Here is a 60,948-nt window from a genome sequence, read left to right as displayed (position 1 = left end):
CCTGCTCTCTGCTCTTCCTGAGCCTCAAAGACATGCCTGGTCCACAACCCTATGGACACCTGTCACAGAAATGTACCTTCATCCTCCTCTCACTGTCCCCACCTCTCCCAGCTTATCCAGTCTGAAGATGCTTCATTGAAATGATAATAGATGAGAAATGGGAAAAAATAAACCATTTTCTCATATGGAAGTATTACAAGTTTTGGAAATGGACACGTTTCTACCATCCCTTCTAGAAACATTTCCCTGTGGGGTGTGGTTCTGAGAGAGGAGACTGAGAACATGGGAGGTGTAGCGTGTAGCCCCAGTAACCTGGCCCAGGCAAACACACCTGGGGATTCCATGCGCACAATAAAGCGAATCGCTAAAATGTCAGAAAGTCCCCTCTCTCCCTCTGTTTTCTTCTCTCTTCCTTTCTTATCCCTCCCTCCCGTCCTCCCTTGCTGCCTCCTTTCGTCCCCCCCCCCCCCGCTTCCTTTCTTCTCTCTCCCTGTTGGTGTCCCCCTCACTGCACCCGGTTTTCCACGCGTTTGAATCTCCCGTGCTGCCTAATTGCCTGCATGGCCTGTCTCCATTCCCTTCAGGAGTTCCATGGGAGATTGGAAGATAACATAATCAGAATGAAACTGGCAGTCAGTCAGCCTTTTAACAGGTACCAGTGGCCTCCCATAGCCCAGATTAATTTTGAGCCTTGCCTAAACTCCACCTCCAGGAATTGCTATAAATAACAATGAAAGCACTGACAACAGCAGGCGTGTGACCTTTGAATGCTTTCTCCATCAGCTGGCATGGATTGTGGTAACTCACCCTCACTTTCCAGGCTGGGCATTCTTGCTGATGAGAGCATGGTGCTCTAAGAGAGGGCCCTGGTAGAGGGAGGATTTTGAATATGAAACATTTTTTTGGTGCAGTCCCCTCCTGTCCTGAGTAGCAATTATTATATTATTACATGATTGCCAACAATGATTACATATATAATCGTGTACAGATATGTAATTATATAGATAATTGGTGTAGCATTTTACAGTTTTTTCAAAGCAATGCCGCATGTATCATATCATTTGCTTTCCACAATAGCCCTGTGATGTCGGGTAGGGGCTTGGGGGAGGGGGCTGGGATATCTTTAAATATCCAGGTGAGGAAATGAAGGTCCACAGAAAAAGTAATGAGCAGAAGCCAGGGCAGGAACCCAGTGGCTTGTCTTCTGGCCTTGGGCTGGCTCTACAGTTCTCTTTTGCCTTCCAAAGCTCCAGTCTCGCCGAAACTATGTACTCAGCAAGAGGCTATTACTTGTTGACTCATTCATGCATTCTTTTCATGAATATTTTTGAGCTCCGGGCGTTATTCTTCCTCTTGGAGATGTAATAGTAAAAATAAAAAACAAAGCCAGGTCTTTCTGCCAGCAGGGCCAGGCCCTTGTTAAGGGCAGGGCAGTGGTGAATCGCACAGGTGCCGGGGCCAGTCTGCTTGGGTTAAGTCCCAGCTCACCTGTCTACCAGAGGCATGACCTTTGGGGAGTTTTTCAAACCTCTGTGTCTCCGTTTCCCCATCAGTAGGACGGGGATAATAATAGCTCCCACTGAGGGGCCTTTTGTGAGGATTAAAGGAGTCGATACTCATAGGTACCTGAATAGTGTCTGGCACACAGTAAGCCTTGCACAAGTGTTAGTCATAGGGTAACCTACCTTGTAGGAGAACCACAAGTGTGTGTTATTATAAAACGATTAAGGATGCTTTGCAGAAAATTTGGAGTGATGACTCTGTGCTCATTTCTTTCTGGCCTCTTCTACTAGCAGTAACTACTTGCCTTCTCTCACTGGTATCCTACATCCAACCTGCTCCCACCAAGAAGAAATGAATAAAAATCTCATGGCCAATTTGAAAAATATTCATTTAATGTTCCAGAGCTTTCTGAAGAACTGCTCAGATCTCACTGTGTCCCTAATGTAATATTTAAAGTGTGTATCTGTCAAAGTAAGGTAAAATGTAAGTCTTTGTTTATAGATTTGTGTATTGGAGACTTTCAAGATGTCAGTGACATAGCCTATGCCTCTGTTTTGACAAAAGGCATTTGGAACATTCAAGGCCGAAACTCTAGTAAAGAGCTTGACTCCCCTGCTCTCTCCACCCCATGCTTATACTTTGCTTTGTCTTTCAGCACCCCCTTCCCGCACGACTCCCCACTCATACAGAGCCCTGGATACACTTTGTACTCATCCCAATAGATCTCCCAGCTCTGCCAAGGCGGGACAATGACCTGTATCACTATTATTATTTAAATTCTAAATTTCTTCTTAGAGTCTGCTTTCTGCCTTGATCAAGGAACAAGGAGTTTGCGGAAGTGGAAACCTTTCCAACTTAGTCCAGAGTTTCTTGAGATGAGGGCCTGTGCACAGACCCATGACTAGGTTGCCGTATGTCCGGATTTCCCCAGGACAGTCACAGCTTATGTTTGGTGCCCTGGTATAATTATCAATAGTACCTACTTTCATATTTATGAGTATCCCGGCTTGCATGATAAATCACATGGGCGCCTAGCATGGCCCACAGCAAACGGTCTCTGAGACACCACTGTGAGCTGCTCACGGGCGGGCTCTAAAGGCCTGAGGGGCGCAATGAGATTAAAACCCTAAGAAAAGGTGACAGTTAGAAAGCTGACCACAGCTAAACACTGAATGTTGCAATCACACAACATGCTAAAAACACAGGTAGAAATGTGGAAGAAACAGAGCTCACCAAATACCCAGGTGTACCCTGACATTTCCCATTTCACTGGCAGATAAATGGGGCCATGCAACTAGATTTGGCCAATACAGTGGTGAGTGGAAGTGAAGTGTCACTTCTGGGCCAAGGCAGTGAAGGGCTGCTGTCCCTCCTGCACCTCTCTCTCTCTCTCTCTCTCTCTCTCTCTCTCTCTCTCTCTCTACTCTGGGGTGACCTTGTGCTGTGATGGCAGCGTAACCTACATACTGAGACACCCCGGAGGGAAGCCCTCGCCAACCTGCCTCCGACTTGTGTGAGAAGTAGAGTGCATTGTGCTAAGTGCTGAGCCTTCGGCTGCTGCTCAGCACAGCAGCATCCCGATCCCTGCAGTGAGGACGCTAAGGCCCCTCTGTGAGGAGCAGTATATAAAACGACCTGCATGTTCTCTCTGAAGTCACACGGATATGGGGGTCTTTCTTGGCTTTGCTCTAATCATGCTGCTTAAAGTCCCATCTACGCTCCCAGTTACCATCACGTTATCTTGCTTCCTTTTTCTTCATAGTACTTATTGACATATTTATGTGTTATTATGTATCCCCCACTAGACTGTAAGTCCCATGAAGGCAGGGACTTGTGCCTTAAAATAGTGCCTGGCACATAGTAGGCACTTAATGTATAATTTTAAAAAATGAATTGTGGGCTAAGAATTCTGTATGTAATGATCTTCTCTGAGATGCAAGAAGGAAATAAAGGAATTAAATACTTAAAATGAAGCAATGAAGGAGTGGAGACAAATCAAAGACATAAACGCTCTTCAAGAGGTTTTCAACCTGTTTGTGAGACAAAAATAGAGGCATGAAACAAACAGGGAGCAAAACTCTAGCTACAAAACAGTTAATTAAGCACTAAGTGTACCTAAAGGTGTGAGGGATGAAGGGGAAGAGGCCCGTACAGGCAGCTAACCAGGGACAACAGTGGTTCTCAAACTTGTGTTTGCACGGGAATCACCTGGCGAGCTTTTAAAACCCAGGCTCCTGGGCCCCAACCCCAGAGTGTTTGGGTGAAGGACTGAGGACTTACAGTTCTAACAAGTTCTCAGGTGATGCTGAGGAGGCTGGAAGAAAGGGGAGCCACAATGTGAGAACTGCTGCTCCAGAGCAGGGGTTGGCAAACCATGGTTCTGCAAACCCATTGTTTTAAAAAATAAAAGTTTTACAGCCTAAGTGCCCATCAGCAGATGAGTGGATTAAAAAACTGTGGTACGTCTACACAATGGATACTATGCTGTGGTAAAAAAGAAGGAATTCCTACCATTTGCAACAGCATAGATGGAACTGGAAAGCATTATGCTAAGTGAAGTAAGTCAGTCAGAGAAAGATAAATATCACATGATCTCACTCATCTATGGGAAATAATGAACAACATAAACTGATGAACAAAAACAGATCTAGAGACAGAGAAGCATCGATCAGACCATCAAACCTCAGAGGGAAGGTAGGGGAGGGTGGGGGTAAGGGGAAGAGATCAACCAAAGGACTTGTATGCATGCATATAAGCCTAACCAATGGACACAAACAACAGGGGGGTGAGGGCACGAGTGGGGGGGGGGAGTTTGGGAAGGTAATGGGGGGATGAGGACACATATGTAATACCTTAATCAATAAAGAAATTAAAATGCAAAAAAAAGCTGAAAAAAAATAAAGTTTTATTGGAACATAGCATGTCCATTCCTTTATGCACTATCTATGTCTGCTTTCAAGCTAGTAACAGTGTCGTTAAGTAGTCTCGAGACCATCTGGCCCACAAAGCCTAAAATATTTCCTATCTGGTTCTCTACGGAAAAAGTTTGCTAACTCCTGGGAGAAAGTCAGACCCAGGGCTGGCAGAGAAAGCCGCAGCACTTGAATCTTTTCAAAGAGGGTCCCCAAAGAAGTGGCTTGTGTGCCACTGGGGTACTGAGATGTGGTGTCAGGCTCTCATCAGGATTCAAACCTTCTGATCTTATGAGCCCTGTTTCTCTGTCTCTCACTAAAAGGGCAGTATTTTTCAAACTATGGGTTAGAACCTATTCATGGGTTATTAAAGGAGGAGGGTACAACCAGCATTAAAGAAAATAGACTAGGAAAAAAAATCAAAGTGCATGACATGTGTTAAGGGTAAGCATTATCAGTGAAACTTGTTTTTGTGAGTGGGTTGTGCACGGGTTGCTGTGTATTCCTTACTATGTGCCATGCCAAAAGATGTTTGTAAGTCTCTGCTGCACATCATCAAGCAACTGTGACCTTAATTTACTCAGGGCAGGTCCTGTCTCTTCTCGCGGAAGACTGATAGAGGAAGTCACCAGGGAGGGCAGACTGTCATACACCAGTATTTCAGGGAGGCCACCTGGAAACTAATAGAAAACCATTTTGTGGATGATCACGTAGCCTGGGGAGACAAGTCAATCACAGGAGTTTTAGGAATGGCAGCTGACTCAGCCCAGTACACCTGTCATGTGGGGAGGGCAGAAGTTATCTGGAGCCCAACCTGATCAAATTTCAGTTTCCCTTTCCCTGAAATGGGGATAATCTCCCTACTATTACTACTTGGAAAGACCAAATTAGGGAGAGGGGAAAGACCCTATTTAATAAGGATGAACCACAAAGCTCAGGCTCAACCGTGGCCGTTCCTGGGGTGTGGTAGGTGTCTTTATATTGGCATTGGGGGAAGGCCCATGCTCAGAGTCAGAGAGGTCATATGTGGGAGCACAGACCCGGTAAACCCATGTCAAGGGGCCTCTCTTCTTCTGGCCCCTTGGCAGGCAGCGGTGGGGTCTGATTATTCACAGTACACTGGTCTCACTCAGTGACCTAGAACAGCACAGCCAGACAGAGCCAACATGAAGAGGAGACCAGCTCCAAGAGCATGTATTGTGTGCAGCTTCAAGTGGTGGGAAATCATTTTGTCACCTTGGGAGGGGCTCAGGGGGTGGGAGCAGTGGGGGTGGGGGGGTGGGCACAGAGGTGGTGGTAGTGCCCCGGGGCTGGTCATTTTGGACCAGCCCTGCTACCCTCTCTTCTCAGTGAGAAAGAAAAAGGCAGGAGGATGGGAGAAAAGAAAGCCTCAAAGAGTATCACTAAAGGGTCTGTGGTGAAAGGCTCCAGAAGACAAAAAAGCCTTACCCTCTATTTTGCAGTGTGCTTCTTACAACAAAGCCTCTTAAATTGTTGAGAGAGGTCCTGACCACTTCTACCACTTCCATTTTTAAAGTTCTCACAGTATTATAGGATAAAAAATTGCCAAGAATGCAAGGATGGAATTAAAAAAACCAACTAAGGCCTGTTTAAATTTGCATGGTGACCATCTTTAATCTGTCAGAGATCTCTGCAGCTGTCCCTGACTTCCTTAGGTGACATGGGAAGTCTCATTGAAAAGGCAGGCCAAATCCTGCACCCGTCTCCAGGACAGACTTTGCTAAGAGCAAGCTTTGGCTGCCTTCACTGCCTGGGGATGGGACAAGACTCCTTCCATCTTTCTCTGTGCTTTCTCAAGATGGTGGTCCTCAAGGTTAGAGCGCAGAAGCCTCACCCAGGCTTGTACCAAGTGTTTATTCTTAGCCCCACCTGCCGCAGTTTGGATTTAGCTGGCTTGAGGTGGAACCCAAGAACTTGCAGTTTGTGATGCGTCTCCCCACTCCCTATATGCTGAGATGCCCACGCAGGAGGACCACCCATGGAGATGCAGTGGGAAGACTGGCCAGGGAGAGGTGGTCTCCCCCACAAGCCCTGGGCCCCACCTACCCGTCCTCCCAGCTGACCACCCAGAGTGCAGCACACTCCTGCCTGCCCCGTGCCCTGGCCTGAGGTTAGACCTTTTTCACAAAGAGGCCTCAGACATCTGCTTCTCGCCAAACTCTGAGGCAGACCACAGGGATAGCGGCTAATGAGGACCTTAACACATATTGTAGGTGCCTTTTCTAGAGTGAAAAAAAGAACAACAAAAATCCAAACAACAGAGATAGGGGAGAGAACTGTTAAATGTGTGGAAAACCCAAGGTCATTAGAGCCAAGGAGGGCTTCCTTTCAGGCACAGACTTTGAGGTTCTCCCAGCATCCTGCTGGGTAAATCTAGCTCTGGTTCTGGGTCACAAATTCCCTGACACTTTCCCAATTGCATAATCATGTTCCCCACCTCTTGCCCCTAACCCTCGTGGAGCTATTCTGACATCATCTTTACTTCTTTTCTCATGGTAACCAACACATGACATAAGGTTGAACAAAGACATTTATTTATAAAACCAGTTCCCAGTGGAGGAGAGATTGTATCCGTAGAACGTAAGCCAGCGATCATTCAGAGTGCCACATGCAAGCATTCCTGAACCAAAGAGAGCAGTGCGGCAGGCACCCGGGAGCTGCCCATCCTGCCGACAGAAAAGCAAGTGTCTTTTCCGCTCCAGAGCACGGATGTACCAAGATGTCCTGTAAGAAGGCAATTTGGTCTGACATCCACGATGAAGTCATCAGGGAATAACTGCAGATCCTTTTTTTTTTTTTTTTTTTTCTATTCTGTGTGGCCTGCTCACTTCCCAGATACCCGGCTAAGAGCTTAAGAGGTCCTCCACCCTCCAGCGGAAGGGGCAGTGCCATATCCTGGGCCTCCTCACATGCCCATCCTTATGCTCTGAATGATCTGAAAGATAGCTGAAAGAGGAAAACAAAACAGCTCAGACACCAGGCAACACACAGCTGGAAACCCAACCCACAGAGCCTGCCTCTGTGACCCTGGGCCCTTGACACGTTAGCACACAGCTGATTAGATATTTCCTCACAAGGAGTTAAGTTAACAAAAGGTCAGTGAACTTCTCTAAAAAAAAGCCTTGTTGCGTCTGCTGATGGATGCCTTGGGATTTATAGATAACGCCTGCTAATGCCTTCACCAGGAGTGAAGGGCAGAAGTCCCTCAGGGGCTGAGAGATCTGGTCCCTTTCCTTAGAACATCTGCTTCTGCTGGGGCGGGGGGCGGGGAAGGGGGGCTGCCTTTCCTGCAGGCGCTGTACTCATTTAACAGGCCCCTGAGGCTGCCTTTTCCAAATGGCAGTGACCTGGAAAGCAAGCAGCCCTGAGCTGGGCAGAAAGGCCGGTGCTTAGAGCAGAGGCAGGAAGCCGAGCCTCTGGCTGCCACAGCCCTTGATTCAAGCAAATCTTCTGGCTGTCTGGAACTTTCTGAACTGTGGCTCTCTCATTGGGAGCACCACTGACCTTCTCAGGGCTCAGTCTTCACTACATGGGCCTCCTCAAGAGACACCGAGGGGGTGCGGAGCCTGTAAACCCCACAGAGCGTTCCAGGGACCTGCACTTACTTTGGTCAGAGCTGGTTACATAGCTGGTTACAGCTATTGGGTTTAAATGTGTCCCAGGAAGAGAAGGCCCAGCTGCTTTGTTAAACCCCGCTCAGCGGGCAACATTGGTTAAGCCGATGAAGGCAGTGATAGCAGTGTCACCTCACAGTGATGGTTATTTTTGAGGGGACGCGAATATCATCTCATTTCATGTGTAAAAACAGTGAACACTGAGCTCTCCGGGGTCTTGCCCCTTCTCTCCTTCATAGTCATCCTGGAACACAGCCAGGAATGCAGCTTCCTAAGTGACAATAGTGACGCAGGTCATCCGAACCCTCTGGAAAAAGGCACTTGGCATTTCATCATCCAACGTTAGTGAGCACACGCCATCTGCCAGGCACTGTGCTTCGGGGCCCACAGGTGAACAACGCAGAGGGCCACATATAAACGTATTAGAGCACTAATACGTTTTTTTCTAAAAGAAAAAAAAAAAGAACTCTGCACACATCATCACTACTTTCCTAAATTGGATATGTGCCATAAACCAAACATGATTTAATGTTAACTTTTCATTCATGCTCAGCGTGGCCACAATGTGAAACGGCAATCACGCAGACGGCTGTAATCCTGTCATGGAGAGTGCACTAAAGAGCTCTGGACGGCTGTATTCTGGGTTCTCATTTCTGCTTCTTAATGTTTTTTTTTGGTCTCAGTTATTACTATCTGTGGAGTTACTACACTAATCCACAGTGGGCTTTCTTCTGGTGTGTTGCTGTGGACTAAGCTGAAAACAAAGACTGTTAGACTTATGTGTAAAATTAGAGTAAACCCGTCTGTGTGACCATGGCAGGGGCTCTTCTCTAGATACAGTAAGTGAGCTCATTCACAACTTGTGATTTAATTCTGGTTGCACAAGCGGTGTTCTTGGCCTCGTCTGTTTTTTTTTTTTTTTTTGGGGGGGGGGGGGCGGGGGGGCTTGACAGAAGTTGCTAGATGCACAAGAAAGGACCTTACCAAAATATATAAGCTCGCAGAAATAGTTGATGTATTTGTCCTTTCCTCTCAAGGCTGACGAAGAATAAAAATTAAATAAGCATTTGGTATTTCAGCTCAAGAGGAGTGCTAGGAGGCCGTTGTATAGTCAACACTGGGGAAAAAATATTTACATCTACCATGCCTCAGGCTTGATAATGAGGATTGGGGAAACATCCCTAACCTTGACAACGGTACTGTAGAGGGAAATGTCAGGGCCAGGTGGAACTGGGTGTGAATTCCAGGTCTTCACTGAATATCTGAGTGACAGACAGATCATTTAACCTCTTCAAGCCCATTTCCTCTTCTATAAAATGAGGACCATGGTACTTGCAGGATTGTTACAGAATTAAACAATTTAACATACACGGAGGCTCCTCATACATCCAGGATTTGATGTGTGGGAGGCATTGCTATTATAACCACTATTACTATTATTACAAAAATGACGCTGCTTCTCCAGGTATGAGCATGAAGACCAGAGCTGCAGAACTACCTGCCACTCTCCAGAGGTGTGAACTTTGGGAAATTGCTAAACAGTTCTGAACCCTGATTTCTGTATTTGTAAAACAATAGATAGTATGTGCCTCACAGGATTGCAAGGAATCTATAGAATGACATAAGTAAAAGATCTGTTCATAATAGGTGTTCAAAAATGTTCTTTCTCCCTTAATTTTATCTTTAGACAAGAAATCATTTCAGCAGGACTTAGATAAACAAATAGGAGGCAGTCTGTGCCTTTAGTCCATCAGACCCCATTAGGTTAATTCATGACTTCAGAAGTGCTAGGTAGTGATAAAACCACTCAATTCTTTTTAAGAAACTGCTGCAAATTTCTCTAAAGAATCAAGAAAAATTTGCTTGCCCTAGAGTAGTTGCAACACATATTTTAAAAATCTACCTATTTCTGAGTCTGTTTTAAAAACTAAAGATTATTCCTAATCCTAATTGAGCCCATGTAAAAACTGATGGTTCTTAACATGTTTATATATGACCCTTTAAAATTGAACCCTCTTGGGGAAACTACTTTGAAGAGTCTATTTTAAGTTCATCATTTGCTTCCACATCTAAGGTAATGAAGAGATGGTTGTGTTCATTATTCCTTTTTCAGCTGTATCAATGTGTTTAAGAAGCCTTCAACATCCTACACTAATTACATTAATTGTAATTCTGTGTGCCTGCCAATAATGACCCGCCGAGTAACCCCAGCCTTCCAAATGCTGACTTTCCGGGCGGTGAACAGGAAGGGAGCCAACAGTGCTTTCAAAGTGGGAAAGGAAGTGGGGAGTCTAGACCCTGACAAGTTAATAACTTAACAGTGGGTGAACAAAGCTGAGAAAACAGCAGAGCGGGCTGCAGGAAAGGGGCTGTGGCAGGCAAGACAGCGGGGAGCAGAGATGCCAAGAAAGGAAGGGACAGCAGGCACTCCAGGTCAGAGGATGGTCACAGAGGTTCAGAGAAATTCAGGCTGAAGCAGAATCTACAGAATCTGAGCCTCTATACTCTACCACCTGTATCTAGGATCCTGGTCATATCTTTATTTTATTCCACCATCCCCTTTCAATGAAATCCTAAGGTTTTAACATGCAAGAACCACTCACACTAAAAAATTCAAACAAACTAGAGCAATCCTCCTGACTCCACATCTCTTCCTTGGTCACCATTGCTGAGCACCCCCTCCTTGAAACTCTTTCTTCCCTGGGCCTCTTTGACACTGTCTTCTCCTGGTTTCTAGTTTCCCCCTTCTCTTTGGCTCTATATGCTAAATGTATTTTATGGGGCCATCCGAACTCCACCTGACCAGTAAACAAGAATGCTGAGGTTCCACAATGAGCATTCTGGCTTTTCTTCTCTTCATTACATTCTTTTTCCCTGAATGATCTCAGCCCGGCCCACAATTTCAGTTGCCACTTAGCTTTGATGACTCATCCACCTGTGTGTATTGCCAGCCCTGATGTCTCCTCTCATTCTAGACTAGAGCCGCACCTTTTACCACCTAATTGATATCTATACTTAGGTTCTCAAAGGCACGTCAAACTCAACAGGACCTTCTCATGATCTCTTACCACTGTCAATTTTGGCATCATTTATCCTCCATCTTGCATGTAAAACAAAATGCCAGAGTCATCCTTAACATCTCCAATTGATAATCAAGACCTGTGGACTTTACCTACGAAATTTGTGATTATGCATCCTTCCCTCCATACCTCTGGAAACCACCTTTGTCCAAGTCACCATCATATTTCTCCAGGTGCCTATGGTGACCTCAAAACTGGTCTCTTCCTGCAACTCTTCAATCCTTTCTCCATACTATAGACTTATTCTTTAAATGAAAACAAACAGGATTATGCCATCCCTGTGTTTAAAAGCACATCATAAGCTTCCTATTGCCCAATCCTTGACGAGGCCTCCATGACCCATGCATCCTCGCTCCTGTCAACCTGTCCGGGCTCATCTTTTATCACTCTTCTCCTCTCTTGGATAATCCCTCACACTTTCAAAAGCTCTCTGCTCTTTCTACAGGGCTTTTACACACGCCATTCTTTCTATGTGAAATACTTTCCCCACCCCACCCTATTGCCTAGTGTTCCCTCATAGTTCAAAAGTTATATCTTCAGAGAAGCCTCATTTGACCATCTGGAGCAAGAATTTTCAAACTTGAGTGTGTATCCTGATCTTCTGAGGACATATGAAAACATAGATGCTGGGCCCCACCCCCAGAGTTTCTAATCCAATAGATCTGGGGGTGGGAAATGAGAATGTGTTTTTCTAATTAGTTTCTAGGTGAGGCTAAGGCTGTTGGTCTAAGGACCACACTTAGCCAGAGTATACTAGCCTTTTGTATTACATGCTTTCACAGCCCTACTCTCCTTCACACACTTTCATGGCTGAAATTTTACATGTTTTAGCATAATTACTTGGTTGACTCCTCTTGCCTCCCCACCAGGCAGTAGCTATAGAAGAGCAGGGATCTTGGATGATTTTGCTCATGACTTTACGCCGGTGCCTAGCTCAGCACTGGGCACATAGTAGCTCCTCAGTAAATATTTACTAAAGGAATGAAAGGTGAATAATTACAAAAGGTATGGAGAAAATACATATTAAAAACCTCAAATAGTTATTTTGCAAACCAAGCATCAGCATCAAATAGATACTTTTGCATTCAAATTCCTAAGAATCAGTCCTTGGATGGGAAGTTAAGTCATGACAGACCAATAACCCTTTAAGCCCTGGGACTGTGTCATCTTACCCTGGGGACTGACCTACCCCAGCTAATTGGGAGTGACAGAAGGACACAGGGCTGATAGAAATGGATCTTCTGGAAATTGTCAGAAAGCTAGACAACAGGAGGCTTCAGAAAGCCACTTTTATTGAAAATAAATACTTGACAAGAGAGATCAAGGACGTTTCTGACAAGAGACATTAAGGCAGGCCAGAGGAACACCCTTTAGGAGTATAAGATGACTCTAGAAATCACACAACTTGATCATTTTTTTCATTAAAAAATTGCTGTAAGAAAAGTATGAATCTTGAGAGAGACAAGTAGTAATGCTAGGAGACAAGACATTGCAAAGGTGGTTCATTAAGTTCTCTGAAAGAATCAGCACAAAGAAAGTCAAAAGCAAAGCACCATTTTCTTTTTTTTTTTTCTCTAAAGAACACTCCCTTTTTTATTTTAATAAATCTTTATTCAGATTATTACAATTGTTTCTCCTTTTTCCCCCCATAGCTCCCCTCCACCCAGTTCCCACCCCATCTTCTGCCCTTACCTCCCCCCCACTGTCCTCATCCATAGGTGTATGATTTTTGTCCAGTCTCTTCATGAACCCCCCATACCCCTTTCCCCCTGAGAATTATCAGCCCACTCCCTTTCTATGCCCCTGATTCTATTATATTCACCAGATTATTCTGTTCCTCAGGTTTTTAATTCACTTGATTTTTAGGTTCACTTGTTGATAGATATGTATTTGTTGTTCATAATTTTTATCTTTACTTTTTTCTTCTTCCTCTTCTTTAAGAATACCTTTCAGCATTTCATATAATACTGGTTTGGTGTTGATGAACTCCTTTAGCTTTTTTTTTATCTGTGAAGCTTTTTATCTGCCCTTCAATTCTGAATGATAGCTTTGCTGGGTAGAGTAATCTTGGTTGTAGGTTCTTGCTATTCATCACATTGAAAATTTCTTGCCACTCCCGTCTGGCCTGCATAGTTTCTGTTGAGAAATCAGCTGACAGTCGTATGGGTTCTCCCTTGTAGGTAATTAACTGTTTTTCTCTTGCTGCTTTTAATATTCTCTCTTTGTCTTTTGCTCTTGGCATTTTAATTATGATGTGTCTTGGTGTGGTCCTCTTTGGATTCCTTTTGTTTGGGGTTCTGTGTGCTTCCTGGACTTGTAAGTCTATTTCTTTCACCAGGTAGGGGAAGTTTTCTGTCATTATTTCTTCAAATAGGTTTTCAGTATCTTGCTTTCTCTCTTCTTCTGGCACCCCCATAATTCTGATGTTGGTACGCTTGAAGTTGTCCCAGAGTCTTCTTACATTATCTTCAACTTTTTGGATTTTTTTTTTTTTTTGCTTTTTGCTTTTTCGGTTGAGTGTTTTTTGCTTCTTTGTATTTCAATTCTTTGACTTGATTTTTGTGTTCCTCTAGTCTGTTTTTGGGTCTCTGTATAATATTTTTTATTTCAGTCAGTGTATGTTTAATTTCTAGTTGGTCCTTTTTCATATCTTCGAGGGTCTCGTTATATTTATCGGCCTTTTCTAGGATATTCTTGAAAAGCCTTATAACCGTGGTTTTGAATTCTATATCCAGTCGTTTTTTTCCTCCATTTCTTTCGTTTGTGATCTGATTCTTTGACCCCGCATGTTCACTGCTTCCCTGAGTTGGTACGGTATATTTGTGTGCTAGGTTTCCAATATGGCCCAGTGGGTCTGCCTCCCCAGTTAACCTGAGGTGGACACTCTTGGTGCACCCCTTTGTGGACTGTGTGTACAGCCTTGTTGTAATTAAGTCTTGATTGTTGTTGGTATCACTGGGAAGAATTGACCTCCAGGCCAGTTGGCTGTAAGGATCAGCTGTGTCTACGCTGGGAGAAGTTCGGTGCTGGAGACAGCCTTATAGGATTAGACTTGCCAAATTGCAATAGCCTCTGTGCTCAGCTTGGATGGGGTGGAGTCTCAGTCTTGGCTTCCCGTCAGCCTTGCCCTTGCGCGCACATGCGTGCCTTCAGACCTCTGCCTTCCCCGGCTCCTGAGTCTCCACCCGAGAGTCCAGACTCCCCCCACAAGAGCGTGGTTCCCCAGGGGCTCGCCTGGAACTGGGGTTCACTGCAGTCAGAACTGGGGCTCAGTGCAGTCAGGAGCCTCTGACTCCCTTCCACTAGGGAAAGCCTGTGGCAACCTCCGCAGCCTTTGTGTGCACTGGCACACGCGCGCCTTCAGTCCTCCGCCTTCCCCGGCTCTCAAGTCTCCGGCCGAGAGTCCAGATTCCCCCCACAAGACCGTGGGTCCCCAGGGGCTCGCCTGGAACCGGGTTCAGTGCAGTCAAAACTGGGGCCCAGTGCAGTCAGGAGCCTCCAACTCCCTTCCACTAGGGAAAGCCTGTGGCAACCTCTGCAGCCTTTGTGCGCACTGGCATGCGCGCACCTTCAGACTTCTGCCTTCCCCAGCTCCCGAGTCTCTGCCCGAGAGTCCAGACTCCCCCCGTAAGAGCGTGGGTCCCCAGGGGCTCGCCCGGAACTGGGGTTCAGTGCAGTCAGAACTGGGGTTCAGTGCGGTCGGGGGCTTCCTTCCCCCTTCCGCCAGAGAAAGTCAGCCAGGCTCTCAGCCGCCCTTCCTCTCTGCGCGCACAAAGACCCTTTGCCGTACCTCCAATTCTCTGTGAGCTTTTCTCTTTCCTTCTAGTTGTAGAATTTTCACTCAGCCAGCTTTCCTGTGGTTCTGGATGGTGTCCGTTCTGTCTTTTAGTTGTAGTTTTGAAATTGTTGTGCGAGGCAGCAGTTTAGGTGCTTACCTATGCCGCCATCTTGGTTTCCTATAAAGCACCATTTTCTGATAGCCTTTCCTGGTGACTTCCCCAGAGATGGTGATGAGAGAAAAGAGAGAGAGATGCCAGGGACAGGTAAAGGCAGGAAGACAGTGTTAAAAGAAAGGATATTATTAGCAAAGAAGGTGATGCCGTCTCCACATTGAAATGGCAGACAGAAACTCTCTTCTGAGAAGCAGACCACACACAAACCCAAATGCTGCATGGGCACAGGGCAGAGGGTGGCACACAACAACGGAGGCCACAAGTCACCTTGCAGGAGCCAATGGCTGATGAGATCTTTCCAGATTGTCCATCTCAGATCTTGAGGCAGGAGTTCCAGAGTAGATGCATGTCTTCCATCTTTTCTCTGTGCTGAAATAGAAGGGCTTCTCTGGGCTGCTCTGTTTCTCAAACATCACACTTGCCAGTCTCCGGGGAGAGACTCCCTCTGGGTGTCACAAGTTCAGGAATGTTCTGGTAGTCTCCAGGAAAGGCCAGTGTTTATGTGGTTGACCTGCAAACATGGTGAATTCAAATCTGTCCCTGAGCACGTGTCCAGGAAAAGGTCAGGTGATGAGTGCCCGGTGGCCCAGTCCAAAAGCAGCCATGACTTGATATAGGCGTTATCCATCTGGGAGCAGACCCAGGATGGCTGCACAGCTGGAATCTCTGGACAGTGCACCTTTTCTGGCAGGGAAAGTAGGAGATGTCTCAACAGGAGTTCTTTTCAAGACACAGTCATATGCTAAAGGCCTAGAGTTGATGGAAACCTGCTCCACAGTACTTTTGGGGACACGGTAAGAGAGAAGGAATGCAGGGTAACAGAAAGCCGTTGGGTTTGAAGTTTAGGTTTGGGTACTAGCACTATCACTTTTTAACATGGGATGCTGGCTGGTTTCCTCTGTGAGCCTCAGTTTTGTGAGTACCACAGCTTCTTTGTAGGTGTTGTGTGACTAGAAGGGAGAATGTCTGTGTAGAGCCTGGCATTATAATAAAGACTCAAGTACTGGCAGCCAAAATAGTTGTGTGAGCAGATCCTGCTCATCCCCATAGTCTAGATACAAAGAGTTCTTTATGGAAATAGAGAAGAGGCTCTAGCTGCTCCTGCAGAGGTGATACCACTGACCTCTGGTTGACAAGCCTTGCCCTCTACCTGGCCAGGTGGGAGCTGGGGCTCACGCAGCTTCCTCAGCATCACAGAGCTGTGCTCCGCCACTACAGGTGTTCTCATCATCACAAAGCAAAGTCACCAGGCAGGTCAAAATGGAATCTTTCTTTCCTTGTAAATATTCAGAATCTTGGTCAGAACTTTGCCCAGGAGGTCAAGAGCTGGGGAGACAGTGTGACTAAGGACCATCAACATAATGACAATAACAACAAACATTTATAAAACTATTACCTTGACTGGACAAGCATTAACCCTCAGGATTAGTTTTCATGAGGATCTTAGGAGTCAGAAACCAGTCCTCAGCCTTTTAAGAATGGAAGAACTGAGGCTTAGAGTGGGCATGAATAACCTGGACAATGCCACACAGCTAGTAGGCAGCAAACCCAGGTTTCAAACCTAGGGAAGTTGGCCCTGGAGCTGGCACACACATGATTTAGTCCTTTCCCTCCTCCACATCCTTAATAAAAACCTCCAGTCCTAGGAAGGGTGGGTGCCAGTCCTTCCAGGAATGGAGATCCTTAATGTATCTATAAAGAGAGCCAGGTAGACGACCTGAAACATGGGGCTGAGAGAATTGGAGTTCAGGCCCATTTGGGAATCACTTCTTCCTATCTCTTCTGAATAGGTTGTCCTGAAAAATCAGACATATCTGTGATTCACTATCTTTCTCCCCCCGCCTCCCCCCACACATCCGTGTGGGTAGAGTCCCTGGAGGATACAGGAGAGGAGTACTGACAGTCTGTGAACTGATAGACAGAAGGAATGTCCCTGCCCAGAAACACTGCAGCTACTTACAACTGATGGTGCCAAATAAACCTAGTGGGCTCTTGGCTGAAAGGTATTAACTCTGTACAGCAGAGGCCAGCTCTGGGCCAGACACAATTTCCTATTTGATGGGCAAAGAGGGTCCAGCTGGATATTCCTTTCCGGGAATGAAACAAATCAGAATATACAGTAACACAGGAGGTACACACATGCATAAACATGCAATGCACAGACATGCAACATTCATACACAAACACACAACATACATACACAAACATGCTCACGTACACATACACACAGATCTCATTTCAACCAGAACAGCTGCTCTTTCATTTGTTTCACTGTAAGATTTGAACAGAGTGCTGCTGCTTTAAAAAAGGAAAAGGCTACAAACCACAAGTCTAGATGTTCTGTTCTTAAACACACTTAATTTTTTCTAAATATGCAAGTAATATATGCTCATTGACAAAATGGGGAAATATAGAAGGTTATGAATAAAATAAGTCACTAGTTAATCCTGCTGCCCTAGAACAGTGGTCGGCAAACTGTGGCTCATGAGCCACATGTGGCTTGCGAGCCGCGGTTTGCCGCTCTGTTGACTAATGAGTTTGCCGACCACTGCCCTAGAGGTTCCCTTTGATGTAGGATAAAAGCTCCTCGGCCTCAAGAATACCCCGGCTTCAGTAACCACTGACATTCTCGTGATCACTAACTAGGAAATGAACATCAAAACTGGCTAGAAAGAGAGAAATAAAATTGAAATTAGGAATACATGAGGGAGAAGCAGTCCGAGGGAGGAAAGTGGGGCTTGGCTGGTATGTAAGAGTTCCCATCAGAATCGAAGGATGATGGGAATTAAATGGTGACCCCATTAGTCCCAGTTGAAACCTCAATGAGGGGTAAGAACAGAGAAGGATACAACCATGTTGCAAAGAGTGCTAAGATTGTGGCTTCCTGTCACCACACAGTATCAGAGCTTGGGAAAGGTAAATCATACTACAGGATCACAAGAAACATGTATATGATGACAAAATGACAAACCTGTTAAGGAAAAGACCTAATTTCATCGAGTCCAGAAGGCATTCTAGTCAAAGAGAAGAGTTGAAAATGCTGAAGATGGTTGTCCTGTGATCACTGTGGCACTTACATTATAAAAAGGTTAGACTAGGGACATCAAAGATGAGCACAGGACCCTGATGTTAATACCATGCTCATGACAGACAGTAGTAATCAATTGCAGCACACTTTCCCACAGAGCTTTGGTGTGGCCTCAGAATCTTTCTCAATAAGGCTTTTAAAAGAGCTGAGGATAAAAGGGGAGAAAAACCCAGGGGCTAGGGCGCTGAGCACAAACAGTGGGGACTGGCTTCATTAATGGCTTGGGGAGGTGTGTCAAGCCTGCAAGTGTCTTGTGAAGATAGTGGTCGGCAGATCTGTGTGACAGTGTTTGCTGTTTCAGACAGACATTCCAGGTCATGTTTGTCTCTGAGTCTCAAGATAAAGCAAGAACTCTTCAGAAGCTATTACACAGAAGCTATTAAAAAGGGCAGGTTTTGAAACCAGGGACTGAGAGAGCTAGAATGAGCTGCTTATCTGGAGAGAGGCCCCCTTGCCTGCAGAAGTCGAAGATAATGTTTTTATAAAAAGGGGTGTGTTTTAATGTGGATCTGGGTCCTAGGAGACCAAAACAAGATAAATGCAACCAGTTGAAAAGGTTCCAGCAACACAATGTCCCAGGACAAGACTTGAACAAGAAAAGTTTTGGCCTATTTGGAATAATCACCTGAGGGGGCCCATCACAGGTATTTGAGAAGCAGGTCTGAGATTGCTGACAGAATATCTAATACCAATAACAATAAAGCTGGTTATCAAACTGAGCAAAACAAAGCACGAAATGGCCCTGAAGGGACCTATTTGGATAATATTGTGTCTCAAAAGAACACAGGGTTCCCAAAACTTTTCTGTCTCACAAAGAAACTTCTCCAGCAAAACAGTGATGTATGTGGGTTGTGTTAAGGAAATGAAACTTACATTTCACTTCTGAGACTCAACTTAACGTACAAACCCCCATTCATTGATCTGCGTCTGCACATGTGTGCCTCCTTTTCCTTGCGTGGGGGAGGTGACAGATTTTGAGGATAACTTTATCAAGGGAAAACAGTCTCACATACCCAGAGTGTTACCACTGAAATTGCTCACACCCATCCTTGGAGTTAAGAGGGCCTAATGCTTTCTGAAAGTTCCAGAAAAATATGATGGCAGAGCCTGCCAATGACAGGCTTAGCATGGGAGGAAGGGTGGCGAATGGAAGCCTGAGCACCCCATGGCACAGCAATCCCAGTCCCGGTGCCACTGGTTTCCATCGGGAGGGAGGGGGGGCGGTTTGAGGTGGTGATGACTGAAGCTGCAGGTGTCAAGCTTGTTGGGCCAGCATTACATCCCTGGAACCTTCAATGCCATGACCACCTGTGGAGGGGCTCCTATATCCCTATTTGATTGAAAAGGAAATCAATACAGAGAGAGTAAATAACTTGTCCAAGGTTATTCAGCTGATAAATAGCAAATCTAGGCTCTAAACCCCTATCTGGCAGATTCCAAAACTGTTCTCCCCTCTGAGGCACCAGATGGTCAGATTTCAAAGAAGCGTCTTGCCTCAGAGACCTTTTGCAATAGTAGAAAGTGGAAATTTACTTACTTCTGGAGAGGAATGTATTTAGATAAACCTCCTTCAACTGCCTCTTAACAGGGTAATGTATTAGAGACTACAGCTGTGTACTCGGACTCCGATCTTGGGGGCCTGGGCACAGCTCCAGTGCTCTCATCTAATTTCTTGGTGAGGTGGTGGGTGTTCCCTGGGTGCAGGTTTGGGCCAGGGGTCCCTGGGTGCTGTGCTCCTGTACCCTCACTGCTCTTCAGGTTTCTCTTCCTTCCCTTTCATTATTTCGCTCTTATCACCACTGTAGGCATGAAAGGCACGAAGGGAGAATGAGGCAGGTCATAAGAAAGAGAAGCAAGGGGTGAAAGTTTGCTGTGGCACATCACTCCCCGTAATAAAGGGATCCTGCAACCTCTTGGAGGTTTGTTAACTTATTTTTCCACATAAAGTGGAGTAAGGGTGACCAATAAGTGAGCATATACTTAAATACCAACATTTTACCAGCCCAATTCCTTCCCAGTATATAGCTAGGAAAACAGATAAGATGTGCACTCCTATTCCTTGCCTGACCTGACTCTTTATTTACCCTACTGACTCTACTTCTAAAAGGAGCACTTTGCCCAACCAAACATCAGTTAGAAATGTGGGTTAATGAGGAAGGTAATGAAAGCAAGTGAGTTTGTCAAGAGAATCAGATCAATGATCAGCATCTTCATTAATATTAGAACATCTCATATTTTTCCTGTCTGTATAGACATATACAAAATAGGAATAACCAATGACATGAGCTCAGAGAGGGCAAATGACCTCATAGGTGTCACTGGGACTCAGTGAGATGGAGCTGTAGCCTGGCATATGGGCATGGCTTGTTCAAAGGAAAGAGACCCGAGGGACATGAAGGAGTGTGTGTCTGTAGAGGTGCAGAAATCCTACCAGAAACTGCAGTGTGTTTTGTGTAAGTGTCACAGACAAGAGCAGGAGTGAGGGCATGCACAGTACAGATGGACGGTCAGAAGTGAGGTGCAGGGGGTCTCTCCTACATTGGATCACTGAAATGGGATAGAGGTGAGAAAGAATGGTAATGAGGGGTTCAATTATCCTAGCACCAAGAAGGCTTATTACATAAAGCAGAGGAACTGATAAACTTGAGGAAATCACATTCTTTTTTTTTGTATATCTAATTTTATTTTATTTATTTTTATTAAGGTATTATATGTGTACATATCTTACCATTGCCCCCCCACCCCACTCCCATACATGCCCTCACCCCCCAATGTTTTGCATCCGTTGGTTACTCTTATATGCATGCATATAAGTCCTTCAGTTGATCTCTTATTTCCCCCACTTCTCCCTAACCTTCCCACTGTAATTTGACAGTCTGTTTGATGCTTTACTGCCTCTGTATCTATCTTTTTGTTCATCAGTTTATACTGTTTTTCATTATCCCCAAATGAGTGAGATCATGTGGTATTTTTCTTTCATTGACTGGCTTATTTCACTTAGCATAATGTTCTCTAATTCCATCCAGGTGCCTACAAATGGTAATAATTCCTTCTTTTTATGGCAGCATAGTATTCCATTGTGTAGATGTACCATAGTTTTCTAATCCACTCATCTGCTGACGGGCACCTAGGCTGTTTCCAAATCTTAGCTATTGTAAATTGTGCTGCTATGAACATAGGGGTGCATATATCCTTTCTGACTGGTGTTTCTAGTTTCTTAGGATATATTCATAGGAGTGGGATTACTGGGTCAAATGGGAGTTCCCTTTTCAGTTTTTTAGGAAACTCCATACTGTTCTCCACAGTGGCTGCACCAGTCTGCATTCCCACCAGCAGTGCACGAGGGTTCCTTTTTCTCTGCATCCTCACCAGCACTTGTCGTTTGTTGATTTGTTGATGATAGCCATTCTGACAGGTGTGAGATGGTATCGCATTGTCGTTTTGATTTGCATCTCTCGGATAATTAGTGACTTTGAGCATGTTTTCATGTGTCTCTTGGCCTTCCTTCTGTCTTCTTTCAAGAAGATTCTATTTAGGTCCGTTGCCCATTTTTTGATTGGATCATTTCTCTTCCTTTTATTAAGTTGTATAAGCTGCCTGTAGATGTTGGAGATTAAACCTTTATCAGTGATAACATTTGCAAATATGTTCTCCCATACAGTGGGGTTTCTTGTGTTTTGTTGATGGTTTCTTTTGCTGTGAAAAAGCTTTTTATTTTGATGTAGTCCCATTTGTTTATTTTCTCTTTGGCTTCCGTTGCCCTAGGGGCAGTATCAGTGAAGAAGTTCTTTCGGCATATGTCTGAGATTTCGCTGCCTGTAGATTCCTCTAGTATTTTTATGGTTTCCCGTCTTATATTTAAGTCCTGTATCCATTTTGAGTTTATTTTTGTGTATGGTGTAAGTTGGTGATCTAGTTTCATTTTTTTGCATGTATCTGTCCAATTTTCCCAACACCATTTATTGAAGAGACTGTCTTGACTCCATTGTATGTTCATGCCTCCTTTGTCAAATATTAATTGCGCATAGTGGTTTGGGTCAATATCTGGATTCTCTATTCTATTCCATTGATCTATATGTCTGTTCTTGTGCCAGTACCAGGCTGTTTTGAGGACAGTGGCTTTGTAATACAGCTTGAAATCTGGTATTGAGATCCCTCCTACTTTATTCTTCTTTCTCAGGATTGCTGTGGATATTCGGGGTCTTTTTTTATTCCAGATGAATTTTTGGAGAGTTCATTTTAGGTCTGTGAAGTATGCCGTTGGTATTTTAATGGGGAGTGCATTGAATCTATAGATTGCTTTGGGTAGTATGGACATTTTAATGATGTTGATTCTACCAATCCATGAACATGGTATGTTCTTCCATCTGTTTACATCTTCCTCTATCTCTTTTTTCAGTTTCCTGTAGTTTTCCGCGTATAGGTCTTTTACCTCCTTGGTTAGGTTTATTCCTAAGTATCTTAATTTTTTTTGGTGCGATGGTAAATGGGATTGCTTTTTTAGTCTCTCTTTCTGTAAGTTCACTATTGGTGTATAAAAATGTCATAGATTTCTTGGCGTTAATTTTGTATCCTGCTACATTGCTGAATTCATTTATTAAGTCTGTTAGTTTTTTGATGGAGTCTTTCGGGTTTTTTATGTACAATATCATGTCATCTGCAAATAAGGACAGCTTTACTTCTTCTTTTCCAATTTGCATGCCTTTTATTTCTTCTACTTGTCTAACTGCAATGGCTAATACTTCCAGTAAAATGTCAAACAGGAGTGGTGAGAGTGGGCATCCCTGTCCTGTTCCTATTCTTAGGGGAAATGGTTTTAGTTTTTGCCCATTGAGTATGATGTTAGCTGTGGGTTTATCATATATAGCTTTTATTATGTTGAGGTATGATCCTTCTATTCCCACCTTGTTGAGAGTTTTTATCAAGAAAGGGTGTTGGATTTCGTCAAATGCTTTTTCTGCATCAATTGATATGACTATGTGATTTTTATCTCTTAATTTGTTTATGTGATGTATCACATTTATTGATTTGCAGATATTGTACCATCCTTGCTTTCCTGGGATAAAGCCTTTTTGGTCATGGTGTATGATCTTTCTGATATACTGCTGGATCCGATTTGCTAGAATTTTGTTGAGGATTTTGGCATCTACGTTCATAAGGGATATTGGCCTGTAATTCTCCTTCATTGTGTTGTCTTTATCTGGTTTTGGTATTAGGGTGATGCTGGCTTCATAGAAGGAGCTTGGAAGTGTTCCTTCCTCTTGAATTTTTTGGAATAGTCTGAGGAGGATTGGTTTTAGTTCTTCCTTGAATGTTTGGTAAAACTCTCCTGTGAAGCCGTCTGGCCCCGGGCTTTTGTTTGCCGGAAGCTTATCGATGACTGCTTCAATATCTTCCATAGTTACTGGCATATTGAGCTGTTTAGATTCTTCCTGATTGAGTTTTGGAAGGTTATATTTTTCTAGGAATATGTCCATTACCTCCAGGTTGTCCAGTTTGTTGTTCGTAGTATTTTTTAACAATCCTTTGTATTTCGGCGGGATCTGTTGTTATTTTACCTCTTTCATTTCTGATTTTGTTTATTTGGGTCCTCTCTCTTTGCTTCTTGGTGAGCCTGGCTAGAGGTTCATCAATCTTGTTTACCCTTTCAAAGAACCAGCTCTTGGTTTTGTTGATCTTTTGTATTGTTTCTTTGGTCTCTATGTCGTTAATCTCTGCTCTGATCTTTATTATTTCCTTCCTTCTGCTTACACTGGGCTTTTCTTGTTGCTCTTTTTCTAACTCTTTGAGTTATATGGTTAGGTAATTTATTACCATTGTTTCTTGTTTTTTTGCAGTAGGCTTGTAGAGCTATGAAATTCCCTCTCAAGACTGCTTTCACTGTGTCCCATAGATTTTGGATTGTAGTGTTTTCATTGTCATTTGTTGCCATGATGTTTTTTATTTCTTCCTTGATCTCTCTGGTAATTCAGTCATTGTTTAATAGCATGCTGTTTAGTCTCCATGTGTTTGATTTCTTTGGGATTGTTTTTAATGTAGTTGATTTCCAGTTTTATGTCACTGTGGTCTGAGAAGATGCTTGATATGATTCCTATCTTCTTGAATTTGAAGAGACTTTGCCTATGTCCCAACATATGGTCTATCTTTGAAAATGACCCATGTGCACTTGAGAATAATGTATATTCTATGGCTTTGGGGTGAAATGTTCTGAAGATGTCGATTAATTCGATCTGGTCTAGTGAGTCATTTAGGATTGATGTTTCTTTGCTGATTGTTTAGAGGATTTGTCCAATGGTGATAGTGGGGTATTAAAGTCTCCTACTATGATTGTATTGCTGTCAATCTCTCCCTTGATATCCTCCAGGAGTTTTTTTATGTATTTGGGTGCTCCTGTATTGGGTGCATATATGTTTACCAGAGTTATTTCTTCTTGTTGGATTGCTCCCTTTAGTATTATGAAGTGGCCTTCCTTATCTCTTGTTATGTCCTTCAGTTTGAGATCTAATTTGTCAGATATAAGTATTGCTACCCCAGCTTTTTTTTCAGTTCCATTTGCCTGGAAAACCTTTTTCCATCCCTTCACCCTCAGTCTGTGTGCGTCTTTTTTTCTGAGGTGGGTTTCTTGTAGACAGCAGATATATGGGTCTTGTTTTCTTATCCAATCCGTTACCCTATGTCTTTTGATTGGGGCATTTAATCCACTTACATTTAAAGTTATTATTGATAGGTACTTGTTTGTCGCCATTTTTATTCTTTACCCCTGTGTTCCTTCTTCACTTCCTATTTCTTTTTTTTTTTTTTACAGCAGACCCTTTAGCATTTCTTGCATTGCTGGTTTGGTGGTAATAAATTCCCTTAGTCCTTTTTTGTCTGTGAAGCTCCTGATTTCACCTTCAATTTTAATTGATAGCCTTGCTGGGTACAGTATTCTTGGATTCAGACCCTTCCTTTGCATGACTTTGTATATTTCATTCCATTCCCTTCTGGCCTGATGAGTTTCTGTTGAGAAATCAGTCGCTAGTCTAATGGGGGTTCCTTTGTAGGTAACTTTCTGTATCTCTCTTGCCGCTTTTAAGATTCTTACTTTGTCGTTGGTGTTTGCCAATTTAATTATAATGTGCCTTGGTGTCGGTCTTTTGGGGTTCATTTTGCTTGGGACTCTGTGAGCTTCTTGGATTTGTGTGGATTTTTTCTTCCCTATATCAGGGAAATTTTCTGTCATTATTTCTTTAAACAGGTTTTCTATTCCTTGCTTAGCTTCCTTTCCTTCTGGAACCCCTATTATGCAGATGTTGTTTTGTTTCGTGTTGTCCCAAAGTTTCCTTAGGCTCTCCTCCTGCCTTTTAATTTTTTTTCTAGAAGTTGCTCTACTTGAGTATTTTTTTCCATCTTGTCTTCTAGCTCACTGATGCGGTCCTCTGCTTCTTCTAGTCTACTCTTGATGCTTTCTATTGAGTTCTTTAGAGCAGCGATGTCATTTTTCATTTCTTCTTGGTTCTTCTTCATTTCCTCTTGGTCCTTGCTCATATTGTCAAATTTGTCTTCCATTCTTTTCAGCCACCTTATGACCATTTCTCTGAATTCTTTCTCTGGAAGGTTGCTTGCCTCCATTTCGTTTACTTCCTTTTTTGGTGATGCCTGCTTTTCTTTCATATGTGGGCTGTTTCTTTGTCTCCCCATGATTTCTCTTCTCTGGATGTCTGTTTATGTAGTTCTCTCTCTCCTTATCCCAGGCGAAATCTGACCTTTCCGTGGTGGAGTGTAGAGCTCCTCTGAATCCGTGTGTTTGCGCCAATTGGGGACCCGTGTTCTGGGCTCACGGCTGTTCCATGGTTGCCGCAGTTATGGATTCTCAGGCTTCTGATAAGCTCCACTTTCCCGTTCAAGATGGTGCAGACTCCGCGACCAAGCCCGCAGCTCCAGGAGGGGACCCAGCTGCAGTGGGGGCTGCCAGGTCAGGGGAACCCCGTCTAGCAGTCCCCCACCTTCTTCTGGAGTTTAGCTGTCCCTTAACTTGCCAACAAACACTCCTCGTGCGACCCTCAGCTGTTCTTTCTTTCTGCTCCGGGACAAGGCTCGGAACACATCTGTCTATTCCGCTGCCATTTTTCCTCCCCCCCAATCACATTCTTTTGAATGTAGACAAAAGATAGGTGGGAGCCTATGGCCTGCGACCCTAAAAAGGGAGAGACTCAAGAGGGACAATGGCTCTGCAAAATGAACTGAATTGTGATTAATTCCCGAGAGGTGGCAACGGGGACACATCTATAGGTGCCACTGTGTTTTTCATGACATGTTTGGTTTAGAAAAGGACATGTACAAAGATAGAAGGAAGGGCACAGCACCAAGGACAAATTGAGGAGAGTGACACATTTCTGTGAGAACAGTGCCCAACTTCAGCTGAGGCTTGCAGAAAAAATGCTAAAGTCGGCAGAAAACAACAACAAAACAAAGCAAAAAGGGTGATGGTATTACATTATTCTTAGTTATGATTAAAAAAAGGATGAGGCCCATTACTTAGGGATCCTTGTAGCATGTAAACAGGATAGAGAAAGTAAGACCACCCAACTCCCATTTTATTTATTGCTCCTCATAATAGCAAAACGGTCTTAACGAAGAAGTTGAAAGAAGCATCGCTAGAAAACACTGGACACAAGGTGGGGGGATCTGGCATGCCCAATGAGTGTTATATTTCCTTTATGTCCAAGTCTCCAGGCCCTGCAGTCTCCTATCCAGGCCCGTGGACAATCCTGCAGATGGGATAACAGAGCCTTTGTGCTTGATCCCTAAAACACTCCTGAAGATTGGTTCCAAAAGATTGTTGGATAGAGTTCCTGCTATGTGAACCAATAAGCCTGGTAAAATTTTAATTAAAGTGTAATTTTTAAAAAAGGAATTTAGAGAAGGTTTTTTAAGCCCTTTGAAAAGAATGACTATTGAGAACTAGCACAGGTTTGAGAAAAACAAGCCAGACCAAATAACTCTATTGTCTCGCCCCACTCCCCTCCCCACTAAGGGCTCACAGATCCTCACAGCTGGGCTTTGCCATTCTTGAGCCACTATCTCCAGCCTCTGTGCCTTTGCCACGCAGTGTTCCTTCATGTGGAATAACCTACCTTTGTCTGCTGTTTGTCCTTCAAAACTCAGCTCAAACGGCACCTCCTCTGGGAAACCTTTTCTTCTGCCCAGCATGGTTTAGAGGTTCCTGCTATAATTGATTGTGTTCTCCCAAATTCACACGTTGAAATCTTCAATATGATGGTGGTAGAAGGTAAGGCCTTTGGGAGGTGATTAGGTCATGAGGGTGGATGGGACTAGGGCTTTTAAAAAAGAGGCCCCAGAGAGTTGCCTGTCTCCCTCTGCTATATAAGGATATGGTATGAAGATACAAGGAGAAATCTATGACCAGAAAGAGGGCTCGCACCTGACCATGCTGGCCCTGAAATCTGACTTCCAGCCTCCAGAATTGTGAGCAGTACATTTCTGCAGTTTGTAAGCCTCCCAGGCTGAGGTATTTTGTTACAGCAGCCTGAAAGGACTAAGACAATCCCTAATGCGTGCTCACCAAGCACTCTGCTATCACAGTGCTCTTTTCGTGGTTACAACGGGCAGCTTTCTTATCTGCCCTCTCCAGAGCCTGTAGGTTCTGAAGGAGGTTGTAGTTTCAAAGCCCAGCACAGTGGTAGGCACACGGGGACCCTCAACGCATGATGATTGCTTGCATGAGTTCTGCTGAGAGTTTCAAAGTCAACCCAAAGGGAGTTGTCTCTAATTGTGTTCCATGGACTTCTCCATGTCTAGATTTTTATCAGTGACTTGGAGAAATAATATACTTTCAGAGACTTTAAGGCTCAGAGAAAAAGGTAATTAGATAAAAGGCTCAAGATCAAGATTTAACAATCTACAGGCTGGCTATAAAACCTGAAAGGATAGACAACTTTATTATATGGATTGATTTTGTATTTTTCTGTGGCATGCTAAAGCACAGGTTGTTTTGTTGGTTCTTGGGTGAAAATCAGAGACAGATCATCTGAGATAATGCCTAACAGATGAATATGTGGGCTTGATGACAATGCTGCATCGATGCACCAGAGTCACTGCAATTTCATATAGTGCTCTGAACTGTGCATTGCTAATGACAATACATTGAATAGATCATGTAGTGTCACTGACCATATTTACATTATACTGTAATACCGGTAAGCCTTTTATCATGCATGTTCTTCTGTGTTTCCAGACTTATAGTTACTCTGTAGGAGGACAACTGAAACCAACAATAAACTTTTAATAGAAATATTCATGAAGCTTTATGTTAGGTCTCAAAAAAGTCAATTGGATATTTACAATATGCAGAATATCTGGCTTTATTCATCCATCCATCCAACTGTATTGATCACAATACACCAATTACTGAAGTAGAATCTACAAATTTAGTGGAAAAGGAACACTGCCTTTCCTGAGCTTATATCCTGGGAGGAAAATGGGTAATAAGTAAGAAAACAAAATACTTTCAAATGTTGATGAGGGCCATGAATAAAATAAAACAATGTGTGGTAGGAGAGGAGACAACTTTGGATGGGATTATGTAGTGCCTCTGAAGCTTGCAGGAAGTTTATGTACAGAAGATCTGGGTGGGGCCTGCCTGGCCATTAGCTCAAAGTGAGTCTGGAACATGCTGTGACTGTTCCAATATAAACTGCAAACTGAACTGGGTCATATTAATAGAAGCAGAGCATTGATATAAGGGCAGTGATAATCCTATTAACTGTAGCATTCACACCACTTCTGGACCAACTTCTACAGTTGCAAATGCTACTCCTAACATATAACTAGAAACCACATCTTAAGAGGACCGGTTGAGAAAATTGGGAAAGTTTAGCTAGTAGAAGGAACCACTAGGCAGTCATCTTTAAAATATCCAAAGATTCAAGATGTTCAGAAGAGAATGAGTCCTGTTGTGTGACTCCAAGAGTGTACCTTGAATTATTGAGAAGATAGCACAGTATAGTTCAAAAGAGGGGAGGAAACATTTCTAGAAGAATTAGACCTACACAGAAATGGGATAGGCTTTTTGAAGAAGTGAGTACTTAACCCTCAGAAGTATTCCAGCAGAGGATGGGTAAACTCTGTTAAAGAGGAGGAATCCCTATATTGGGCAAAAGATCCCCTTCTAGGACACAGCTTTGGGACTGGGGTACAGTTTCGTTTCTTTGAGTGGAAGATCTTCTCATCTTGGAAAGCCAAATGAGCTTTAAAATATTTGAGCCTCAAGCAACGATCATGCCAAGTCCTTTGTATCCTTCCTTTTTCCTAAGAGCTTTTGTTTCCTTGGAAGAGTGGTTTCTTGGAGATCAGAGGCACTGATCTATCTTTAGTCATGGGTGTCTCTTGCCATTGGGACAGAATGATGTCCTCATGGGAGGCCTGGGTCTGTGCAGGAAGATGTGGACTCCTGGCCTTCTCTGTTCTCAGCAACAGTGAGGTGATGGGGATGGGACGCTCTGATGGCCTACCTACTTCTAGGAAGTAACCTACACTTGCTGGTACTTCAGAAACCCAAGCCCTGGGAACCAGGAATTATGTCAAGACTCCCAATAGCAGAATTTACTAAAAACGGCTGTATGATCCTTCTGCTCAAATCTCCTCTTTGTATGTGTGTGTTTGCATGTCAGTGCAAGGAAAGCTCTCTGAACTGGTCAGCTTCCAGTATGAAGTGACTGTACCTTGAGGCTCAGGTCAAAGGCTCAGTTCTGTGTACAGCACTGTAGAGGTCCTCTTCTCAGAAGGCCTCTCCCTCTCTCTGGAATGTGGATTTATCATGGTCAGGCAGGTGCTCCACTTTCTGTTTTAAATGCTCTTATACTGTGTCTTCACAGAAAGGTTTGATTGAACTTTAAACTCTATATAGCTGATTTAATTGCTCAGCACAATCATTTTATGATTACAATTTGATAGCATATCAATTCTATCTCTACTCATATTTGGTCTGCTGGAACAGACATTAAATAAAAACCCATTAAGATTAATACCTCAGGCAGAGATTAACTTGAATCTTAGACTAATATATTTTTTTTTCTATTTGCCTTCTGAATAAAACATGTGTTTTTGAAGGACAGAGGAAAATCTGGGATATAAGGGCAGTGACGAACCCATACCTGAGCCACAGACAACAAAAACAAACAGTGCCAACAGCCATGGTCCCACAGGATATTTCTCTTCTTGCGGCCTCTAAAAGAGAAGGGGAGAAAGTAAGATTAGGTTCATTAATTTGGGAAACATTTATTGAGTGCTACTAGTCACTGTGCTAGGGGCTGGCGCTACCACTGTGAATGAGACAGACTCAGTCTCAATGCCCAGTGGGCAAATACAGATGAATAAAATCAATTGTAAAGGATCAAGATAGGTTTAAAAACATTCATCAATAACCTTACTTACATCTCTGTAACCCAATGAACGTGGTGGTCTTAAATATTCTGGGGACAAGGTCTAAATACATAAAAATAATACAGTGATTTGAGAGCCAAAGATGATATTACTAATAATTGCTTCCATTTGTTGAAAGCACTCTCTATGACAGAAACCTACTACATCCACTGTTTCCAGCACTCACAACCCCATACAACTCCATTCTGTAGTTGAGAACTGAAGCTCAAATTTGTTAACTTGGGCAAGAGCTGGAATTCAAATTTAGTTCTGCCTCATTACAGAGCCTGGGTGTTTCCCACTGATAGCTTCATTTTTAACTCCCACATCTGTGAAATCTAAGTAGGGTCACAGAGCACAGCCATGTTCTCAAAACCTTCCATATGCCAAAAAATTTGGGAAGGCAGTACAGTGGAAATCCTTGGAATCTCAGAAGCACCACAGCAACTGTGAATGGATGTGAGGGAAGCAGCGTTTTGTAATAAAGTTCCTAAATCTTTGTGAAGCTTACACTTTGGAAATTTCTGCATTCTCTGGGAAGCAGAGGGGTACTCTTGTATCCACACCAATCTAGCCTTCGTACCTCCTGCTCTTCTCAAACCAAAAGCACAGACAGAATAAGAATGTCTCTCTGCAACCCCTCTAGGTCTATTGGCAGGTAGAGCTTGGTCCTTAAAAATAAAATAAAACATTCTGAGAGGCATCTGAAACATTGGCGAGTTTCTCAAATAAAAAGGGAGAAGGTCGAATGAAAAAAGTAGTGTCTTTGGTTCCCAGCTCACCTGCTAACGTTCTTAGAGTGCCTTCTCTCTTCTGTCTCAATTGGGTTCACTTGTCATGTATAAAGCCATATTCTTTTTCTTGGCATTCACCAGTTTGTATCTCTGCTTATTCTTGTGATGATGTGTTCAATGTCTGGCTCTTCACTAGACTGTAGGCCCCACAAAGGCAGGCACTTTCTCTTTCATATATCAATGTGTAGCAGTGCACAATACAGAACTTAAACACAGTAGATGTTCCACAAATGTTAATTGAAGAATGAATAAGCACCCAAGCTTCATTAAACATGATTTCTTAGGTCAGGTAGAGTAAAGACAGTGCCTAGGAAGGTTATTGTCTTTATTATTATACTTCCTAATTGGCCTGAGGGTTATCCCTTCATTTCTCTTACTAGAGAAGTATGGATTAAAGTGTCAGTGGCAGGTAGATTCTGACTAAGGACTGAAAGCATTCACTTCTCTGTCACTGACAAGCTTGTATCTACCACTCTTGTGTGAGGGCAAATCACACTGCAAGGAAAGACGTGGTTGCCCTTGACTAGACAAGGACAAAGCCAGTCTTAAATAATTGCATAAGATAACTTTAACCAGCATTTTTATCGGGTCATTCTTTGGCACTAAGACCAGGTCAAGGTCAGATCAAGTAAATAGTAGAGATATTAAATAAAGTTCCCCGAACAGAGTGTGGCTTTACCCCTCCCCACCTTCTTTTACCAACTTCCTAACAATTTGTCATAGTTGCCCAGAAACCAGTTCTGTTGTTGTCATCCTACTAATCCTATCTAATAAAGAGAGAATATGCTAATTGACCATCACTCCATCACAAAGATGGCTGCACCCACAGCTGAGGCCAAGTTCCCTTAAGGAGCCTTAATGAGCAATCAGCAGAGACCTGAGGCTATACCCTCCCCCTGCCCCCATGGGGCTTGACGGGGGACATCAAGGTGCACCCCCAGTGCTGGGTTGGGGGAACTCAGGCCACGCCCCCTGCCTAGCGGGGCTTGACGGGGGACCTGAGGCTGCGCCCCCCTCCTGGTGCCAGGCTGGGGGACCTGAGGCTGCACCCCCCCACCTGGTGGGGCTTGACGGGAGACCTCAGGCTGTGCTCCCCACCCAGCGGGGCTTGATGGGGGACCTCAAGGTGCACCCCCAGTGCTGGGTCGAAGGACCTCAGGCCATGCCCCCCACCCAGCGGGGCTTGACGGGGACCTCAGGCCTTGCCCCCTGCCCCGGCGCCAGGCCAGGGGACCTGAGGCCACAACCCCTACCTGGCAGGGCTTGACGGGAGACCTCAAGGTGTGCTTCCCATCCTGGTGCTGGGCTAGGGGACCTCAGGCTGCTCTCCCCACCCCAGCACTGGGCCAGGGGACCTGAGGCTGCACCCACCTTCCTGGCGGGGCTTGACAGGGGACCTCAGGCTGTGCTCCCCACCCAGTGGGGCTTGACAGGGGACCTCAAGGTGCACCCCCAGTGCTGGGTCGGGGGAACTCAGGCCACGACCCCTGCCTAGCAGGGCTTGACGGGGGACCTGAGGCTGTGCCCCCCTCCTGGTGCCAGGCTGGGGGAACCTGAGGCTGCGCCCCCCCGCCTGGCAGGGCTTGACGGGAGACCTCAGGCCATGCCCCTGACCCAGTGGGGCTTGACAGAGGATCTGAGACTGTGCCCCCCATCAGGCGGGGCTTGACGGGGGACATCAAGGCACGCCCCCCGCCCCATCTGGGGGACCTGAGGCCACGCCCCCCATCCTGGCGCCGGGCCAAGGGATCTGAGGCTACGCCCCCTGCCTGGCGGGGTTTGACAAGGGTGGGATTGGCCGGGTCTGGATCTAGACCAATGGGAAGGGGCAGCCGGGTCTGGGTCTCACGTGATTTTGAGGCACATGTGGGTGGGCGGGACTTGACTCTGGGTCCCCCCTTTTTTTTTAATATATATTTTTTATTGATTTAAGAGAGGAAGGGAGAGGGAAAGAGAGATAGAAACATCAATGATGAGAGGGAATCACTGATCGGCTGCCTCCTGCACATCCCCTACTGGGGGTCGAGCCCGCAACCCAGGCATGTGCCCTTGGCTGGAGTCGAACCTGGGACCATTCAGTCCATAGGCCGATGCTCTATCCACTGAGCCAAACCAGCTAGGACATGGGTCCCCCTTTTAATGTGCATGAATTTTGTGCACCAGGCCACTAGTGTTATATAAAAATTCATTTTTCTCCATCTCCAGCAAAACCAACAAGTGAATTCAGAAGCCTGTAAATGAATTATTGGTCGAGTCAGATACCAAATGAAATCCTTTATTTTTTTCTTTGCTGAAAAACATAAATCATTAACATGCAGAGCTTGGAGCAAAACCTTTTTGATGATATTTGCCAGTGAATCAATATTACTTGGGGACTTTCAGAGCTCAGGAATACCTGGGTGATCATAATACCAATATATTCTTTTTGAGAACTTCAGGTTACTTTTTTGTGTGTGTGAAAGTGGTGCCCAGCACAGTCCCAATGGGAAAATGTACCTAACCCCAAATCTACTGCTGGGAGAAGCAAGACAACCAGCGGAATCCTGCAAATGTCGTGGTTCATTTCAAACAGAAGTTGGCCACTTCCCAAGGCTCCCAAATGTCAGGGGATGGCTTTCCCTGTGATAAGATAACAGCAGGGTAACTCAGAACTCTGGAATTTAAATTCCCTCTTCATTCTGAAGAAGTTACTACTGTATAATCATGAAATGATTATCCCATTTCTCTGTTTCTTGGCTTTATCTGCTATCTGGGAGAATAATTTTGATTCACTCAATAGCTATTAACTAATAACAAAATACTGAGGCATCTGCATATAATCAAAGGGCTTTATTTCTGAGTGATTAATCTGAATTTTCAGTTAGAATCTGTTCATCTGTCCCCATTTATTAAATTTCATCTGAACAAGTTCTCCCTTGCAAGTTAATTCTTTCAAAGTATAATATTTGGCCTGTAATTAGGAAAATGAAATTTAGGATTTAAAGTATTGCTTTTTGTTGTTGTTAATCCTCACCTGAGGATATTTTTCCATTGATTTTTTTAGAGAGAGTGGAAGGGAGGGGGAAAGACAGAGAGAGAAACATCGATCGGTCCCCGCCCACATTCGCCCTGACTAGGGATCGAGCCTGCAACTGAGGTATATGCCCTTGACTGGAGTAGAACCTGGGACCCTTCAGTCTGCAGACCTACACTCTATTGGCTGAGCCAAACCAGCTAGGGCTAAAGTGTTGCTTTTTAAAAGATAATTTCATTTTTCTTTTTGGATGCTGATCCATTTATAATAAAGTTAACCAAAAGCCATTCCAACCAAAGGAAAATAAACATACATTGTGGCTTGGTTTGGAAACCATTCATTACAAATTTAGTGGGGCCATTTAAAAACCCTCAGAAGCGCCCAGCACTTTTGAAGGGCCTACTCCATGGTATATGTGAACTATTAAAATGCACTCATACCATAGGTTAAACATAATTTGAATGCAGCTCTGAAAGTTGAGTTGAACTGCAGGTGACTACATTTTCTAGATATCGAAACATCTCTTTCTCCAAAATTTTCCATTTTCTTTTCTTATTTTGGAGCCAATATTTTTTGTTTCAGCTCCCAAACGTTTTCTAGTGGTCTTGAAAAGCTAGAAGTGGCAGACACCGAGTTTACCAAGTCTAAAACAGCTCCACAAATTAGTTTGTTTTGTTGTTATTTTTATAGTCAGGTAAGTTGTCAACTTAGTTCAGTTAACAACTGAATCCTGGTTCATTAAACAGAAACGCACAACTAGAGATTTTCAGTACGTCAGCTAGTCTGTATGACATTCTAGAAAGAATTGATATCCTTGGGATATAAAATCCTGAATGCTTTAACATCAATTAAAAGTTGTTTGTCAATGTTAATTTGAACAGCAAGTTTTTTTTATGAGTAAAAATAAATAGGGAAAAGATAGCAATTAAAAGTTATCAATGTTAATTTGAACAGCAAGTTTTTTTTATGAGTAAAAATAAATAGGGAAAACATAGATCTTTGTGAAAAATGTTTCCAATTCAATGGCACATCAGCATTTTGCTGGTCAATCATAAGTAAATGATCTAATTCCCAAGTGAAAGAATTTCAAGCATGACTTCAGCCTGGAGCTGTGAATAAAGCCCTGAGTACAGCTCAGTTTAATCCTAAAGTTTCTCTGCCACAGTACTGCTTGGTTTGCAAGAATTCTGGGGTAATGACTGTAGATCCAGCTTTTTGCTCAGTTAATCAAAGCAGCATTATTTCTTTGGCTAAAAGGAATTGTCTCATCAAGTCTACAGGCTTTTCCAGCCAAACCCCAAGCTTCAGTTGGACTTCCACTTAAGTGCCTGGAATAATAGATTCCAGGTGCCTTTGCTCATAGACTTGGAGACTCACACTGCCCAGCAACTCATTCGAGGCATGCCTCTGAATGTCCAAAATCATAGGCCTGGCATTTTCTGTTGGAGATAATTTGCATTGCCAAAAGAAACCCCATTGCATAAGACACAGATTTTACTTAAAAGTCGTTATAAAGCTTTAATATACAGTTTTGGGGGCACAGAATGTCTGGTAATTAACTAGCCTCTAAAGTGCTGGATCAGAATAAACTTGAATTCACAGGGTGAACAAGAGGACAGTTGCATTTAAACTTTAGCCCAGTGTGAGAGGCCTCACTGGAGAAAAGGCAAAATAGAGGAGGATGGCGGGTAATATGGGTTTGAAACTCATTCCACTCTTCCAATTTAATAGGGAGACCATTACAAAGGGGCTGGAAAGAAAACCTTATCATGGTGTGTGTCTGTGGGGTATGGAGGGCAGGGGTGAAGCCTGGGAGGGGAGATGATACATGGCCTCATTTACTCATTCATTCATTCGTTCAAGCATCACCTATTTAACATAGTAGGTTCAGGACCCTGTGTCAAGCAGATTCCTTAACTGTTCTGTAACTGCTGCTTTCCGTCTTTCCCAGAGACACAGGACCCATTCTCTCCTGGGGAGGCTCCTCCTTGTTCCCGTGGTAGCCCCAGCAGCCCCTCCCGGAGGGGCCACGACCTACCAGGGCCCTCTCCGCCCACGAGAGCACCGGCGAGCCCAGCGGCGCCCTCAGCGAGTTCTCTGCGCCCACTCGGCGGCGGGGCCCGCAGGAGGGGCGGGCGGGGCGTGGAGGAGCTGGGAGGCCCGCCCTGCGCCCGCCGCCCCGCCCCGCCCCGCTCCCCGCCCTGCTCCCCGCCCTGCCCGCTCGCCCGCTCGGCGCCGCCTCCGCCTTACCAGGGTTTTGGCTACGTTCCCCCTCTGGGTGATGTTTTTGCTGTGCTTCTCGTTAGCCATCCGGATCCGCTGTTTGGCCACCATGGCTTGGGCTCTTGGAAGACCTCTGAACTCCCACCTGCAAGGATTCCCCCCCCACCCCCCGGGCGTGAGCCCCAGGCAGGGCCGAGCGCGCCCCTTGGGCCCTGGCGCTGCAGGTGGCAAGACGCGCCCCCCCCCAGCCTCGCGCAGCCCGTTCCCCACCCCCTACCGAGCCGGCTCCGGGGAGAGGCCAGAGCCCGGACGGAAGTAATCTTTCATCTCAGGAAACCCGCTCCTACTTCCTCGCCATCCTTCCGGTCCCCACAACTACCTGCCCAGCGCGACCCCAGGCTGCGCTGCCGCGGGACCTCCCGCACCAGAGCCGGGGCGCAGCGCGCGGAGCCACTGGGCCGTGGGTCTCTGCGGTGTCGGGGTCCCACAGCCGAATGAGGCGGGGCCGAGGGTTCCGCGGCCGCGGGCTTTGTGCGCGCATAAGGGATGGGGTCTCAGGCGTCTGGGCTCCTGGGTCAGGGACCCACCAAGGCCTTGGTTTCACCTGCACCGCTGTCCCTCTGACCAAGAGCTGGACCAAAGGCTGGACTTGGTGGGTGGGTGGGGGTCCTCAAAAGACAAGTAGAACCGGGGCAGGACTGAACCCGTGCTGTTGTGGGCAGTCCAAAGGAACCTCCCCTTTAGGGGTCTGGGGAAGGCCACTGCAGGATCTTCCTCAAACGATGCAAAAAAGGGCCAGATCTCCCCAGGAGTGGGGAGAAGGGGGAGTGAGAATGGAGTTGGAACAGGTTTTCTTGCCTTGGTAGTTATGGGGGAAAACAGGCCAGCAATACATCTGCAGCCCAGGTCAGATTGGGTGGTCACCCAGCTTTGGCTCTCCACCTGCCCCAAGTAACCAGGACCAACTCCAGCCACCCTTGTCCCAAGGGGACTGAACTGGGAATTCCCTACGGTAGAGTGATGTACCTCAAGGGTCTTACAGATTGCTGTGTGTGTGTGTGTGTGTGTGTGTGTGTGTGTGTGTGTGTGTGTGTGTTGGGGGCGGGGACAGGCAAGGCGAAAAGGGAGGGGTTCAGTCCTTTACTTTTCCACCTGCTGAATGGATTGGAGTAGAAGAGTTGAGAAGAGGTAAAACTTCAACCTGGAAGATGTGGGGCAGTAGGAAATGCTAGGGAAGAGGACCTGAGGCACTAGACCAGGTTTGGCTAATGCACCCCAGTCCTTCCCTTGCAGGCACCTGAGGCTGGTCTACAAAGTTTTGTGTGGGTAAAATTCCTCTATGTCAGTGGGAAGTTAGGGAGAACTCCTTTTCTCTTTGGGGGCCCTTTACTAAGCTCATCCCCAATCCTCTCCCCACTTCTTGTCATTAAAGCTTTAATACAGACTGTTCTGGGGCTGCCTTTGGTAACTTAGAGAAGACAGAATCCCCCACAGTGGTCGGCAAACTGAGGCTCGCGAGCTGCGGTTTGCCGCTCTGTTGACTAATGAGTTTGCCGACCATTGCCCTAAGATCATTAGTAAAGTCTGGTCATTCTTTTTTCTACTCTAGAATTAGTTAAATTTCCAAACTAGTTTCTAGCACCTTCTTAAATGTTACCATCAACATTACCATCATTATTACAGGACTACAAACCAAGTAGGCCCAACTCTAGCCCCATGCTTTTAATAACAATTGACTTGTTTTTGGGGTGGGGGTAGGGGGATTCAGGGGCCATCCCTACCTCAGTGACATTGAGCCTGGCTATGGTGTGAGGCCCAGCAAACACCTGGGCAGGAGGCAGAAGGCAGGTCCTCACTTGAGTGGAATACAGGCCTACCTGACTCTGAGGTGTTCCTGAGGTTAAGGAAAAGATACAAAGATGATTTTCCCTTTGGGCCTGCAAGCAGAAAATATTTCTAAAATGAGAAAAGCCTGCCTTCCCACAGGCTCAGATGAGCTGCCTTATTTGGGGAAAATAATTTATTTTGACCCTGCTTGTTAATGACCAATTTTACTCTTTTCCCTGCCATGTTTTACTTTTATAATATTTTAAGTTAGTTGAATTATAAATAGACTATATTCTCACAGTAAATATTCAAACAGGAAAAGGATATACAGTGAAAAGTAAATGTCTCCCTTTTCTTACCCTTTCCCTAACCCCCATTTCCAACAGTTTCCAGGCTACCCTTCCAGTATTTTTTACCGGACAAGCCTTCCTGTATATTCCCTTTTTAAAACAAAATCATACTATACACACTGTTCTGCCACTTGAGCTTCTCACTTAATTTATTGACAATATTATCACATCTAATGGCACCTCTTTTTTAATAGGTGCATAATGCCTCATAGTTAGATTATAGAGTAATATATTGAACTAGTTTAATATATTGGGTGGTTATTTCCAGTTTTTTGTTTCTGTGGTTGCCAGTAATGCTTTGGTATGCCAGTATATACGTGCAATAGATTTCTGGAAGTGAAATTGCTACACCTTTGCGTGTCCTTGGGTGTTTTGGATGAGGCAGTCTCCTGCTGTGACCTCCACTTTACCCACCTATATCGCGCTTTTGCCCCGGGCAGCCAGGCCCGCTCCTCTGCAGGTCTCGATCTTGTTTGTTGCCTTGAGGATTACCATTCTTTACCAAGAAAAGTTTCCCTTCCAGGCATGAGTCCTGCCCCTTCATCTGCACAGCCTGCCAACACCAGAAGCTGAGCTGCTCATCCCAGAATCCCTTCTCCCCAGGAGCTGGGCCACGGTCTGAAGCAGTAGTAGACACGGTCACTAGCCGACAGTATCTGAAAACTTCAAGTGACATGAAAGTCATTCCAGACCTGGAAAGAGAAATGACTAAACAGGACACTCTGGGTTTTTGTTTGTTTGTTTTCATGTGCATTAGTCAGGATTCTTGGATATAAACAACACCAACAAACTCTGCCCATCAGAAGAAGAATTTATTTCAGAAAAAGGAGACATATGTAAAACTTTCAACAATAAAGAATTTTAAAAAAAGAATTTATTTCAAGAATTCCAGGTTCTTGGACTTCCAGAGTCACCACTTGGTTGAGAATGAACAAGGCTGGAGTCATCTTGCTCTTTTGAGATGAGAGGACTTCTGGCTGAATAGGAGGGGAATGGAAACTTGATCAAGAGCTAAAAGTTCCCTTGGGTTAATCGGAGCTGGCAGCAGAATTTTATAACATACCGGTAGCCTGCAGTGCTCAACCACAACTTCTAAAATTGCCTCGGATAAAGTAGCAGGAAACTGCTAGCTGATTAAAATTTAATTTTGGTTGGTAATTCTTTCAACCTTTAGAGCAAGAATTCCTAGCAAGCCTGTGTACATTAATCACGAGTCTGCTCCACTTAGGGCATTGGGCTTGTGACTGTGGAGACTGAGTTTTACTCATCTCTATAAACTATGTATTAGCGAAGCGTATAGATGCTATGCTATTGAGCTGTGATGTAGGACACTTGACATTTTTTTTTTTAAATATATTTTATTGATATTTTACAGAGAGGAAGGGAGAGGGATAGAGAGCTAGAAACATCGATGAGAGAGAAACATCGATCAGCTGCCTCCTGCACACTCCCCACTGGGGATATGCCCGCAACCAAGGTACATGCCCCTGACCGGAATCGAACCCGAGACCCTTCAGTCCGCAGGCCGACGCTCTATCCACTGAGCCAAACCGGTTTCGGCTGGACACTTGACATTTTTCTGTGGCTAACAAGCATGCAAACTTCCTTTCTACTTGGGCCCCCACCGTGTGTGAGAGTTAGGACCTTCTTTCCCACTCTGGGAGCCGAATGGAGACAGATACTTGGCTGGGGGTGTGACTCAGGTTGGCCAAACAGATGCTCCTATTTGGGACTTTGAATTTTGAGCTGACAGTGCAAAGATAAAGGGACGAGTGAAACTTCACCCTGGTGGTGGGGTCCCTAAGAGGCAGGTCATACTTAGCAGTGGGGTTCGTGGAGCTGGTGGTAGAGGAGCCAGTTTTGGGATTCTACTTATTCTGTGGTACCTGGAATTCTTGAAGTAAATTCTTTTTTTTTTTTAATTCTTTATTGTTGAAAGTTTTACATATGTCTCCTTTTTCTGAAATAAATTCTTCTTCGGATGGGAAGAGTTTGTTGGTGTTGTTTACATCCAAGAATCCTGACTAATGCACATGAAAACAAACAACAAAACCCCAGAATGTCCTTTTTAGTAATTTCTCTTTCCAGATCTGGAATGACTTTCATGTCACTTGAAGTTTTCAGATACTGTTGGCTAGTGACCGTGTCTACTTACCTCACCAAGGGGAACTGAGTATAGAGGCCTTGATGACAGGTGCTATGGTGGCCAGTTCTCTACTATGGATGAGAGTGATTGACAGGCACAGCCTGCTAAAACCAGCAGCTCACTGACTCTTCACGTTAATGCTTTCAGTTTCTTCCTCATCCAAACCATTTTCAATACTGCCAGAGAAGAGGAAATGTGGCAGATATCAGTATCATCTCCTTTTGTGCATATTACTTATATTCCAGTGGATGTTCATGAAAGTGTCTCACAGTGGGCAGAGAAAAGAAGAGAGCTGACAGTGTGATCTGCTGCATGCGTTGGAATCCATTCAGTGTGTTAGATTATGATTTCATGGAACCATGCCATGTTGTAGCTGGAAGGAAACTTCAGTATTTATTGAGTGTCCACTATATGCCAGACACTCTTCTAGATGCTGAGAATTCAATGATTGATACAAGAGTTTCTGCCTTCAGGGAATTCTCAGTTGTGTGGGGGAGAAGCAAACAGTGGGAGGCTGTCCTAATTTACCAAATGAGCAAAGGCCTGGGAGTTGCAAAGAATTGTAGCAGAGGTGAAAGAATTGAAGCCCATTGGCTTTCTGTTTTCTCAAAAGAATCATCAGGTAAACTTGAGTGGGAGCTAGGGTGACAGGGAACATCCCAGGGCTGAGCTTTGGAGCAGCTTTTACATGAACACCATATAAATCACTCATATACACGCACACACATATGCATGCATGCTCACTCCTGCATGCACGCATGAATACTACAGAACAAAGATAAATTACATTCCAGACCTCTAAGGCTTAAAATACAGTCCATAAATGCTAGCCCAAGATAGTCTCTGACCGCTATGAAAACTAAGTCCTTGACCCTAGAGGTGATCAGATTAAGCTTTAAAATGCAAAATGTGATTGCCCATCTCCAGTCTGTAATTGCCTGGCCACATCTGTTATTAGTAGTGCCAAAACCATCACATCCTAAGGGGGAAAAGAGTACCCTGCTAGAGTGCTTTCCCTAATGACCTCCCATGACAATCCTCTTCATGGCTGAGGAGCTGTGAGGTGCTTCCACGTGTCCAAGCTCAAGTTATGGCTCTGGATTACTCATAACTATATCCCTGCTAATTTCAATGTGATTTCAGGACAAAGCCACCTTGTTTCTGTTCAATTGGGTGCATGTTTTAATGGCTGGAGAGTTTCCTGACAGAGAAGAAATATCAGTAGTAATAATATCTAACATTTCCTAAGCATTTCCAGAGGACCGGACATTGCTAAATACTTCACCTGCTCTTTCTCACTTTTTACACAACCCTGTAAGTACATGGATTCTGGAAACTGATAAATCCTGGCCTTCGGATAAACTAAAGCAATAATACTTATTAGATAGCATTGGTTTGAGTTGAGATAAAATAATACATGTTAAAAGCACTGAGCACAGCCCTGGCTGGAGCATCGTCCTGTATACTAAAGGTTGCAGGTTCGATCCCCAGATTGATGTTTCTCTCTCTCTGTCTCTCCCTTCCTCTCTCTCAATAAAAATATCCTTGAGTGATGATAAAAAAGAAAAAGCTCTGAGTGCAGAGTTTGGGCCCTGATCATCACTTAATAAATGTCAGTTACCAGTATTATTACTTCCACAAATCATTAAAGAAATAGGTTTAGTATGTTAAGTGACTTGTCTAAGGAGAATCATTTCTTTTTTAAAAATTATATTTAGCCCTAGCCGGTGTGGCTAAATGGGTAGAGCTCTCCCCCTTCCCTGCCCCCCCCCTCCCGCCCCCGCTGCAGCAAAGGGTCATGGTTACCTGGGTTGCAGGTTCAAGCCCTGACAGGGTGGAGGAGTGTGCTGGAGGCAACCAACTGATGTCTCTGTCACATCAACTGATGTCTCTGTCTCTCTCTCTCTCTCTCTCTCCCTTACTCCCTCTCTCCCTCTCTCCGTCTCTCCCTCTCTCCGTCTCTCCCTCTCTCCCTCTTTCCTTCTCTCCGTCTCTCCCTCTCTCCCTCTCTCCTTCTCTTCCTGCCTCCCTTTCTCCCTTTCCCTTTCACTTTCCCTTTCACTTTCACTTTCACTGCAAATCAATGGGAAAAATATCCTTGGGTGAGGATTAAAAACAACAAAAAAGTTATTTTTAAATATGGGGAAAATTTTAACCATTACTATACCAAAGGGATATAGAGAAAAGTCAGTCTTTTCATCCCTGACCTGAAGTTCAAAGCAACCATTCATTGTACATTCAAGCATGTATGCATTGTATGTTTTTAATACATGTACATATATGTATGCTTCTTTATGTATAATACTAGAGGCCTGGTGCACGAAATTTGTGCATGGGAGGGGGTCCCCTCAGCCCAGCATGCACCCTCTCCAATCCGGGACCCCTCGGGGGATGTATGACTGCCGGTTTAGGCCCGATCCCAGGGATCGGGCCTAAACCGGCAGTCAAACATCCCTCTCACAATCCTGGACCGCTGGCTCCTAATTGCTCACCTGCCTGCCTGACTGGTTGCCCCTAACTCCCCCGCCCCACTGGCCTGATCACTCCTCACTGCCTCTGCCTGCCGGCCTGATCGCCCCTAACTGCCCCCTCCCCCCCGCCAGCCTGATCACTACTAACTGCCCCCCCCTGCTGGCTTGGTCACCTCTTATGCCCGCCCCCCCCCCCACTGGCCTGGTCACCCCCAACTGCGCCCCTGCTGGCCTGGCCACCCCCAACTGCCCCCCCTGTCGGCCTGGTCGCCCCTCATGGCCCCCCCACTGGCTTGGTTACCCCATGCAGCCTGCTGTTTAGTCATTTGGTTGTCCCTCAATAACCCCCTCTGCTGGCCTGGTCATAGGCAGCCATCTTGTGAGGGTGTGACAGCCAATTTGCATATTACCTCTTTATTATATAGGATATTTAAATAAGTTCTTTACAAGTTCCTTCAAATCCCATTTAAAAACTCTCAAGTAATATCACATTCAATATGATCTCTACCTTATTTTTGTTTTTTTTTCACTTAATCATTATATCTAGATCTATTTCATTCTTTTAAAATAGCTGCATGATATTTCACTGTAGGGCCATCCCAAAATTGATTTAACAAATCTTTATTGATGGATATTTAGATAGTTTCCAGTTTTTTGCTACTATGAATCAATGAATAGCCTAGTATAGTGTTTTTGCAAATTTCCATGCATATATTTGTTGGAGAACTTCCTAAAAGTATAATTACTGGGCTAAAATTTATATGTATAAAGTGTCATGGGTATTGCCAAATTATCCTACAAGGAGGCTGTATTGATTTATACTCCCTCCATAACCTATATGAGTGTGTCCAGGCTATTATTTTTAGTTGTATGGCATTGGACAAGCTATCCTGGGTAAGTATCATGACTCGTCTCTGTTTCTTTATGATATTTATTAGTTGGATTGAGTCTATGATGATGAATTTGCTTACTAACTAGTCAATTATATTTGATGTCTCTTTAATTAAGGTGACTTCTTTCCATGCTCTGTGAGTCCCAATAGGGACCAAAGGAGAAAATGGACAGGTAGGCAGTATTTCTGACTGTTTCTGTATTTACTTAAAGATTCCGCCTTTCTAATAATATATTTTTAAATGATGATAATAATATTGCCTATGTTTTAAATCTTCATATTGTAGCAAGACATAGTTATATCTATTACAGAGCTCTGAACAATTTAGAGAAAAAGGGCTTATATTTATGAACAAGCCTTAGTGTACAGAAAATGCACTAATTATTTTTATCTTATTTTATTATTATTATTTTTAAGTCCTCACTTGAGGACATGCTTAGAGAGAGAAAGGGAGAGAAACATTGAAATATCTACATAAGAAACATTGATCTCTTGCCTTCTGTGCATGCCCCAACCGGGATCAAAACCTCTACCCAGGCATGCACCGTGACCGGGCATCGCACCGACAACTTTCCAGTGCCCAGGATGACACTCAACCAGCTGAGCCACTCCAGCTGGGCCAGAAATCGCTTTTAATAGATTGCCAGCTCCTTCAAGGCATAGACCGTGGGTGGTCACCATGGTATTTTCAGAGGCTGCCTGATGTCATATATAAGGTATTAAATGAATATTAAATGAACAGTAGTGGGAAACTGAAAGGATTTGGTGGAGTCACATAATAATTGCAACACATATCTATTCAGTGCTTTCTATAGTTTGTATTTCACTCATTCAGAGGACATGTCAAGTTGTGTTAGGTTTATACCCCAAGTTGTGACTCAGGCATCTAAACCAGATAACAATTTAAGCCCTCATTTAATTGCCTATGTTATATTCCTTTGATCTAAATTAAAAGTTAAATTACCATTTTAAATAACATAACATACATGTTTTACTGATCCAATTCACTTATTCTTCATTATAGTTTTTATCTCTATCATGTCAGATTTAAAGGAAAGTCCGGTCTTTTAATAACTTCATCTTAAATTGCTTGAAAGGAACTTTGTGGATGATCAGGAATGTGACTGGCCTTTCAGAATACCAGCACATTAAACCCAGGACCCACGCTTCTGGAAAGCTGTCACATCTAATATGCTTTAAAAGGATTTTGTAAAGAGCTTGCTGGCAACGACATGTATGGTTTGGTAAACCATCTGCAGAAAGCCCAGACGTTTTGCACGCAACAGTTTTCTAAGAAACCACAGCAGTTTTTCCATCACAGCATCCTGAGTGGTTTTGTGTGCAGAGAGCTCTGTGGCTCTCTGGCTTCCCAGCTTCAAAATGACACCTGAGCCTAAATTAGGAAGTAGGTAAGGGAATAGGAAGAGGAAACTTGAAGGTAACCCTCCCAGGTCACTGTAGAAGCCTTAGGACTCCCCTGTCACCTGAAATAGAAGCCTGGGGCCAGAGGCAGTGTCCAGTGGACATGGGCACACCCACAGGCACACCCACTTCACATAGGGGCAGAACTCAGAACAAAGGGAAGAAAGGTAGTGATTCAGAGCAGCTAGCCATCAGCAGCACTAAGCTTATTCCCAGGAATTCCTCTGAGTATGATATTGGGTATGTGATCCAAACTACCCTTTGACTCCAGAGCTAATTATCCAAGTGTGACAAAATACGAGCAGAGTGACAAGTGCTGGGGCAGGAATGGTGTGAATGCCTTCTGACAGTTAGGCGGAGAGTTCTATTGTCTGTTTTCCAAGACATTTTACTGGGCTTAATTAGTCAATCCCCATACCACTACTGGGGGAATAGGTCAATCTTTTTATTATCCCAGGTTTACAGCTGAGAAACTAGCACGCAGATGGCGACGCTACAGAATTTCCATATAGGAGGACCTTAAGGTCAACAATCTGGTCAGACGGGGCTGGAGTGGACAGTGGCAGGGCTGTCTTGAAGTCGTGTTTGCATAGCATATCACATAAAATTGAAAAAACCTCAAACATGCCTAGGTTCTACCCCAAGCCCTGTCTCCCTGGCACCATCATTGCCCACAATGGTTAACGTGACTTTGCTGGGGGTTGTTTCTCATGTCTATGCAGTGGTGGCATTGGGTGAGGGTTCAGATTGCCGGGCCCCCGGCTCTTTGTCAGAGCTCCTCGTTTGACAATTCATGATCCCATCTCCTTCCTAGATTCATGGGACTTCAGAGCTAAAAAGGACCTTGGGGATTATCCAGTCCAACACCCCACTTAAAGGTGATGCAGAGCAAACGCCAAGAGATAGAGAATTTAATCATGATGGTTGCTTGGTAACTGAGAGTGATAATTTTTTATGCAAAACTGTACTTAAAGAATTTGAGTGTGTGTGTGTGTGTGTGTGTGCGTGTGTGTGTGTCTAGCGGAGTGGGGCGGGGCTCATTTTCTGCTACTTTATCATTTTGACAATATGTAGGATATGTTATAACAAAGTTGTTTTATTATAACACAGCTCATTATCATTCCCTAGTAAAAGTCATAAACAGCTTGGCAGTTAAAGGAACAAAGTGTAGAAGGAAGAAAATACGACTGGTTTGACTGAGGGTTGTTTGTTCCTTTGCTGTGAAGAAACAAAAGTATGTTTCTTTAAGAGTAATTGTGCTTAATGTTAGTGTTACTGTTTTAATAATAAATGTGCACAATTTTACTGGCAAGCCTGGTTCTCCAGGAAGCTCCCGTGATTGATTCCATCTAAACGTTGTTTCCCTGGTCACTCAGTGCCTTGGTGCTTCTTTTGTGATTTAATCCTTTGTCATAACTGACATGCCATGAGTGTACTCACTCAGTTTGTGTCTGCATGATCTGTTTTCTTTTTTCAGATCACCTTCTCTACAGTGCTTTTTGCAGTGTTGTGCACAGTGGACATTTCAAAGGCACTGACATCAGGCACCGAGCCTTCGGATTGGCAAAGTCCTCTGTTAGGGATAATATTGCCTGAATGCACATCCAACAGTTTCACTCCATGCAATTGGAAAGAGTTGAATGCAATACTGCTGTCTCCCCCAGGGCCAGGCTCAAGTTACAAACAATGCACTAGCGTATCCTGCAGCTCTACTAATCTGACTAAGAAAACAAGGCCTTAATTCATCTACAATAATTTTTTTAAAAATCCTCATCCAAGGATACGTTTATTGATTTTAGAGAGAGAGGAAAGGAGAAAGAGAAAGAGAAACATCTGTGTGAGAAACATCAGTTGGTTGACTCCCATACATGTCCTGGCCGGGAATGGATCCGCAAACTTTTTGGTGTAGGGGATGATGCTCCAACCAACTGAACCACTTGGCTGGGGCAAACCCAATAATTTTTGAGGGCTCTAGTTGCCGTTGTCTTTGTTCATGGCTCTGCGAGGAGCTCATGGAAAGGTAAGGTCCATCTGGGTCCCTCTGTATCTCTCGATGGCTAAGTGTGCCAGAGGAAGTCTGTTCACCTGCCCAGGACCAGTGTCCCCTCCTGCTTCTTCATCCTGCTTCCTGAGAGGCTCATCTCTGACAGCGCATGGGAGCCTTGCGGTGGGTGGCCATGTGGCTTTGTGGTCTCTGTGCTTGGTTTAGTCCAATCTTGCTGCTCTGCTCCAGTGAGAATCAGAAGGTGTCATGTCATGACTGGAATTTTATCCTTTTTCCTTCCCTGCCCAAACCCACAGAATCTAAACCGTACCCAATGTGTTTTATTACAGACTTGGCTTTCTCAGTGACAACTTAATGAAAGGGACCTTAACTCCCTTTCTTGTTTCTCTTCATCCATTCCCTTGACTTTGACTCCACCCATGTGAGCTCACTTCAATAAATGGTATGGTTTGCTCTCTCCAACCCTGGCCTGTTGAGATCTGGAAACACTTGACTCCTCTGACACGTATTTCCACAGCTGAACATGTCTAAGATTGTAGTCTCCTGCTTCATTGGCTATTTGTTTTCTTACTCTGAAATGTGCTTCCCCCTCACAATCCCCCTCCATCCTGTGTATTTTGTTTATCCAATGTAGGCGGTTGCCAATATAAAAGAAAGGGAATGACAGGTTAGGGCTCTGAATAGGTTAGGAGGAAGGGGAGGAAGGGGACAGGAGGCCAGGGAGAGAGGGACTGGGCCACTTGGAAGACTTCTGGTTGAATAGGACCTTCTCGGCCAAAGATCGGGGCTGGACGTCTGATGAGCAGTCTGGCTAAAAGCTGCCGCATGTTGATAACAACCCTTTTTGTGAAATATCCCCCTATGCATGCCCCCACCCAGTGTGTACCAATTCTTTCTTAGCCTTTTCCCTTAGGGTTCACTCCACCCCCTCTTACCCCAAATGGATCTTTATTTCATTGTTATTTCAAGTGGCTGAAATTGTCTACCTTTAAAAAAATTTGAATTTTGTATTGTGGAAAAATATACAAAACACAAAATGTAATAGTTTTAAGGAGTATAATTCAGTGGCATTAACCTTCACTATTATTTCCAGAATTTTCTTGTCATCCCAAACAGAAACTTTATACCTGCTGAACAGTAACTCCCAATTCCTCCTTCCTGCCCCTTTCCAGCTCCTGGTAACCTCTATTCTATTTTTGTCTCTATGAATTTGCCTATTCTAGGTACTGAAAAATAGTTTTGAAATCTTAGTTTCCCTAAATGGATAATAATGGACTCAAAGCCTCAATGCAGTTGTATTAGATTGCTGAATGACCAGCTGGTGAACTGAGTTGTTCCTTAAATAATCCAGGAAATGACCAGGGTTCACCTGAATTACTCATACTGTGACTCTTAGCAAACAATTGGACTTTTCTTCATATTATGCTCGTTAAAAGCCTTATTTTCTCCCTTCCCTTCATTTATGTTATTTTTAAAATAGTTTACTAAAAACTGGTGTGTCATAAAAAGGTGGCAATTGCCCTGGTCCATGTCATTAGGAGATGATTCGAATAACCAGCTTTGAAACAAATTCCTTTTATTCCTTTTAAAAAATTGTGATAAAATATACAGCAAATACAATTGAGCATTTTAACCATTTTTAAAAAATATTTTTTATTGATTTCAGAGAGGAAGGGAAAGGAAGAGATAGAAATATCAATGATGAGAGAGAATCATTGAATGGATGCCTCCTGCAAGCCCCCCTACTGGGGATTGAGCCCACAACCCAGGCATGTGCCCTTGACCAGAATCGAACCCGGGACTCTTCAGTCTGCAGGCTGACGCTCTATCCACTGAGCAAAACTGGCTAAGGCAAGCATTTTTACCATTTTAAGTGTACAGTTTTGTGTCGTTAAGTACACCCACATTGTTGTGCAACCATCACTACTATCCATCTCTAGAACATTTCCATCTTCCCAAATTGAAACTCTGTGCTCCTTAAACAGTAACTTTCCAATTCCCCCTCCCCCAGCCTCTGGTAACCACCATTCTACGTTGTCTTTATGAAATTGCCTATTCTGGGTACCCCATATAATTCTCTTTGACTCAAGTCTATCAATATATCTACATTTTATCATTTTCTTGTTCTTCATTACTAATTTTTAAAATTGAATTTATTGGAGTGACATTGGTTCACAAAACCATACAGGTTTCAAGTATATGACTCAACAAAACATCATCTGCACACTGCATCCTGGGCCCATTACCCCCCACAAAGTCTCTTTCTGTCCCCATTCCCCACCACCTTTGCCCACCTCCACCTACCCTGCCCCCACATCTTGCCCTCTGGCTAACACAACTTTGTTGTGTTGTCTGTTGTCTGTGTCTATGTGTCTATGTGTTTTATACATATATTTATTGCTTAATCCCTTTCACCTTCTTTCATCCAGCCTCCAACCCCCCTCCTCTCTGACAGCTGTCAGTCTGTTCCATGCTTCCATGACCAGTTTCTAAAAGATAAAAGAAAAAAGAAAACCTTACCTTTTGTAACAGCATGGATGGACCTTATTATGCTAAGTGAAACAAGCCAGTCAGAGAAAGACAAATACCATATGATCTCACTTATATGTGGACTCTAATGAACGAAATAAACTGATGAACAAGTAGTATTCCATGGTGTAAATATACCACAGCTTTTTTATCCACTCATGTACTGTTGGATACTTGGGCTGCTTCCAGATCTTAGCTATTGTAAATAACGCTGCAGTGAACATAGGGGTGCATATATTCTTTTGAATTTTGTTTCAGGTTTCTTCGGATATATTTTTAAAAGTGGGATCGCTGGGTCTTAAGGCAGTTCCATTTTTAATTTTTTGAGGAAACTCCATACTGCTTTCCACAGTGGCTGCACCGGTCTGCATTCCCACCAGCAGTGTACTAGAGTTCTCTTTTCTCCACAGCCTCCCCAGCATTTGTTGTTTGTTGATTTATTGATGATAGCCATTCTGACAGGTGTGAGGTGATGTCTCATTGTGGTTTACATGTCTCTGATGACTAGTGACATTGAGCATTTTTTCCTATGTCTCTTGGCCAATTTGTATGTCCACTTTGGAGAAGTATCTATTGAGGTCCTTTGCCCATTTTTTAATTGGTTTGTCTTCCTGGTGTTGAGTAGTATAACTTTTTAATATATTTTAGAAATTAACATCTTATCAAATGTATCATTGGCAAATATGTTCTCCCAGTCAGTGGGTATCTTTTCATTTTGTTGATGATTTCTTTTGCTGTGTAAAAGCTTATGAGTTGGATGTAGTCCAATTTGTTTATCTTTTCCTTCGTTTCCCTTGCCTGTGGAGACATATCGGCAAAAATATTGTTATGAGGAGTGTATGAAATTTTACTGTCTGTGTTTTCTTCTAGGATTTTTATGGTTTCACAACTTACACTTAAGTCTTTAACCCATTTTGAGTTTATTCTTGTATATGGTATAAAAAGGTGGTTTAGTTTCATTTTTTTTGCATGTATCTGTCCAATTTTCCCAACACTATTTATTGAATAAATTATCTTTACTCCATTGTATATTCTTGCCTCCTTTGCCAAATATTAAATGACTTTAAATACATGGGTTTATTTCTGGGCTCTCTATTCTATTCCATTGATCTGTATGCTTATTCTTGTGCCAAACCATGCTGCTTTGTTTACAGTGGCCTTGTAATATAGTTTGATATGCAGTAGTATGATATCTCCCACTTTGTTTTTCTTTCTCAAGATTGCTGAGGTTATTTTGGTTCTTTTGTAGTTGCATTTTTGGAATATTGTCCTAGATCTGTGAGATATGCCATCGGTATTTTAATAGGAATTGTGTTGAATTTGTAGATTGCTTTGGGTAGTATGGACATTTTAATGATGTTAATTTTTCCTATTCATGAAAACAAATATATGCTCCCACTTATTTGCATCTTCCTCAGTTTCTGTCTTTAGTATTTTATAATCTTCCTAGTACAGATCTTTCACCTCCTTGGTTAAATTTATTACTAGGTACCTTATTTTTTTGTTTCAATAGTAAATGGGATTATTTTCCTAATTTCTCTTTCTGATAGTTTATTATTAGTGTATAAAAATCCCACTGCTTTTCTGAATATTAATTTTGTATCCTGCTACTTTGTCAGACATCTATTTTGACACAACTGGACTTGTAATTAGAACTCTGGGATCTATATAAGCTTTTTGAGATTCTATTACTGTGGCAAGGAAACCACTTTAACAAATATCCATATTGGGTTAGTTTCTTCTCAAGAAATAGGAATCACATAAACTATGTTTAACTATAGGCAAGGCTTGCTCATTTCTAAAAGGGCAAAGCAGCATGGAGATCATTTCCTTGAGGGACTGTTAACTTAGTTAACAGTTGGAGGGTGGACCCTTGGGCATACTTTGAGCACTTTTAACATTTTTGGAGATGAGAGTGTAAATAAAACTTATTCTTGTGGCATGGAAAGGACAGCTACTAGAGCTGCAATAGGCCACTCAAACAGATCATCTCAATGTTGTGTGTAGAGAAGTTGTCATTATTTTTCACTTTTTGGATAGTGAGAGGTAGGAGAGAGGGAAGGATTTAAATTTGTTTTCTCACTTCTTGGTCCAGAAGGATCAGAATGAAAAGGAAAGCAAGAGCACAAAAGGATTCTCTTAGTAGAATACTCAGCATCCATCTGCCCTCAGGAAGTGTTTTCTGATAATTCAACCTGTAACTTTTGCCTCCTCTGCAATCCTCCTACTCTTTTCTGAGTTACTCATCTGAAAGAGATAGTACATTGTCTTGAAAAGTTATTTATCTGTTTAAGGTTTGACTTTCTCCCCAACAAGATTATAAGTTCATCGAAGACAAGAATCAGGTATTCCAGCAGGTGTTTACCATTGCAGCTGCCCTCGAACAACCTTTTATTAAACACCAAGCCTAGCACTATGCACACAGAAATCAGCCAATCATAATTTGATGAGATTGCTACTAGAAGAGAAATTATCTAGTTTGGTATGTCTGAGCTTTATAAAGTGTTGTTTTTATGACTTTTCATTTTATACCTTCACATTCATGTCTTTTCTCCTCAACACCTTTGGAAATTCCCTTTATTCCCTCTGTGCTACCTACAGCAGGAGCTTATGGGGTTTCAGGGGAAGAAACTATGATAAAATGGAAAGAATACTGAATTTGGAACCAGAAAAGATAGGTTTGAGTTCTGGAATTCTGTGACCTTGGGTAGGTCTTTGTGTTCTCATCTGTAGAAATGAGCATAAAAATATATCCTTTTGTAATAGAAACAAAGGTTTGGCTACCTGCTTCTATAAAAGCTAAACTTATGAGACAGGTGCTGGTGAAAAAGGAAAGAGGTATATTCATGTGCTGGTTACCTAAGAAGATGGAAGACTCTTAAAAAACTTTTTTCTTAATGCTGACATTATTTCAGGAGTTCCCCTTCTCTCAGGGTACTGTTTTCACAAAGCCCATATTCCTACCTCAATGCAGGCAGAGGCTTTTATAAGGAGGGAGAAGGAAAGCTGAACAAAGAAATCAAGGGGAGGGGATTAAAAAGTTCTCTATGTGCAGGTCAGCACAGTCCATTCCTATAAGGATCTTGAAACTGGTCAAGTGATGGTCTGGTGCGAATCATCCTGATCTTTGTCGCCCTGGTTCCATGGCCGAAGGTCAGCAAATATCCTGGATGACTGAAGGTTGGAGTCTGTATCTACTGAAGTTAGTTCTTAGAATTCTTATACAAATATGCTGTTTATCTACAAACTACATATTAGTCAAGAGTCAGCATTGGCAAAAACAATGCCAAAAGAATGGTGGGGTGGTTTACAATTCCCCATTGTTACACTCTGTAAGGTTGCTATGGAAATTAAATGTGGAGTAGGATGTTTGAGGGCATTATAATCTGTAATACTATGCAGGGAGGCCTTAAGAGTGGTTAGGAATGTGGCCTTGGGAGCCAGATTTTCTGGGTTTAAACCTGGTTCAGCATTATTACCTTGGCCATGTCACTTAGATTCTTTGTGTCTCAAATTCCTGATATGTAAAATGGAGATGATAATAATACCCACCTCAGAGATTGTTCTGTGACTTCAATGGTTAATATGTACATGGACATGTAGTAAGAACCACGAGAAATGTTAATGATTATTATGTAATTTAAAGAGTTATTATTACTGAATGCAGATAAATTCCAGTCTTAGTCCCAGTTTCATATATATTTTTTTCCCTTCCAGTCTACAAGGTGTTTCCCCTGGATAGTTTACCATCACTTAAATCTTTATGTCTAAAATGGAATATATTATAATCCAGGTGTTCCCCAAATGCTCACTGATGTTCAACTCTACCACTGCTGGTGAAGGAAAGTGCTCAGTTCTTATTTACCCACATTTATGTTCTCACAGTCATCTTGGATTTTGTTTTTGCTGCCATCCTCTATGCCCAAGTCATTCACAAGATCAATTATTTCAAATGTACTTAGGTATAGCTGAAAGAGATGGAGACAATGTCCTAGAGTTGCTCTAGAAGAATACTATGGGACCAAGTCTGAAGAGGACATACTGGATTCAATTAAAAAATGCTGACCACCAGATACAGTTGGAAATTCTGATTATTGTTGCTGTTGTTTCCTCCGCTTTAGAAGCAACAACAAATATTGTGCTTCATGGGTTGGAAACTTCAACATTTCCTACTCTGAAATCTTTGAGACTTCGTCAGATCTCCCTAAACATGTACCATCTCTCCTTTATAGGAATAAATGTTATATAGGATGCTGGAGAGTAGCTGTACATTTATTTATTTGTGTAATTATTTGTTTAATGTTGATGTCTTCTCTGGGCTGTAAACTCTATGAAGGCAGATACCATATCTGTTATTACCATTTTATCCTTTTATCTCCAGGACCAAGATGAATACAGGAAAATGGTATCAGTTGACTGAATATATGAAAACCAAAATATGCTAATATGAGTAGAATTATGTCAGAGCTTTTCAATATCAATTGGAAAGTCTAGATCCCTAAATCTTTAAATCTCATTTTAAAGACAAAACTTCAGGTCATATTAAACTCTTAGAGTGTTAAGGGCATAGGCTTTGTTTTTTGTTTTTTTAAATATATTTTTATTGATTTCAGAGAGGAAGGGAGAGAGAGATAGAAAACATCAATAATGGGAGAGAATCACTGATCAGCTGCCTCCTGCATGCCCCACACTGGGGATTGAGCTCACAACCCAGGCATGGGCCTGACCAGGAATTGAACCATGACCTCTTGGTTCATAGTTTCACGCTTATCCATGAGCCATGCCAGCTGGGCCCTCATTTTTCTTGAAGAGCAACACCCAGGTTTAACTCTTTTAGCTGATTTTAAAAATATTTGTATATTTATATTTATTTCTTTAAAAAAATTTTTTTAAACCTCATTTTAGGCAGTATCTGTTGAAGATCTTAACTGATACGGAAATTAGCTCTTTCTTCAACTGACCTCACTACGTTGGACTTCCCATCCTCCACTGTATTTTCCAAATAATTTTAGTTATATCACTATTAAATGTTTTCATTATTATGAATAAAATTTTGGGCTGATCTATAGTACCTATAATTAATTTCCTTTTGCTGTATAACATGTTTTCCCTAGGATTAATATTTTAAGTTTGCCTAATTATTTATGTACCAATCACTACTTCAATACTAACCTGTCCATTAGTTATCTTAATCCCTTCATTGTAAATTTATTCTTATCAGATTTTTTTCAATTTCATTTTCTTAAAGTGCTAAGGAGCCTTCTGACTTGCCTGCAATATGGTCCCATGGCTCCATGCCTGGTGCACTGCTGTCATTCAAGTTCCCTCTTCGTCACAGATTCCCTGGGGAATCCTCTCTGTTCACTCTTCTATTATGTCTGCTTCCTTTATTCCCCATCTTTCTGTTCCTTGGTTCACTCCTTCATTTTATTTATTATTTTTCCTTTTTTAAAAAATATTTCCTCTTGAAAGTATTACATACTTCTCCTTTTTTCTCCCACTGACCCCTTCTAGCCCGCCCCCATGCCCCGCTCCAGGCCTCCACCACTCTATTGTCTGTGTCCATGGGTTATACATAAATGCATACAAGTTCTTCGGTTGATCTCTTCCCAACCACCCACCCACCCCACTTTCCCTCTGAGATGCGACAGTCTGTTTCGTGCTTCTATGTCTCTGGATCTATTTTGTTCAACAGTTTTTTTTGTTTTTTTCATTAGATTCCCCGTATGAGTGAGATCATGTGGTATTTGTCTTTCTCTGGCTAATTTCACTTAGCATAATACTTTTCAGGTACCTCCATGCTGTCTCAAAGAGTAAGAGATCCCTTTTTCTACTGCTGCATAGTATTCCATGGTGTAAATGTACCACAGTTTTTTTTTCCACTCACCTACTGATGGGCACTTGGGCTGTTTCTAGACTTAGCTATTGTAAATTGTGCTGTTATGAACATAGAGTTGCATGCATTCTCTCTGATTGGTATTTTGGGTTTCTTAGGCTATATTTCTAGAAGTGGGATCACTGGGTAAAAGGCAGTTGCATATTTACTTTTTTGAGGAAACTATTGCTTTCCATAGTGGCTGCATTCCAGTCTGCATTCCCACCAGCAGTGTACTAGAGTTCCCTTTTCTCCACATCTTCGCTAGCCATTCTGACAGGTGTGATGGTCAGTGACTTTGAGCATTTTTCATATGTCTCTTGGCCATCTGTATGTCCCCTTTGGGGAAGTGTCTATTTAGGTCCTCTGCCCATTTTTCAATTGGATTGTTTGTCTTTCTTTTGTTAAGTTGTATGAGTTCCTTATATATTTTGGATATTAACCCTTTATCAGATGTATCATTGCCAAATATGTTCTCCCATACAGTGCGCTCCCTTTTCATTTTGTTAGTGCATAGGCTTCGAGTTCAAATCCTGGATTTCCATTGATGAGCTGGGCTACCTAAGGTAAGTTATTTTATTTCTCTAAACTCAGCTCCATTGCTTATTATTAAGTTTAACAATACTTAATCTCCTTAAGGAGTGTATAACATGGCACATGGTAGGCATTCAATGAAAGGTGATAACTGTTTGGCTGGAATTTCCATAGAAGACAAATTAATCTTCTTGTGTCATTCCTGCACATGAAAGTAATGAATAAATGACCAGTAATGGGCCATAACAGCAAGCTTGTTGAAGATCAAAATCACTTTAAGAAACTCTGGGATCTCACTTTCCTGGTTTGAAAATAAAAACACAGATGCCTTCTTGATCATATATATATCCTAGTCCTATCTGGACTATATTTAAAAAAATCTAACACATTATAATCTGCACACATATATATGACTACATTTTGTAGAAGCAAATTCCATTTCAATGTGTCATTTCACAGGTTCTGTTACTAGTGAGTTAGAAAAGATAGAAAATAATTATCCATTAGATATGTTAGATAGATGATTACAGAATAATGTTGCAGGGAAATTCACTCATGGATGTAAGAAAGTATTCTGTAAGTTGAGCAGTAATTTCATCAGAATATGCCAGAACACCCAGGCAAATTGCCAGGCTGGGATATGACAACAGTGAATACATTGACTTTTGCTGTCATGACAAATTGTCAAATATTTTTAAAGAAATGATTGTATGAATTCATAAGATGGAAGGAAAGAAAAAAAAAAGAGTAATTCATCTGCTGTTGCTTATGAAATAGGTTGAAAGGGTGACCAGAAGAACAAGAACTCTAATAAATTATTTGGCATGAGACCTACTTGTAACAGACCACAAAATAAAACCTTTGTAATTGGTTTCTTCTGGGTTGCTCTTACAGTAGAGTGAAAAGGAAGTTATATTGAGGATTTGAACAACTGGATTCTACTTCTATTTTTACTATTTCTACTATGTGATCTTAACAAAGCACTTATTTCCAGGCCTCATATGTCTGATTTGTAAAATGAGAATAATATAATAATATTTATTCTTTTAATGCACAATGTTGTGATGACTACATTAAATAAAACAGTTGAAAATCTTTGAAAAATATAAAGCACAATATATGTTCCTCTTATATATGTTTCCCAAGATTTACACCTTATTTCTCCATTACATTTTTTTATTTTTCAAAGGTTGCACAAATTTCCCCTTATCTTTCAGAAATGCTTAACAAATACTTCTGTTGTGTATTAAGAAGAAGAGCTTGGGGGTTGTTTACAGCTGTTTCTATGCACTTAATACATAGAAACCTGTCTCTCTTCCCAGCAGTCCTGCAGGAGAACCATAAAGCATGTGGAAGGTATGATGATTAATTTTAGAGATATAGCTTATCTAGGGCCAGGAGGTAACCCATTTTTTTTTTTTTCTAAGGAGGCTGGGGTGACTAATTAGAATGAGGTAAATTTTTATTAGCAGTTTTCTTGGGGTTGGAAACATAGATTATATACTAGCCTAATAGTGTTTCTGATTTATATTGATTTACACATAGCTACTATTTAAAACAGGAGGATCAGGGGTTCTGGAGAACCAAGATGGTGATGTAGGTAAATGCCAGTACTTGCTGCCTCCCACAACCACATCAAAATTACAACTAAAATACAGAACAATCATCATTCAGAACTTCCTGAAATCTGGCTGAATGGAAGTCCTACAATAAGAGAAGTAAAGAAGAAAGCACATTGAGACTAGTAGGAGGGGTGGAGGCACAGAATGGGGTGGTCCAAAACTCACATGTGGTGTTTTTTAATCTTGGCTGTGGAGGCCTCCTGTGAGGAGCAATAGGTCCCCACCCCAGACTAGATTCCCAGCCCAGGGAATAGAAGTCCCCCATAACTTCAGCCTTTAAAAACTAGTGGGGATTGTGGCCGAGTGCCAGGGAGGCTGCTGGAGTCCCAGGCAGTTCCTCTTACTAATAAATGGCTGTGGCATGGACTTGCTCCCCCTGAACTCCAGCACTGGGGCAGTGGCTTGGGGGAATCCAGGGACATGTGGGGAGGAATTGGATTATCTGGCATTAGACAAGCACTCAGGGGTGGCTTTATCCCAGACAGGGGTGCTTGCAGGGGTCATTGTTCTTATGCTGAAACCTCCCCTATCACAGAGCTGACTGGCCACCATATCTGAGTTTCCATCAGCCTGGCTCACACTGTTTGCTCCATCCTGGTGATTTCCTGGGACCCCACCCCATCCAATTTGCAGCTCCACCCAAGCAGTTTGCAGCAGACTTTGCTAAAATCTCTCAAACAAGCAGCAGCTGGCATCAGTGTGACCCATACCTATCAATAAGAGACCCAAGACCTGTCACTAGCAGCAGACTGCTTTGCTTCACAGCTTGGCCTTGCCTGGGCACTTCTGAGTCCAACACAAATAACAGTCATCTGCAGATCCATCTAGAGTTCCTGCAAGGTGGCCTAGGTAGTGGCTGACTTTGCACCTTCTGGGAGGCTCTAGAGCCAGTGCACCCAGCAGACAGCGTCAGACCATACAAGATTACAACTCTATGCATCCATGAGTGACGCACTCAAGGGGAAGACTCAGTGAGCACCAAAGCCCCACTGAAGCAAGTCCTCCTCCATAGGGGTATCTCTTGCACAGCAGTTCTTTCACTGTAGTCGCAGCTGGTCTTCAGAGCCAATTGTCCTGGAGGTCAATTCCTTCTAGTGACATCAACAGCAATAAAGGCTCAACTACAATAAGACTATTCACACAGCTCAGGTGACTGGGGAGGCTGAGCATTGGGCCCTTCAGGACACCTATTACACAAGGCCACTCTACCAATTCCAGGAGACATAGTAGCTCTACCTAATACATAGAAACAAACACAGGGAAGCAGCCAAAATGCAGAGATAAAGAAACATGTCAAAAATGAAAGAACAGAAAAAATCTCCAGAAAAAGAACTAAATGAAATGGAAGCAAAAACAACAACAACAACAACAACAACAGCAGCAACAACAATAAAAAACCCCTACTAGATACAGAGTTCAAAACAATGGTTATAAGGATGCTCAAGAATCTTAATGAGAGCTTCAAGGGACTTAGTGATACTTTCAAGGATCTTAGTGAGAATTTCAAAGACATGAAAAAGGATCTGTCAGAAATTAAGCATACACTGGCTGAAATAAAGAATAATTTACAGGGATTCAACAGTAGCATAGAGGACTCTAAGAATCAAATCAATGATTTGGAAATTGAGGAAGCAAAAAACCCTCAAGCAGAAGAGCAAAAAAGAAAAAAATCCAAAAATATGAAGATAGTGTAAGGACCCTCTGGGACAACTTCAGGCATACCAACATTTGCACTATGGGGGTGCCAGAAGAAGAGAGAGAGCAAGATATTGAAAACCTATCTGAAGAAATAATGACAGGAAACTTCCCCTACCTGGTGAAAGAAATAGACTTACAAGTCCAGGAAGCACAGAGAGTCCCAAAAAAGAGGAATCCCAATAGGCCCATACCAAGACACATCATAATTAAAATGCCAAAGGTAAAAAACAAAGAGAAAATCTTAAAAGTAGCAAGAGAAAAGCAGTTAGTTACCTATAAGAAAGCACCCATATGATTGTCAGCTGATTTTTCAACAGGAACTTTGCAGGTCAGAAGGGAATTGCAAGAAATATTCAAAGTGATGAATAGCAAGGACGTACAACTAAGATTACTCTACCCAGCTAAGCTAAGCTATCATTTAGAATTGAAGGTCAGATAAAGAGTTTCATAGACAAGAAAAAGCTAAAGGAGTTCACCACCACCAAAGCACTATTATAGGAAATGCTGAAAGATATTCTTTAAGAAGAGAAAGGAATAAAAAGGAGAAGAAGAAAAATACGAACAATAAAATGGCAATAAATACATATCTAGCAATAATTGAATCTAAAAATCAAACAAGCAAGGAATCTAATGAACAAATAAACTGATAAATAAAATAGAACTAGAGGGATAGAAACATAGAACAGACTGATGAATCTCAGAGGAAATGGGGGAGGAAAGGAGGGAAGAGATTAATCAAAGAACATATGCATAGTCCAGGGGTGGGCAAACTTTTTGACTCGAGGGCCACAATGGGTTCTTAAACTGGACCGGAGGGCCGGAACAAAAGCATGGATGGAGTGTTTGTGTGAACTAATATAAATTCAAAGTAAAGGAGTGGAGGGGAGAGCAAGAGATCCGGATAGAACAGCCGGATCCGGCCCGCGGGCCGTAGTTTGCCCACGGCTGAAGAC

At 43.1% G+C, this 60,948-nt stretch overlaps 1 protein-coding gene across 1 annotated transcript; it reads right to left on the bottom strand.

Moving 5' to 3' along the window:
- Nucleotides 1-6,949: 6,949 nt before the first annotated feature.
- On the bottom strand, nt 6,950-36,933 carry SERP2 (stress associated endoplasmic reticulum protein family member 2). The gene is made up of 3 exons (XM_080659139.1): nt 36,652-36,933; nt 30,327-30,399; nt 6,950-7,382 (listed from the first exon to the last, which is right to left on the bottom strand). Exons 1-3 carry the CDS (start codon nt 36,733-36,735, stop codon nt 7,342-7,344), a joined length of 198 nt encoding a protein of 65 aa, XP_080515265.1. The 5' UTR covers nt 36,736-36,933; the 3' UTR covers nt 6,950-7,341.
- Nucleotides 36,934-60,948: the final 24,015 nt, after the last annotated feature.

Source organism: Plecotus auritus (assembly GCF_963455305.1).
Source record: "Plecotus auritus genome assembly, chromosome: 3".
Lineage (NCBI taxonomy): Eukaryota > Metazoa > Chordata > Mammalia > Chiroptera > Vespertilionidae > Plecotus > Plecotus auritus.
Note: the sequence above shows the minus strand (reverse complement) of the source record. Positions and strands in the feature narration are given on the sequence as shown.

Excerpts from the sequence above, each read along its gene's own strand:
- SERP2 (XM_080659139.1), bottom strand. The coding sequence starts at position 36,735 with ATGGTGGCCAAACAGCGGATCCGGATGGCTAACGAGAAGCACAGCAAA. Across the intron at positions 30,400-36,651 it reads GGAACGTAGCCAAAACCCTG|AGGCCGCAAGAAGAGAAATA; the intron begins GTAAGGCGGAGG and ends CTTCTCTTTTAG. Across the intron at positions 7,383-30,326 it reads TTTTGTTGTCTGTGGCTCAG|CTATCTTTCAGATCATTCAG; the intron begins GTATGGGTTCGT and ends TTCCTCTTTCAG.